General features: G+C 40.2%; 4 protein-coding genes across 11 annotated transcripts in view; 1 reads left to right on the top strand and 3 right to left on the bottom strand.

The window, feature by feature from the left end:
- The window catches only part of ss18 (SS18 subunit of BAF chromatin remodeling complex), a 10,904-nt gene extending 10,531 nt beyond the window's left edge, over positions 1–373 (bottom strand). For 3 of the 6 annotated variants that reach the window (XM_085438241.1, XM_085438246.1, XM_085438247.1), the window contains exon 1: positions 190–373. In XM_085438241.1, coding sequence (XP_085294367.1) covers positions 190–258 — 69 coding nt within the window. In that variant the 5' untranslated portion in view covers positions 259–373. The remainder of the gene's footprint in view (positions 1–189) is intronic. The other 3 variants (XM_085438243.1, XM_085438244.1, XM_085438242.1) reach the window with 1 other exon arrangement.
- Positions 374–935: 562 nt separating this feature from the next.
- Positions 936–5,345, top strand: psma8 (proteasome 20S subunit alpha 8). Its single transcript, XM_085438248.1, has 7 exons — positions 936–1,163; positions 3,522–3,648; positions 3,806–3,930; positions 4,113–4,235; positions 4,324–4,443; positions 4,720–4,782; positions 4,864–5,345. Exons 1-7 carry the CDS (start codon positions 1,062–1,064, stop codon positions 4,957–4,959), a joined length of 756 nt encoding a protein of 251 aa, XP_085294374.1. The 5' UTR covers positions 936–1,061; the 3' UTR covers positions 4,960–5,345.
- A 23,387-nt stretch (positions 5,346–28,732) lies between these two features.
- Positions 28,733–41,109, bottom strand: LOC146687675 (BTB/POZ domain-containing protein KCTD1). Of its 2 annotated transcripts, none has more exons than XM_085439500.1 (5): positions 40,732–41,109; positions 34,797–34,975; positions 34,029–34,173; positions 32,586–32,891; positions 28,733–30,208 (listed from the first exon to the last, which is right to left on the bottom strand). In XM_085439500.1, exons 1-5 carry the CDS (start codon positions 40,738–40,740, stop codon positions 30,047–30,049), a joined length of 801 nt encoding a protein of 266 aa, XP_085295626.1. In that variant the 5' UTR covers positions 40,741–41,109; the 3' UTR covers positions 28,733–30,046. The 2 variants fall into 2 exon arrangements, with proteins under 2 accessions (XP_085295626.1, XP_085295625.1); XM_085439499.1 differs by lacking the exon at positions 40,732–41,109 and adding an exon at positions 35,799–36,428.
- Positions 41,110–50,621: 9,512 nt separating this feature from the next.
- On the bottom strand, positions 50,622–54,399 carry aqp4 (aquaporin 4). 2 transcript variants are annotated; one of them, XM_085439069.1, is made up of 5 exons: positions 54,285–54,399; positions 53,271–53,688; positions 52,973–53,137; positions 52,322–52,402; positions 50,622–51,754 (listed from the first exon to the last, which is right to left on the bottom strand). In XM_085439069.1, the coding sequence occupies exons 1-5, from the start codon at positions 54,374–54,376 to the stop codon at positions 51,530–51,532; spliced, it is 981 nt and encodes a 326-aa protein (XP_085295195.1). In that variant the 5' UTR covers positions 54,377–54,399; the 3' UTR covers positions 50,622–51,529. The 2 variants fall into 2 exon arrangements, with proteins under 2 accessions (XP_085295195.1, XP_085295196.1); XM_085439070.1 differs by having other exon boundaries at positions 54,132–54,350.
- Positions 54,400–71,735: the final 17,336 nt, after the last annotated feature.

The raw sequence follows: 71,735 nt of genomic DNA, 5'->3' as shown, positions 1-71,735 counted from the left end.
ACTCGTACTCCACACGTGGAGTGCCGTTTCCAGGGAGGTTCATATTCACCGCGCTCTGACCCTGTAACATTGTTCCTGAGCTGCTCACAGTTGGACTTGGATGGGCACTGCTACATTGATTATCTCAACGGCTAGCCGCGTTTGATGCCACAGCCTCCATTCTGCGACGCGCTAAAATAGATGAATTACCTTTTGTATTCCAGCGGGTGTTATATCACCCTTCCCACGCTGTCTGTGAGGTGCAAATGCCACCGACATGGTGATACTATAGAATATTAACGTAAGCTACAGCATAAAAGTTAAAAGTAGCTAACACACTGAACAAATCGGTAGAACTCAGATCAAGCAGTTGAGAATACGATGCAATTTCGTAATGCGGTGGTCCGTTTTGGGGGACGAAGTAGCACATTTTAACTCATAGTTACTGATTTCTGCTTGTTCTGACCATACATGAGTAATTGATGTAAAACTTAAGATCAGATAAATCATAATATATAAGAAAATTTATTTAAATAGCTAAAATCACACACATTTTGGCTTAATTAAATTACAATTTCACCTATTTTTCATATAATGGAACAGTCTAGAGCTAGACCATAAGACCATATAAAATAAACTGCCAGAAAAAGGGGGAAAGCGGAGCGTTTAGTGTATATATCTAATTAAAAATAACATTGCATATATTTTGGTAGTAATAACTAATATCAGTCCTGGGATTTATGTACTCTTATTCACTCTTATAGCATCCGTATTCAAAGGAGGAACCTCTCTCAATATATAAAGTAAATGAAACTTGATATTAAAATACCGTATATGCTCGTAGTGTAATATTCTACTTTTTACGATTTCTGTTTTTCGGAGAACCAATAAAATTATACAGAGTATTATGTTTTAATCACAAGTTCCCTCTGGGTGGACTCCACTTTTGGTATCGTCTCAGTTCACAGGTCATGCGCAGGCGCCCTTTTCAACACACGGAGTGAATCGCTTGTTGCTAACAAGCTGAATCATTTGGTAGCCTTTTCTCCAGTTTATTGCTATAATACGCGTCTTGCGGTGCAATGGCGGCAAGATATGACAGAGCTATTACTGTCTTTTCTCCCGATGGTCATCTGTTTCAAGTGGAGTATGCACAGGAAGCTGTAAAGAAAGGTTCTACAGCGGTAAGTCTTTAAATGAAACTAATGCTAAAGCTAACGATAGCAACATGGGTGACGCTAGATTAGCCGATCAACGCGCGGCTAGCGGTTTCCTTTATGTGTTTAGCAGTTTTCTTTCTTAACACCTTCTGTTATGGACAAAGGCTTTGTTGCAATTTTACGAGCTTGTTGGCGTGCTAATGTGTAATACATATTTTTAATGCCGGAAATGGCAAACAAAAAGCAGTCAGCGTTAGCTAGCATTTTGTCGCTGTGTCACTCTTCACTTAACTTTCATTTTCGTTGTGTTGGTACTAACTGACAGGAGTTTGCAAGTACCCATGATTGATTATTACCTGGTCTGGAAAGTTGAATTTTACTCAGCATATTATATCTCCCTCTAAATCACCGAAAAGCCACTGTAGTAGCCTCATAACTAATGGTAGTTATGTTAAGGTTTAGTGACAAAGGTTATAAACTCACAAAGCTACTAAGTCGCAGCTCCCCTGGTTACAGGTAACATCTGTCATAATAGTGGCTTAGAAAGGACACTGAGAAACGATGAAGGCTAAACCAAACGGTTTATATTTATTATATGAAAATAAATGCAAAAAAAAATAAAAATTTCTAACTTTAGAGTGTTTGGGAGTAATCTTAAATAAGTCCTAATCAGGGTTGTTGAGTAAATTTGGCTATGATAACTGATTACTTTGTAGAGGGCTCCTTTTTGGACAGGTGGACCACAGAAAAAACCTCACATAAAAATAAAAAAACCAAACACCTGTGACCTGAGCAGAGTTTTTAATTGGGTTTTACTGAGGTTGTAACTAGGGCTGCCACGATTTGTCGACTAGTCACGATTACGTCGACTATCAAAATCGTCGACGACTGATTTAATAGTCGACGCGTCGTTTGAAGCTTTGTAAGATCACAAAAGACGCAGGAATAAGTGGCAGGATTTAAGAGTGTAATAACGGACTGAAACAGAAGATGGCAGCATTGCATGTACAAGGATGTCAGCTACCGCTAAACCCCGAAGAAGAAGAAGAAGAAGAAGAAGAAGGAGCAGCTGTGTCCCAGAATTCATAGCGCGGCCCAGCGCAGTTTCCAACAATGGCGGCAGCTAGTTAGTTTTAATGTTACTCTTATTATTCTTTCTGGGTCACAAAATAAACGTTTAACATATTTTCAGGCGAGAATGTAGCTGTGTAAACCTCAAATATCTGCTCAGTTTATCAGGACACCACATATTTTCAAAAGCGCTCCGACGTTTTCGGAGACATCTGTTACCCACTAGCTCGTTAGCGAGCCGGGGGCTAGGCTCACTAGCGCCGTGAGAACACCGGACTCCCCGCAAATCGTTTTCAAACCCACCGCCGTCTTTCGCTACTCAGGTTAAATATATATGAGTCACTTAGATAACTTAAAATGTTATTGTTTGGCTTTTTTTTTGTATTTTATTTGTTCCTGAGTAAATCAGTTTGTCTGAGATTAAAGTTATAGTTTTTACACAGCTGAATAAACTTCAAGCAGACAACTGATTATCAGAAGTGTGAGATGCTCCAGAATATACTCCAGTGTCCTGTTATATTTTAGATAGCAAGGAGTTTATTAAACTTCACCGAAACAATCTGCAAATTTCATTAAAATTTAATAAACTATCATCTTGTCTTTATTTTTAGTTAGCACAGACCTTAAACACTTAAAGCTGTAAGCTAATGATAGTTATATAAGAGCAGATGCTGCTGGTGCAATAAGCTGTAGTTTTACGTCCAATGGATGATGATCTGATTAGTCGACTAATCGCAAAAATAATCGGTGACTAGTCGACTATCAAAATAATCGTTTGTGGCAGCCCTAGTTGTAACTGAAAAATGTCATCACTCTCTTCTAATTCCTCTTTTGGCTGCTCCCTTTAGGGGTCAACACAGCAGATCATCTGCCTTTGTCTCACCCTATCCCAAGAATCCTCTTCTGTCATGCCAACCCTCTGCATGTCCACCTTCATTACATTTATGTATCTTCTTTTTGCTCTTCCTCATTTGCTCCTGCCTGGCAGCTCCATAGTCAGCTCCCTTGTTCACTGTATTCACTATCTCTCCTCAACCTCAACCTGAGCTGTCCCTCTGATATACTTTGCATTGTGTACTTACTTTCTTTAGTCAACTTATTGGGGAATTTTTCATTTACACCTGGACACATAAACTTATTTGGAGCCTTGCAGCTTAAAACTCTGCCAAATCAAACATGCAGAGGTATCCGCTTTGTAGATTTATTTGGGAATCTGAATATTTGCTGTATACTATTTACTCACGTCAACTGCTAGCCTGTGGGAGAAAATTAATATTAATGTTTTCTTTTTTTCTTTTTTTATATATGCAGGTGGGAATCAGAGGTAAAGACATTGTTGTCCTTGGTGTGGAGAAGAAATCTGTTGCAAAGTTACAGGAGGAAAGGACTGTCCGCAAGATATGCGCACTGGATGAGCACGTCTGCATGGCATTTGCAGGTATCCCAGATAATACTTTTCTTTCCATAACTGAATAATGTGTTCATTATTTAACATGGCATAGTAGAAGACAGCTGTGTCATGTGTTAGTACTTGGCTTTTATATTTTTGTTTTAGCTTTGTAATGTGTTAAATGGCCTCATTCATTGTTTTATAGGTTTGACCGCAGATGCTCGTATTGTGATAAACAGAGCTCGTGTTGAGTGCCAGAGCCACAGGCTAACAGTTGAGGACCCAGTCACAGTGGAATACATCACACGCTACATAGCTACACTGAAACAGGTATGGAAGCATCTGAGCAGTCGTTTACTGTTAACACCTTCAAAAAGGCATGTGTTAGCTATTCCTTTCAGTAGGCATTTGTGCACTGCACCATGGTTGCTAGCCGTTTCATTTTCAGTACAGAGTCATGAATAACCTGTCAAATTTTTTTTTAATTTTTATTTTTTTAAATGTATTTGTAGCGCTATACTCAAAGCAATGGTCGCAGGCCGTTTGGCATCTCTGCATTAATTGTTGGCTTTGACTACGATGGAACTCCCAGGCTGTATCAGACGGACCCGTCAGGAACGTACCATGCCTGGAAGGTCAGTAGGATTTCTGTGTCCAAAAGGTTTCTTGTACAAGTATGAAAATGACTTTTAAAAAATGTATTTTTGAAAAACAACAAAACAGGCAAATGCAATCGGCCGTAGCGCAAAAACTGTGAGAGAGTTCTTGGAGAAGAATTACACAGAAGAAGCCATTGCTGGGGACAATGAGGCAATCAAGTTGGCCATCAAAGCTTTGCTTGAGGTAAGGTTACGATTAGTTTCTGCATTTCCATATATGTTGAACTCAGTGTATTTACATCTTCTATGATGTGAAATTAAACAGTCGTGGTTTCATCAAAGAGCACAAACTGCTGCCAAATAAACTATAACTTCTATATAGCTTTCCAATGGGGGGGGGGGGGGGGGGTGTGTGTGTGTGTGTGTGTGTGTGTGTGTGTGTGTGTGGTCTTAGCAGGCGTAGTAAATGTGTCCTGAATTGGTCACAGTATTCACTTTATTTTTTGTTTGCTGGTCACAGGTTGTCCAGTCAGGAGGGAAAAATATTGAACTTGCTGTTATCAGACGAAATCAGCCACTGAAGGTAATTAACAAGGCAAATGTTACTTTATTTTTTCTACTAGTTCACTAAAGTGCTAATGGGTTTGCATTTTGTTCTTTGCAGATTTTGGAATCCAAGGAAATTGAGACCCTGGTGGCTGAGATTGAAAAGGAAAAAGAAGAAGAAGCAGAGAAGAAAAAGCAGAAAAAATCCACATAAAGCAGTTGTATAAAATCTTGTCCTTATTGCACTTGGATGATGATGATGATATCATACTTAAGTTCCAAATATTAGCAGGTTTCAGAAGGTTTATTCATTTATTTCATTGTAAAGAACTGACTCATAACTTGTGATTTTCACTTATTGTGTAGATGCTATACCAGTTGTAAAGACCTTCAGAATTATACATCCAACTGTTGAGCTGACTATTGCGAAAACACAGTCGTAGATCTCAGGTTAGGGTTCAGATCTTAAACTATGGTCACATTTTTTTTTATCATTCAGTAAACAATTCTAATAACTCCCCGGTGTTAAAATAAACTGTATGTGATACTCAGAACCTTAATGAAACAAAATACTCAATAAAAGCAGAGTTGTTTGTATGATTTATTATAAAAGTTGTTTCACTCCATTATACCAGCTTGCTCTACGAAATACAGCCATTGTATAAAAATGACTGAAATTATTAGTAGTGACACTCCTAGTAACAAAGACTGGTTTCTTCAAGATGAGGCTTGGAAAAAGAGCACAAGATTTCCTCACTCTCTTTATTGATTATTCTACTGCAACGCAAGTAGTGTGATAAAGATAACTACAGTTTAAAAACGCCACCAGCAGAAGTGAAGCGTGTGGCTATAAAGTGTAACGTTTTTCATTTATCAGCATTCTGTTGCACAGACCTGAAAATGGAAGGGGGTGGGGAGTTGCTGGAAGCTTGGATTGCTTTATAAAGTGCTCACCTTTCCCTCAGTCATTTAAAACGAATTAGTGATGAACGAATGAAGTGTCTAATGGTGGCCCAACGAGACCCCCTTTTTTGCCTCTCCTTTTTTATTTCTCCCTAAATTCGCTTATCAAGCAACCACTGCTCTGAATTCTCAACGACACAATTATGGCCGGCGGTGTGGTAGGGCTGCTTAATGGGATCCTGGCCTCAGACCCCAGTGGGAACTTTCAGTGACTTTAATCTGGAGCCCTTTGAAAAGTTGTACCGTGCTGTGCTGAAGAGCCCCGGGGGTTCCCTCTGACTCTTACCAAAGACATAATGGTGAATGGTAAAGTCCTTCATTTAGAGTCATCTCCCCAAGCCAGGATTTCCTGAGTGGGTGCCCTGGCTGCCTTGACTAGAGCAATTGCACTTTGTCTTGTTTGTGAGTCTTTACAGGTTGGTGTTTCTGCTGATGTCCGAGATCAATTAGTGCTCTGATATCTTTTCCCATGTAATAAGTTAATAAATTGTAGGACATAATGGGTTTTGTGTAACTCACTCTCAGCCATTTCATCCATACGCTAATTGCTCTCACTAATGCATTTCCAGTTGGATTTTAATATTACTTGGCTGTAGCGGCCATTAGTTTTTTTGGGGGGGTGTTCATATTGTGGACAGAGAGACGCTAAATTAGCCAAATGAAAAGCTATAGGTATAGTGCATTCTGGGTAATCCTCTAGGTTATCTAATTCATCTTGCCAATAAGGCAAATGCAGCTTATTCTTCGCTAAGACTCCGAGTCGTTTGAACTGCTTGTGGGAAGAGTTTTCCGTCTTTCTTTTTGCTGGCATTGTTGTTGCCCATAATCGGTGCTACTGTGCCTCAGGACTAAGTCCATCTCTCTCATCGCTGGCTGCTACTCATCATTAATGCAGAAAATAATGGCTTCACCAGAGGTCATTGACGGAGGAACAAGGCCTCGGGACATGTACTCTCCGAGCAAGAATGCACACTGCTGCAGGCTGTCGACGGTGCATTATTTGTATGCGCATGCATACACACAGCTTACAGGCCAATTGCACACACACAATGTATTAATGTGAACACGTAACAGAGCTTTTAAAAAAAAAACAATCCTTGCATCTCTTCCATCTGCGTGCGTTCATGTACACTTTAAGCGTCATTCATTCGTATTTTGTAGATGATGTTAAACAATAGCTGGATGAGATTTAAGCAATTTGCTGGATCTACTTCAACAGTCAGAACCTCTTGTTCAATGCTATCCTCTCTAGTTGGTCTCCAAGTCACAGGCAGATTTCACTTTAAGTATCTACATTTTTGTCATTCTGATGTTCCACCCTGTGGCCATATTTCAAAGTATGCCCCTCCTGGGATATTTAAAATTTGCCAGTGCAAAATGTCCTTAGGTCCAAATGAGGTAACTGCTTCAAGGATAGAAGCACACTCGCATCCTCGGGGAACTAAGGTTGCATTAGTCCTGCGAAGCCTGTCTCCCTCCTTGTGCCAAATTAATCAACGTGTTAGCAGCCTCTCTACCAGCAGAGCGCAGTGTTGCATAAAAGCAGTTTCCATCATATCGCTTACACTTTCTCTCACTTTTTGTTCTACAGATTGACAGTATGACTCCTCTAGCTAGCAGCGAGCAGAATCTACTGGCCACTGTGACGTGTCTCTGTACTTTAACGTACACGGCCACAAAGGCTCTCTGAAACAATCGAATCCATCGAGGGAGAGTTGTTTTGCTTAAAATTGTCACATGAAAAAGCAACATTGCCTGTGTCCTCAAGCGATGGCCAAGCTGTCAAAGTGTGTTGGGTCATAAAAGGCTACGCTCTCAACACTGTCCCTTTTCTGCATGTCACATGTCGACAGTTACACACACACATTGTTTGGGTATAGCAGATTGGCCTGCCTCCACCAATGCCCTTTAGGGCTCTGCGTCAGTATGAAGTAAAGTTCGGGCGTATTGGTGTACTGGCTTACATATCCATAAGTTATCCAAAAATGTTTTCTTTTAATGTTCTCTTTTAACTTCTAGCTCCAGGGATATATTTTGAATATCATTCTATTATCTCTTATCACACATCTTATCTTTTTCTGTCTTCAAATCTCTTTCCTCTCTCTCTCTCTCTCGCACACATGCACATCGTACATTGATTTTCAGCTGTTTTCTTTCTCCAGCATATCCCTACCGCTCTCACCATCACAGCACAGAGATGCACATACAGTCAAGTAACAGATACCGCTGTCGTTGTTAGCCGTCATTACCTTTGTAATCTCTGAAAGGTGCGGGGATACTACTAACAGTTTGTGTGAAGAGACCAAAGGCATGGTTTTAAGTTACCCCTCAAGAGTCACCTGTCAGTGGTTTTGTCTCACAGAAGAATAGAAGTGCATCCTTCTTTAATTGAAAGTAGATACCACTGGGCAAGAAGGAAAGAGAAACGGAGAGAACAGGAGAGATGAGGAGAGCTTAAGTGAAATGATGGGGGGAGAGGCAAAAAAAAAATGGGGGCAGACAGAGCTAAAATAAACAATTCCCGGGATGCTGCAGGCCAAAAGCAAATGGCCCTAGGGCTTCATGGCCTCTGAGGGCCGTGGCAGAAGCCAGTCACACACATCACATAGCATTACTCGGGATGGGGTTACAAGAAAATGTCAGCCGACGCATAAGGAGGAACCATCGGCCCATAGGATAATTTGATTGCCTGAGGGAGGTGCAATCTTGCATTCCCACGATTCCTCTCTTTCCACCCACACCCTCTTTTCATTGTATTTTTTTGAATCTTAGTTCTTTAATGTTTTCAATTCCCTTGTTTGCCCTGGTAGCCACATAAATTTACAAAAGTCCCGTTTTATTGTAAATAGAGGCTACTTCAGGGCTTTTGCAGTGAAGCCTTTTCTATCCTCGTGGAAAATTTATGGACCGCTGGTTTGCAGTGTGGTGAAATATTCTCCCCCACTTGTCTTCACAGACCCTATCGGGGTTGGGTGGGTGGGGAGCTACATGTTGCGTCTCTGGTCACGGAACAATTCCCGTCCCTTCCAGTCTCGCTCCCGCAGCAGGCACGCGGTCAAGACACTGATGTTGAAATGTGAAATGACTCATTGCATATTGTATATCTAAAGCAGATGTTTATGGTTTACCGTCATCTGTTTTGCATAGTCTCTATTATGCAAATGTTCTTCTACCTTTGTTGCTGTATGGCTCTTCGAGCACAGAGTTGTTGCGTGTGCTGGTGCATGGACGTGCAGCTGCACATATGCGCGTGCATTAGATAAAGACGGAGAGAAGGATGGAAAGAGGAAAAGAAAGAGACAGTGAGAGAGTTCAGCGCAGATATCTGAGTGCGTCTGACAGAGAGGACAGCCCTGGAGGCAGGTCCCAGCCCTTCAGCACTGAAAATGACACATGACTGCTTTGACTTTTGTCATCCCCTGTCTCCCTACGCCCCCGAACCCAAGCCTCCAACAAACACTGAGGCTAGCGTAGATACACACACTCAAAGACACACAGTCACACACTGTATACTGCTTAGATTACATTATCTTTATCCCCGGGACATGAGCCCTCCTTGTTGGATGACATTTGGGCTTGTGCAGCACTAAGGTTACCTTTCTTTGCCCCTGAGTTAAAGATGCCTGTCTGCAGCATGCATTTGAAATGAAGGACGGGAAAAAAATCAGATGAGAAAGATTTCCAAAAGCACTTTGATCAGAGGCATCAACAGTCACGCACAAACTTGTTAAGCAGTATGTAAATTTGGGCTGATACTGAATAAAGTTGCCAGAATGGCATGAATCCATTGTGCTGCGATGATCAAAATAAAAGAGGGCTTCATACGCTGGAGGGCAAGAAAGTCACAGACATGAAGGTTTTTTTCCTTCCTCTTTTTTTCTACAAAGGGGCTGATGGGATGCAGAGAGGAGAGAAGAAGGGGAGGGAAATGAAAGATAGGGGAAAGCCTGGAAGGATCTCAATCTAAATTAGCCGAGTAGAAGGAAGACTGTGCTGAGTGAGACATATAATTAAAACGAAAGTGATGAAAACATCAGCACTCATTCAGTCACCCAACAGATGAATTTCTGAAATTGCTAGTAGGATGATCTGAAGATGGTTAAGAGCTAAAGGTAAATCACACCTTCGGTGAAAACACTCTAATCTCCCGTTTACTCCTTACTGGACTTTCTTTTAGCATCTTTCCTTCTGCCTTCCTCTCTCCTTGTCTCTTTCTGCCTCCCTCGTTCCCTTTTTCTCTCCAACTGACACTCTGAGATGAATAGACGCTGTCACCAAGACTCTTGTAGCCTGTCACTTTTTAAACAAACAGTTACCAAAAGGATCACTTTCACAGGAAAACTCCCAGTCTGAGATGAGGTTATCGGCTTTAGGTTCTTGGCTTCTGCCTGTATGGGAACACCCACCCTGTGATTGAAGGAATATGACCTCACGCAGGGACCGGTTTCATGCCTCATCATACCATAGGCTGCTCTTCATACAAAGTGACTAATTAAATTCACGAGACGGTTTTAGTACCAGCGATAGTGCTGTCCTGCATTATGTTCTTTATGCTTTATTTATTCTGGCAGCCTCTATCTGTAAACAAGTATCTCTGGCAGTCAGAGAGGAAGCATTTGTACTGCAAACCCTTTCCCTCCCTCTAGTATAGTGCACCTCCAGTAAATAAGTCCTCCAGACAAGAAATGTCCCTGCACTAAAAAGGCCCTCAAAAAACAAGTCTGACTTTTGTGAGGAAAAAAAATAAAAAATCAGCCCCCTCAGGTGTGTTCCCTCTCACTCCTCCTCTCTGCACCTGCACTGAGTCTCTCAATGCCTCTGTGTGTCTCTCCACACAATGGAGACAGTGCATAGCCTCTGGCACCTCTCTCCAGCTGAGAGCCACCTCTCTCCAGAGGACAGGAGAGGAAAACTGCCAGCACTAACAACTGATCCCGGCAGATAAAGGAGCAGATAAGCGAGGAGAGAGTGCCTTGGACAATACTTGCCTCGCCCTCGTCATCAGCACTGCTTCCCTTAGTTCTGAGAGCAGAACTCTTAATGCTGATAATGAGAACACCGACAACACCAATCATTCTGCAGCCGCATACATTTTCTTTCTAATTCAAAATACATATTAGTTTGCCCACAATGTGCTTTTGCTTTGCACATATGTTTTATGCAGAGAACAGCATTCGAAACCTCCAACCCCCCGCCGACGTTGATTCGATTTGTGAGCTAAACTGTATCCATCACCATCAATTGCATCAGGTCAGATACAAACACTGGGTTGTTTAGGCCTTTGTTAATGCGCTGTAATGTAGTAGTGCCAGGCCAGATGACCCAGCACCAGATCAGTGTAGCACTCACGCTCCTGGGGGCAGCTGACTGGAACAGCAGTTAGGCGAGACAGCCATCACAGGTCGCCCAGGCCACAGCTGGGGAAGCCCTGGGCCAAAGTGTTGATCTGAAATGATTAAGTGTACATCCAGCTGCACAAAGGAGAATAATGCATTGAAATAGCGTTACACCTAAAGACGTGCAAGCCCCTTCCTCTTATTTCGTACACTCATCCATTTTCAGTGTGTGTATGTGTGGTCTATAAGAGCCAAACTCCTTGTATTTGTCCTGAGAAAGACCTTGATAAGAATGGGGTCTGAGTGAGAGTGCTTATTTTATTCTCTTCCCTGCTGCTGCAGGCTATGGCTGTATTAATGCAATGGCAGGGATCTTTGAAGTTGTGACTTTATGAGACAAAAGCTAATTTCCTTTCCTTTGTTCATTATCGAGAGAGACTTCCAGCCGGGCGGAAAGCATGCTGTGCTAATTATTCCATTCATGAGTCGTCTCTAAAGTATGTAATGGATTTCACTGGGCTTTTCACAGGTAAGCAGGGTGATGTGGCAAACACACATCTGTCAACATGCTTGTTTCGAGTGATTAAAACTGTTAATTTTGTTTTCTTTTTAAAATCCTCACAGCATAAAGATAAGCAAATCTTCAAATACAGCACTTATTGCACTTAAATGACTTAGAAGCAGAATAGACCTGTAGGTCTGGGTTTCCAGGTTGCAAGTTGGTTGTAAGTGAACTTTTAAAACAGAGCTGACGCATTGCCACATTTTCCCGTAACGTCCCCACAAACATATTCTCCGCAGACTTATACAGCCAAAACCACTTTGCAACTCATTAAGATTTGAACCCAATTTCACAAATGAGTTTCAGAGTTTGTATGGGGCCAAGTTAGACATGTGACATAATGGGATTTCCATCTTTCCCTGAAACACAACTTGGCAGAGCATGAAGGAAAAACGGTTCATTTCACATTCCATCTTTGCCGGCGTACCAGGATGCCACCCACAACACCTGAGCACTCCCAATCAGAAAGATGTGTGCGCCTTGTCACTGATGTGCGGCATGTATCCTGCCACCCAGAGTCAGATCAGACAGCAATAAAAAAAAGAGGTGCAGAAAGGTGATACAAGTGAAGCCATATACCTCCTCCTCCGCTGCTGCTGTTGCTGCTGGCCTGACACCCTTCCTCTTCCTCCTCTTCTCTTCCCCCGTTTTGTTTGTGCTCATTTCATTCCGTGTGCAGCCTCCTGGCAGGCAGGTCAAGGTTTACCCTCGCACCACACACCATTTCCCTCACATGGCGCCTGAGGGAGGAACACTAGGGGCCCGAGGCAAGGGCAAGCCAAACAGCTCGCACAACATTGCCGCCATCACCACCTCTAACCATACGGATAGGAGGACAGAAATACTGAGCTCAGAATCGCCTCATTGGATCTTCTGTCTTTCTTTTTCCCCCTACTTATTCCTTCTATTCTTCACTTCTTCGTTGCCCTTTATCTTATTGTACATTATTGATTTCTGTCAGTAGTAAGGTATATGTCTATTAACCGACAGATTTAATAGAGCGAAAATAGAAAGCTACTCATTTGTTCCCCCCGTAGTGTTAGTGTTCATTTTGAGAGTCTGATACTAACCGTGGCTAGAAGCTAGTGCTGGATTTTTAGCTGTAAATGGAAAACGCCTGTGGGCTTTTCATTTTCTGGGCCCAGACGTTCCCTTCATGGTGTCGGAGCCCTTGTGTTCACAGAGTTCATGTTTTGCTGCGGGGCTTTTTTTTTTTTTTTGCTTTCTTTTTTTATTTTTTATTTTGTTTTATCTCATAGCTTAGACTAGCAGGGTTTTAACTCCCAGAGGACTCCTGCGTAGCAACAGCAGAGATCAACAAAGTAAGTTTGTTTATGTTGGCTGTGTCCGCATGTTGTCGACTTATACATTTCTCAGTCTCCATTTCCTGCCTCTCCTTGCCCCAGGGGAAAGGAGCCCTCTAATTGGATCTTGTTCTAATTGAGCCTAATACTGGAGCTAACCGGAGTTGGGCCCTGTGGCTAATGAGGAGCTGAATCAAAACTAAGCACTAAAACTTTGACTGTGTGTGTGTGTGTGTGTGTCTATGCCTGCAGTTTTTTTTTGTCCTACAGTCTATCACGAAAGCACTGTTACTCATTTCACTTCAACAGGAGCTCTGTTTTAAATTCTTTGCGTCACGACTGTGTTTTTAGACAAGGAGCAGTTGTTAGTGTGTGCCATATACGGCGCAATAATAGTTTGCTTTTTTTTTTGCTTTTTTTTTTTTTTTACCTTGTCACGCAAATAGAACAGCACTGAATTGAACCCACAATTGTTCAAGCTAGGTGGCACATTGAGGTTGCCCCCTACAGGCAAAGACAGGTATAAAATGAAACCATCTGCAGACAATAAATTTTACAACTGTTCCCTTTTTTTCTTTAAAAACAACCCCTCTCCCCAAAAAAACAAACAAACAAACAAAAAAAAACAACCAACCTATAGATGCAATTATATTTTCATACATGGTGGGTACATTTCAATGAAAATAAATCTGTCAAATCTTAGTGTTTGTATTCTTTTTCAATTTGGCCACACAGGTGGGCCTAAATGCACAGATGTATACTCACAAATAAATGATTCATTGCTTGCTGCCTCACTCACAGGTGGCATTATTGTCAAAATTGCAAATGGAAGTAATTTTTTTTGCCTGTAGGCTTTTTTTATGAATACTTTTTGATATGTCACAATAGAGGAAGAACAGCTTTAAATAATTAATGACAGTTGAACTCCATTTAGCTGCTTCACCTTCCTGGTATTACGCTTGTGGCTCACTGTTAGTGCTGTGCCATACTGCAAATTTTGGTCCGATCTTATATCTAGTAAATACGGGGCCAGCATTGCCGAGACTCTTAACCTATATATTCAATTTATGTAGGGGAGAGCAGTATGGCATGATTTGTGAGATAAATTATCATGAATTTGCAAATTCTGACCACATTTTAATGACCACTACATCACCACAATATTTAGTTACACAACAAAACACACATTTCACCTTTTCATTGATTTTAAAAACAGTTGGGGTTTTTTGGACCGCTGGGATGTAAATGTGTAAATGTCTCCTAAGCGCTTTGGGTCAACTACTCTTGTTTAAACGTGCTGTATAATATAGATGTGACAGTCAACACAAAAAGGCCCAGACATTTTTCATAGTGCATGTTTGAGGTATATTTCTTTTCATTTCCGAAACATATTTTATATAACACAATTCAGTGGGATACTTACTGAACTTACGGGATAGAAATAAAGTATCGATCCTATTGCACTAGTGTCGATCTGATACCAATACCAAAATAATTTCCCCCAGGGATCAATAAAGTATTCTGATTCTGATTCTGATTCTGAATACCAATTGGTATCGATACTATTGATATTTAGATCTATCCGCCCACCTCTACTCACTGTATTGGCTTACCTGGACATGAAACAAAGCAGCGCCATAGTTTGTAATAATCACTGTGTAATCAAGTCAAAATGTCTGCTGGGAAAACAGCTTATTCCACAAATCTCCTGCTCTTGTAGATTTAAAGTTTAAAGTCTTCATGATGAGGCAGAGGTTGGGCCCTACAAGCCTAAAACTGTTGTCATTGCACTCATGTAGATTTCTGCTCCTCTGCATCAGTGCCACTCTGCAGAGTGTGTGGTTGTGCTTTGACATAACACAGACATCAGACACCGTTTCCTTGATGAAAAGCAATTTTCAAAGGACTGATTTTTAAACTCATTCTCCTTTTCCTCTGTCACGCCAAGTGTCAATCCACGGAAAATAAAAGGAAACCAATAATGAAGCCAAGCATGTGATGCAGCTTCAACAGTTGCGTAGGCAACACAGAAATGGAAATGAATGATGCCATGTTTGGAGCTAGAAGGCTAGAATAGAAATGACTTCCTCTCTTGCCTTTATACAGTGTATGTATATATCTACCAATCCTCTTCCTTCTTTATGTAAAAAAGAACACGTGTTCATACACTCAGTGTAAGTATAGCACACAGCCATCATACATTTGTGTCTGCACTTCAGTGTACCGAATATGTGTTATTTACATTGTTCCTCTGCCAGGTACCAGAGAGCTGAGGCAGAGGTAACTGTTACCATCTGTTATTCAAAAAGTGCCAATTGAAATTTTTATGAAACTCGTGGAGACAATCCATCATTTTGGTTCAGATGCTGATCCCTTTCATTTAAAATGACAAAATAACAAAACAGTGTCCTTTAATTAAATTTTTAATTTGTAGTCTTTAATTTGTACATTTCAAATCTGAATTCCAGAGGACCGTTCTAGTGGATCCCTGCCTTTAAAATGCAGAAATGTATTAACCCGTCAACAGATTTCATATGAGTGTTATTTTATTTTGTTATTATTATTTACTTGTTGTTCACAGCCAGATTGCGCAGGTGTTTTCTTTGTTTGACACACTTTTCTGCAAAAAATTAATACATGATCTAAATTATTTTTAATAGTGAGAAACGCATATCACAACCAAAGTAGAACTATATTAGACTTCAATTAGTATTCAATTTCTGGTACAGCATAAGTCATTTTTAGCCTGTGCAAAATCTTCTGAATTTGGCACTTGCAAGCAGCCTAATCACATGTGGCTCAACTTAAATCTTATTTTCTAATGAGGAAGCTGCTTAGCTGTCTTCTGAGTGCAAGTCCATTTTACGCCTTCTTTGCATGGATCTTGAAGGTTATTTTAAGAAGTATTAGCTGGCAAAATAGGTTACCTCTAGGTGTTGCTGCAATGACGCTAACTGTTAGCCAATTGGTACCAGAAATAAACGAGTGTAAGGTGTTTATGCACTTCCAGCATAAAGTTCGGCTTCCTTTTTATTTTACTCGGCAACAAATCCCTGCTTTAAAGGTTTGACTTGTAAACGATAATGGGTACCGTCTTAACAGAGCTTTGCCTTTAATCCGTTCATTCACCTAAATACATAAGAAAAGTATGTTTAGGATCTGGCTTTGTTCATCCATGATCTTCAGATTGTGATGTCTTTCTAAGCTGTTGCAGTAGTTGGAGGCCTGTGGGACAGAAACCAATGCTGCACACTGTTTTCCCTACCACCAGAGGGGGGTTGGGTGGAGACACTCCAGGTATAGGCTGGATTGAACCCTCCCTTAGGCACTCTGCCATGTCTTGAGAAAGAGGAGGGCAGAGTAAATAATTCCAGAGCAAATATAGCCTCCCAAACTTTGCCTCAAGGACATAGCCCAAAGGCCAATCGGAAGATTGGAAAGAGATGAGAGAAAAAAAACTTAGGTGGGGCTTTTATGTTCCTCTTATGAAACCCAGCTGAATGAAAGAGTTTTGGGAACACAAAGATACATTTGGGCAAACGCTTTCTTTTCCAGGTAATAACACTCGGACATGTGTAGACTTGAGAGCATATGTGTGTTTCATGTGCTCATACTCATTCAAAAGTGGCACTGCATTGCCTGAGTAGCCCTCCAGCTCTTGTCTTGTTTGTTGACTGTATTAAACAAATGGTCAGAAAGCCCATTACTCACAGGGTGGATGAATGGAAACTGTGTGTATATGTGTTTGTTCTTGTGTACACGCGGTCCCGCCCTAGCCCTGCAGGTTTCTCTGGGGTTTCTTGTCACCCCGTGTCTTGGAGGTGAGAGGGCGGGTGATAATTGAACACTCTCTGGCACTTTTAACAAATGTATTGAAAGGGGGAATCGAAAAACCTGTTAATGAGATTTGCCTCCTCGGGCAGCGCTCAGGGTTATTATTCTTATAATTTTCCTAATCTAATGAGTTACTCAAAGTTTATTTTCAAATGTATCTCTCCCACTCAGCCTATAGGGATCCTGTTTTATTAGCCTCCGTTCCATGGCAGCACACAAACTTTATTAATAAATCAGTTTACAGTGCTTTGCAGGAGGCCCAGATTGAGACGTGAGCTTTTCAAACCAAACAAATTGTAAGACAAGGGGATCACAGAGCACGGATTGAATGATTGAACAACACTGGCCACATACCAAGGTGAGCATCTTTGTACTTGGGGTTTGTTTACCTCATAAGATGGCTCCTGGCTTAGGGAATGGACCATGAAAATGGCTGCTCTCTTGTGCCTGCAGCGCTCTATAGATTGGAGTTTTTCATGTGGCAGTTAGGCTGCTGGGATATACACCCCAGGGGATGTGCACTCATTAAGGACGGTAGCTCGGGGCTCACTTATACACCGCTTCCTGTGGCCAGTGACCTCCTTTTCACCCGTGGGCTCGCAGCTACATCACAGCTCTGCTTCTTGGTCTCCCTGTCACTCCCAACAACGCCCTGGGGTTGTCACATGCCTTGACTGACTCCTGACCTGAGTGGCCTCTTGCAACCCCTCTCCTCCTCTCAACGAGTCAGTTAGAATGATCGCAAACAACATAAGGGTCACATGTGCCCCCCCAAAATGGCGGTAATGTCCTTGGGCTTTCGGAGGAAGAATTTTCCAAGTTGACAGTGTCAAAACATCATGTCAGAAATGGCCAACTTAATGTGTCATCTTAAAGCAGTAGAGCTGCAATATTATTCAAGTGGAAAGAGTTTGAGCGCTACAGTAAAACTAAGCAAGTAATTCATCATTTATACTGATGGCAGTCACTGAGAGCAAATTTGTGATTGAAAGCACCTGTCTTGTCGGACCTTTACCTTGAGTTCAAGCAAATACCGAGCTGTGCTGCTTGAGTGGATACAAGTGCGATAATAGCATTGCTTCATCAATGCCCTCCCTGAGCCATTTCTGCAGCCATTTCCTTCATGCTGTGGTTTATTTTAGCCGTGATACACACTAGGTTGTGTTAAGCACCTAAAGGTGATCTGAGATCCTGACTAGGGTAGTTAATCACTGATCAGAAAAAAAGAAAAAAAACATTACTGTGAACTTAGGGCAATATAGCACTGCGCCTGAAGTGTGCAGACAAATATCAATAAAAGTGCCCTTGATCTTTCTTTCTGTTTTTTTAATTGAATGCTAAAAGCCTGATGCTCCCTGTCGCTTCCATACTCGAGTGGGTACTCTTACACCCAAATACCTTTTTACCCTAGCTTAGCTGATTCAGTCCTAACCCTATGTTTTGGAGAAATACAAGTTGAAATGTTCATTCTACGCATGTAGAGAATCTTCTAGTGTGGGCTTTAGGGTTAGGTCATTGCTTATGATGACTTGATCTCTTGAGGGTTAAATCGCCCTTACTGTCTATTTAAAAAATGCTCTCACAAACACCCTATTTGTAATATGACTGTCACGATTTTAGGAGGTAAGCTTTGGGGCGGCCCAGCTTAGCTGATTGGTGGATTGAGATATCAGATGAGTTCTCATCAGCACCACCCATACTTATACCTGCAGGCAAAACAATTTTGTCCTCCACTAGTAAGCAATTAGATTATATTCAAGCACACATACACACACACACAAAGCCTCCACAAACAGCATTCCCCCTATGTAGCATTCTCCCTTCCTCAGTATGACACTTGCTTCCTCCATATGTGTGAGTTTGTGTTAGCATGAGGATGCGAGGAGACACACACACACACACACACATAGATACAGACACACACCCTGTAGGTATAAGGTTCCAGTTGGTATATCTCTGTCTCTAAGCTCCAGTTTGATGCCCTAGTCTCATGGTATCCAACCCCCACTCTTTCTGCATCCCCTCAGGCTTCTGTGTGTGTGTGTGTGCGTAAGATGGCTACTGAACCAAGAGGGCATTGTTTCTCTCCAGCGGGGTTTCATAATTGAACATTCACATTTATGCACACATTCAAATAGATACTAAAAGTAGAAGTGAAGCACGTAGCCCCGTTCCGCACTGGAATTATCTGTGGCGAAACTGAAAGTCGAGATTAAACTCGAGATTATTATTGTGAGGCATTGTGCATGACTCCTGCAAGCTGCAAACGTTTTGGTGGATGAGCATGCAGCAGATGATTGCACATGCACATTGGAAGCTTTCCACAGGAGGTGCAAACTCCAGTCAGCCTGCATCAGGTTGTGTGTTTCTTAGGCACATGTGCGAGCGAAGCAGGGAAGTGAAAAGACAGCGGGCAGCAGGGACAAACCCGTCAGCCACTCAGATCACATCAGGTCTGTCGGGACACATTGGAGCACAGCAAGCCTGATGGGATATGCCCCCCAGGGGTGCGAAGCAGTCCAGATGACATACAGACACAGGGGCAGGAAAAGAAGGAAGGAAGAATAGAGGATGGCACATCTTGCCTCCGATACGCAATATGTTTTAATAACATGCATGCAATTATGAATGGTAGCCCTGTCTACATTGTGCGCTAACTATACAGTATTGCTATGCAGTTATTGCTGTACTTTTACGTGTTAAATTCCTACCCCCACCACACTCATACTAAAATGCATAATCGCCGATATTGACAGAAACATGCAGCCTGGATCTCACACCAGATAAACTACATCTAAAACAACACGGCAGATATGCTAATGTGAAACGTGAAGGCATGATGTTTATGAGTTGCACACAATGCATATGTTTCTGCGTGTGGGTAAATGCACAGACACGCTTGGATACATATGTCCGCAGGGGCAAAGTGGGAAATAGACACTTCTCTTCATGCCTGTTCTTTAATTGGGGCATTTATTGTTTTGTGGTGGTGTTTACTTCATTAAATTAAGGCACATTTAAGAAATGCAGCATGTTTCAAGGTTTATATAAGCAAAATTATGCTTTCAGCCATTAAGTTGCAAATTAACATATCTTTATGACTGTGGGATATGCCAGTTGAGGATGCTTTTACATTTCCACACTAATCAACTTGACTTTAACATGTTGGATTTCAGTTTGATTTGCTTTCATCACATATATTGTTTCCCCCCTCGGCTGTGTGTGTGTCTGCACGTGTATTTAAGTGGAACTGTTTCAGCGTGTGATTGCAGCCGAGTGTGTAAACTTGTGTGCTTCTGTTAGTTAGTCCATGGCACCTTCATGTCAGCGCAACGGTTTCTTTCTTAAGAAATCAAAATATGCGCGTGTGTGTCAGTGTGTGTGTATGTGTGTGTGAGAGAAAAGGGGGGTGTTACAAGGACAAAATGAACTAATGTTGAATATTCCGTATTGGTTTTACTGTAATTCTTTTCTAATTCTTAGTTTATTCAATTTCATCTCCTTGAGGCTGGTAGGTATGGAAATGAGGTCTGTTCTTCTTCTTCTTCTTCTTTTTTTTGCCTGTGTAAATTGCAGCTATCACCTCAAGCCTTTTGAACAAGATTACCCAGATGGCCTTGCGTGGTGTGCCTGAAGTTTTATTTTCCTTCTTTGCCTGCTTTTCCTTCTTGGCTTCAGGGAAAAGGAGAGGGAGCTGGGAAGCCTCCTGAAGGCTCTGGGTGAGGCCAGGAGGCAGCAGCTGTGGCAAAGAGAGATCTGGGGGAAGAAGAAGAGGAGAGAGTGAGTTGGGGAGGGAGCGCTTGGGGGTGGATGAGGCTGGTGCAGGGGGGGTGGGGTGTTGTGTTGTAGTGTGTGAATGGATGAGGCCACAAAAAATCTAAAGCTGGGAACACCAGCCATTATAAACACAACTCTCTACCTGGCTTGGCTGTCAGCGTGACTGGAATAACCCTTGGAGAACTCAGAGATGGGCTGAGGTTTGTAGGTATGCTCTGAGTGGGGACAGGAAGAACTTGGGTTAGGGGTGGAGGGCCGCGTACATGAACATGTGTTTGGAGAAAGGTGTTGTTTACAGATACAGTGAAGTGTGTCGCAGTGTAAACACGGCATTACCACATCACCAGGCACTTAAGCAATGCTTATAATTTAAACAGCTCGAATCGTACCTTTGAAAGCTGGGGTTTGGTGAAAAGCATGATAAATGGCTACCTCCTGCCCAGGTGATCATTGTTGTGAGAGTTGTGAGATTTGTCATTGGGTTTCCACTCACCGTGCCCCGGACATAATCTGCTGCTGGTTTTCTGCCCAGAGGAAGAATATGATTTTAATACATTAAGGTGGCGCAGAGATAGAGAATTATGCAGAGCTAAAGTCTTCACCTGTTTATTATTCCAACAGGCAACAGCCTCCATCCGCACTAATCTCCAAAAGAACACACCCAACTCCCAGATTGCTGATCTTGGCTTGGAGGCAACAGTGAAAAGAGATTCTCACCTGAGATAAGATGAGGAGGAGAGGAGGAGCTGCATATATCACTTAAAATATACTTTGAAAAAAAAAACCCCACAATATTGGAGGAAGAGCTGATGGGAGACAGTACAGTGATGTTCCACTTCTTCCTCTAGGTGACATCTACCCACCAGACATTTCTTTTATTAGCACACACACTTCCACAGGGATGTTTGTGAGAAATTTTGATATAGTCGTCCATTGCGATACGCAGCAAAGCAAATATCTTGGCATGTAAGCCTTTTCAGTCAGCTTTTGCCTCATATTGAAGTGTGCTGTTGGATCAACATCCCTGTGTTATTTCAGCAACAGCTCTTTTTTTTTCGTTCAGATGCTGTTGCCAAAGAGTCAATAGTGGGCTATCACTGCTTATTTTCACTCCCTCGATTTGTTTGTTTTGTTAAGGTTTTGCACTCCATCATAATGAATCACCATTTTTTTTCATCTTGTTCTTATTTATTCTCATGGCTGGAGGTAGAATGTGGTGGTTGATGAGGGGCTGAAATGAACTGAGCCTTAGCCTTAGCCTGGGGGCTGGCGCATATCTTAGCATAAGTGATGGCCAACCGGAGGGCTAGAGCCTGGCTGAGAGCGCCCTCAGGATAGCAACTCTGACAGATCATGTATTTATAGGTCTGTTGAAAGACCTCTATTGTGTCCCACATAGCCTCAGAGCATATCTGTCCTCTGTATTATAATAAAGCCGCTGGCCTTACCACTATGATGGATGGGTGGCCCTCGAATGGCAAGCTCCAGAATCATTAGAGCACTCCGAACATGCAGGTCTACCCATGTGAAAGACTGGTGCAGGGAGGTGTGCTCCTTGTGAACAGTACAGTTACAGTATAGTTGAGACCTTTTGATCAAGGCTAGCTTTTTCATATTAACTCTCAACCAATGAAAGGAGGGTAAGAGGGGGGAAATAAGAAAAGCTGTGATGGGGTAACTTTGCTAGTGTTTTCGCCAAAAAGTCGATTTTGCAGTTCTCAGCACAGGTTAAAATATGTCATCTTTAATCATGTAGCTCCACTGATCAGATTTCCGTGCTGCTGAGCATTCCATCAGACCTCCACTGAGACACTAGGCATGGCAATGAAACTGGACACAGCCTATATATGAAGCTTTTCTTTTTTAGGAGGAATAAGTTTAAAAAATAGAAAAGAATAACACAACTTGCTTGAATGTGCTTTGCAGCCCACAAGAAAAAAAAAAACAGCTTGACTTTTCTCCGCCTTGAGCCTCACAAGCAGAGTGGTGTTTGAGCTGTTTCCCAATCTCATGTTCTTCTGTTACCTCTGGAGTAGAATATAAATGATTCCCTCTCAGTGTACAGTGTATGCCAAGGGGCCTGCAGCGACCGTAGTCCGGTCTAAAATTCTTCACTGCAAGCAAACCATAATTCAAGGCCTGACTGATAAATAAACAATACAAAGCACAGCATACTGTGAAGCACTACCTCAATGTCTCCACTTGGAGCACTGTCGCACATTATAGGGCAAACACCATAGGCTACATTGTAAAGGTGGGTCTACGGAATAATAACTACTGTTTTTGACAGTATTCTGTATATCATGGTGGAGGATGCATATGTACAACACTGCAAAACAGAAAGAAATGTACACACAGTAAGTTAAACCCTGCTACCTCTCAGCTCAAAGTACAGTCTCATAGAGCTTGTAGCCCAACGACTGACTGGACAGTTCCCTGTACATGAATAACTTGCAGGGACTGTTTCATTTACATAAGGATGAATCTTTGAAATTCAGCAAATAACTCCAGGTAAAATGCTATGTTCCATATACAATGAAAGTATCATGCTTGTGTGGATAGATACGAAGTTGCCTTATGCATGTGTGTGTGTGTGTGTGTGTGTGTGTGTGTGTGTGTGTGTGTGTGTTTCCCTTTCATTTTGTGTAAACAAGTATCCTGCAACAAAAGTAAGAGATTCTCTATAGAATTCATCATGCCTTAAACAGTTTTATATCCAAAACACACCCCAACACACTGTCACTCCCAAATCCCACACACAGGTCCTTGGTCATCAGCCTTTCTTTTCACATTTTAAGTTACACTGAGTACTCCTTTACCACCAGTTTTCAATACACAAAGTATTTCTCTTTATAAGTAAAAATAAAACACAGATTTAACTCTGTAAAGCCATATTTAAGAAATAGTTGTTTAGAGGGTTTTTTTAAAAGTATGGCTCTATGGTGTAAATTACTCTTAGTACATGTAGTGTTTCAAGCCCACGTTATCCTAACGACCCATTTGAAGTTTCACATAATTTCAGTTTTTATGAATGCATAAAACCTGCCAATTTTACACATTAATTTTCCTCACCGTATAAGCTAAAATGGTATGAGAAGCCTCAGCGTATTATGAGTTGGGAGTAAGAGCGGGCTTTAACGATGCATCCATAAAGATACCAAGCTACTCTTTCAGATATAAACACTTTTCAATTAATCTAAGACATTTAGCTTCAGCCATGAATGAGCACCAGGTTACTTTCTCCTAAAAACTAAGGAAGCAACCTGTCAGACTTAGCAAATTTTACTAACTTCTATCAACATTTCAGAAGTCTAAATTGGATGTTGTCACATTAATGGATAAGCACACGAAAGACTGCAACGCTTAGCATGTATTTCACATAGGAAAAAATGGGACCTAATTACAGACTCCACAGTCAATATTAGCTGCCACAAGTGCTAGAAATCTGCATACAGTGCTGTGAAAAAGTATTTATCCCCATACTGATTTCTTATCTTTGCTTATTTGTTCATCAGATCATCAGAGAAAAACATTTCAGAATAAAAGCTATCCAAAACTTGCCTTTGAAAAACTAATTGCACCCAAACCTGTATAACTGGATGCGCCATCCTTGGTAGCAAGAACTGGAATCAAGTGTTTGTGGTAACTGGCAATGAGCCTTTCATATTGCTGCGGAGGAATTGTGGTCCACTCATCTTTGCAGAATTGTTTTAATTCACCCACACTGAAGGTTTTTTAAGGTCATGCCTGGGCATCTCAATTGGCTTTAAGTCCCGACATTGACTGTGCCGCACCAAAATTTTAATAAAGGTATGGGAGGCACCTACTGTAGAAAATATTTCTACAGATCAACACAGAACAAGAGACAAGTGTACAGCTAAAGGAACACTGGAGGTTTTGTGAGCATGTTTAAGGTCATGGCAAAGCATCTCAATTGGATTTAAGTTTGACTAGGCCATTCCAACACGCACTTTTATTTATTTATCTATTTTTTTGGTGCCATTCAGTGGTGGACTTGCTGATGTTTTGGATCACTGTCTTGTTGCATAACCCAAGTGGGCTTGAGCTTTAGACCACAAACTGCAGGCCAAACGTTCTCTTTCAGGATTTTCTGGTAGAGAGCAAAATTCACGTTTCCATCAATTATGGCAAGTCATCCAAGTCCTAAAGCAGCAAAGCCAAATCCATGTTTGACTTTAAGCATGATGTTCTTTTTATGAAATTCTGTGTTAATTTTATGCCAGATGCAGTGGGACTCAAATCTTCCAAAAAGCTAAACTTTAGTTTGGACAGTGCACAGAATGTGTTCCCAGTAGTCTTGGGGGACAATTACTTTCACACAATGCCAACTAGGTCTGGATAGATTTTTACCCTGTATAAATGAAATAATCAAAAAAGAAGAAATTAGGAAATGGGTAAATACTTTTTCACACCTCTGTCGATACACACATGGTATGCACCTGAACCTTGGCTCCATTATAGTTGTGGAAATGTCTGGATGAAGCTGAATGCAGTCATATGAACCTAAAAAAATCATTCTAAGTCTCAAGTACTTATCATAAATTACTGGATCATAATTCTGTTAACTCTCTCATTAGTGTCCCTCATAGCTTCATTCGCATATACGCTATATAAACAAAAGAATTGAGCCACACCTCTTCATCTGAATTCAGGTGCTTTCAGGCTCATTGCCATACAAAAATTGTGGAAACGATGGGTCTTTCTAAAGAGCTCACTCAGCACTGTAATAGGATGACAAAACTGCAACAAGTCAGTTTGTTTAACTATCGGTGAGCAGTCTTATTGCAAAGTGGAACCATATAGAAAACAAAGTAATTCAGCCACAAAGTGGCAGACCACTAAGTGCAGCTTTTAAAACCTACTTTGACATTAACAGCAGCACAAAAACTGTGAACCAGGGTCTTTTGGCATGGATTTCCATGACTGGGTGCCTTCTGTACTTGTAATGTGGCCCAGTACTCTGGTCCATATAATCTATGACAGTGATGGAAAGAGTTAAGGTCTGCACATGATTCTTCGGAAGTGCAAATGGCTTGTTGCACATACAGGAATAGGAATTGTCAGTGTTCACCCAAAAATTCACTCGATCAACATTGTGCATAAACGCAGAGTCTGTGCACTGTGTGCAGCAACTGCCCATACACCTTGCACACTGCCTCATGGATTAATGTCTTAATCTTATTTCAGATTTGAAATGAAGTTGATTAGACTTGAGATTGTTTTCATTCCATAGTGGTAATCTTGTACACACCTATTCATTAATGTGAGCACATGCAGTCAGGCTTGTGCCAATGGGAATAGTGATACATAAATGTTACCAAGTCTGCCTCGTTAGCATTGTCCATCACTCCTCTTATAAAAGAAAAAAAGGAACCAGAAGACAGCATATTTACATAGTCCCAAATTACTGGAAAGTAGGCATTCCCAAAACCTACATGACGGACAGGGCCTTGTGACTTTAACAGATAAATAAGGTCAGCAATGTTACACATCCAGTGGTTGAGAATGGCTATTAACTGAAGCAAAGCCACAATGAGATATCATTATACTAGCGAGTGTCCGTTTGAGATATTATTCTACCGGCGATTGTCCAACTAAAAACATTTAAAGTACCAAAGACTGCGAGACATTCATCACACCAATGAACTATTCTTTTCCACCAGAAATAATGGGTGGAAATATGTGACCATTATATTATAATAAAGGTATTTATGAGCCTTCAATCTCACAGCCTCACTATGAGATATCTTTGAAAATTTGAAATCAGCTCCTGAGGCTGAGGTTGGGGGAGGAAGGGAGGGAGAGAAAGAGAAGGAAAGAGAAAGAGAGAAAGAGAGAGAGAGAGAGAGAAATGGCAAGGGAGAGATGTGGGAGTTGTGTTTTTCTTTTTTGCCATAGGTTACATTTATAATTATCTTGCTGGCATAAAATGGCCAAGAGGCTTTTTCAATAAAGGTAGGAGGCACCTACGGTAGAAAATATTACCTACAGATCAACACAGAACAAGAGAGAAGACTGCAGCTAGAGGAAGATGGTGTACAGCGTACATGATCTAATAAGTCTGTTTAGTTTGTATATTCATTAGGAACTGGAGCCACTGCTTGCACTATAGGCTGTAGAACTGAGCACTGCGAGGGCTGATGATCTGAAGATGAGGTGAATGAGTCCATCCACTGACCTTCACTAGTGGTGAGTAAGCAGAGCCTCGGGATTGAGGGAAAGATGGCCACAGCCACTTTCTCCAGGCCCTGCAATGCCTTTTGATGACTGGAAATAATCACTAGAGAGAAAGCAAGTGAAAGAGACATAATCACAGAGGCGCCACAGAAGAAGGAGGAGGATCCCAGATTACTTTATTCTCCTCCAAACTACTGCCCTTTAAAGAACTGGAAGTCAGTTTTTAATACTATTCATCTTTTCTTCAGCATAATGCGTTCTGAGAGGAGGATATCTCTAATTCCTTTTCAAGTTAGTCTAAATCCAGGAAGTGAAAAGCGATAGGGATGGACAAGGTCTCATTATACTGAGGCTGCCCCACAGGTAGTAAACTTAAAGAACAAAAATCACATATGTTGCACAAAAAGTAGGAGTGCTACAGAATTTAAAATAAAGCTCACTGGTTTAGTGAGTGACACTATCCTTAATAACATTTTATTCATAAGAAGATTAATATACCTATAAAATTACAACTTATTTAAGAATAGCAACATATTTTTAAAAGAAAAAAATGCTCTAGTTACTATAGAAATACTTGAGAGACAGGCATACCACTCTCATGCGATGCATATGAGGCTACAGCCAGTAGCTGGTTTGGTTAGCTTAACTTAGCTTAGCTTAGCGGTAGATACAAAATCTATCCAGCAGCACCTACAAAGATAACTACATGTCTATATTTACATGTTTTTACATGTGCGTAAAAACATGTTTTTACATGTTTTTACGTGTAAACATCTACATGTTAAGTCAATCCTAAAAATGTAAAGATTAAGTTCTTTGTTTGGCCTGTAAAGTAAAAACAGGCTTTTGGTTTTGCAGGTTTTTGTACTTTGTCGTTGCAGGTTGTTGCTATATGTTATGCTATGTGTTAAATGTTATAAACCACTATCTGTGTGAATATCCAGACCCTGTAGGGGAGGGATAAGACTGGTGGTAGTGGAAACTTTCTGATTTGTAGTGTATTCGTAGTCTGAGTGTTATAGACCAATCTGAGTAAGCTTTGGTTGCACCAAAGTAAAGTTCCTGTAAATTGGGTGATGCCCATCTATCTAGAAACCAACAAGGTCACCTCTTCCAATCATGATTTAGCTTTTAGAAATGTATCTGCAGTCACTGGTAGCAATATATCCTGGCCAAGATGTCACCTTTTCACTTAACTTTCAAAAAAAAAAGCAAATGGCTCTGCTTAAAATGATCAGTCATTTTAAATAATGAGTACTGAAATAAAAATTAAAAGAGCTGAATATTTAAAGCATTATATTTAGCTTTGCTAAAAGAATGTTTAGCCAATGATGTATTGTCTTAAACACAAAGTTTTAATTGAGTGAATTCTAGTGCTTTTAATTGAAAGTTGATAGTTTCTTCCACGTGCACAGGAATTGTTTTTGATTTTATGACTGAGAACAGAGCATTGCTTTGAACCACTCACAGTTGCACCTCTAGCCTATGAGCATAACAGTCAATCAAAAGGGAATCTGGGGCAAAGGGGCCTGAAAGGGAGACATATAGCATAAACTGTAGATAGCCAAAGAAAGTGGAGATTCTGCCAAAAGGGATGGAGACAAGACAACATGGCTCCGTGTGGGATTTCACTTTGGATTTTGACCCTGCAGGAATATGTGGAAGTACAACTGACAGGACTTGCGTGGAGAAGTCGGCTCTATTCAATATAACTAAGTAAAGAATGCCCTGTGTAGTCACAGATGCACCAGCATAAATCCTCCAAGGTATAATATTGCCTCGGCAGTTTGCTTTACCTCTCTGGTTGGAAAGAGCAAAGACACTACATAATGTCATGTTTTGGGTTTTTTTTTTTATCATGTTTGCCATAAATACATTCAGGTTTCTTGAAATAATTGCGAGCGGTACAACAGATGCAGCAAAATCAAATTTATGGAATTACTAATTAACTGCTGTGAGACATGTGAAAGCAGTCCCTGCAGCAAAGTAAAAACTGTGAACAGACACCATAACTACTTTAGCTGAGATTTATTTCACTTTTTTTTTTGCTACATTCTTCTTTACTCAAATCTAGGGAGCATAGGTGGGTCAGTTATTTAAGAAATACTTTATATTCAACTTCATATGAATATGTGCTACAAATAAAAGTGATCTTGGAGTGGGTAGTACAATAAGCTTTTAATCTGTTCAGTCATGTCTGAAGCAACAAAATTTCCTTTAAAAAGTTTAAATGTAAAAAACACAAACACATATACGATGAAAATTTACAGGTCATGACTCAAGGGAATTTTTTTTGATCCAATTAAATAATTCCCAAAGTAGGACGCGGGGGGTTTGCAGCTCATAGTCCCTGATGAGGCAAATGGTGTGTCATAATAATTCACAAAATGATTTCCTTACTGCATCTAGCGGCTCCATAGTGTAGTGGTTTACACATTTGCCCAACAAAAGAAAGATCCCCAGTTTGAGGAGACACAAATCCCTTTTGGGGTTGTGGCAGGAAGGGCATCCGGAATAAGAACAATCTGTCAAATCAAACATGCAGAGCCACCCGCTGTGGTGACCCCTTGTGAATAAGAGAGCAGACGAAAGTAGCTTCTTCTATTTCCTTACTGCATACATGTGTGTGTATATATATATATATATATAAATAAAAGTCTTTGAAGTTAAATTTTGATGTCAACTGTATTTTTTGACTTAGGCCAATAAAATAAGCAATTAAAGAAAAAAACACTTCATTGGTGTCGTAATTATTTAACGTCATGTTATTATATGAAAAACAGATGCTGTTGTTGAGACTAACTGTTTATGACAACGAAGACATTCTGCACTGTAAGCAACACATTAGTGACCTTTTCAAAACAAGGGGTAAAAACTGATTTAACCAATATGCCAGCGACACTGAATCAAGTCACTGGTTGAAAAAAATACAAATAAAAAAGCTATGCAACACATAAAATCAGCAACAAATTCTTTTCTTTTTAATTTATATGGGAAAATTAGGACTCCTATTCAACCTAATGTAGGCTCCAAGTTTTAAAACAAACTTTGTTTGGGGATCCAGCATATATAAATCCTTTTTTAAACTGGTTTAGGGGGACAATCTCAAACTTATCAAATATCTTGTATCTTCTTATGGCAAAAAAAAAAAAAAAAAAAAAAAATCTCCTGTTGCACTTCATTTTTATTCTTTAGATGATTCTCAAGTTTAAGAAAACAAAAAACATCAACAAGGGAACAAAGAAAAACAGAGTCCACAGAGCTCTGCAGCGTCAAGCGTTTGGCTGCCACAGAAAAGTCTAGCACCTCCTGCTGCTTGGGAGGCTTCTAGTCTAGCTGCTCCTGCTTTATCCTGTTTGAATTGGGCCCTCGCTGACTTGTCCTCCTCAGTTCCCTCCTCAGGACGTACTCGCTGAACTGGGATGAGTCCACGCCTCCGCCGCAGGAGCCAGCGATCTCGAAGCCACGTTGCTGGAGACGCTCTAGAACCTGGGAAATGTGGAACAAGATAGAAGGGGGGAGGATGTCAGAAGCAAGATATTGATTATAGAAGGAAATGCACACGGTTGGTCATTTCTTGGTAAAAGTCAGTGTGATAAGCCAGTCAGGGAGTCGCTACAACAGTGATGCTAAATTGTTAACCACTAACCTTTTGTTCACTGCTGCAAAGCTGAAAAGCATTCAATCACCCAAAACTCCTCCAATTATGTGCTGCTGCCTTAGTCTAGCATTGGAAACAGCTTTGGGAGTAAGTAGCAGCAACATACGGCTTGTGACGGGAATTTGGATGGGACTTTCACAAGACTTTCACAAAACCAAGAGCCTCTCATATTGCCTCATACCTCATTTTCATTGTTTTCTAGTGTATATGTGTGTTTGTCTATGTGTGTGTAGCTGTTCCTGATCCCACAGCCTCGCAGACATCTACAGACGTGTCCAGGGGGGTTGTAGGATCACATTCCATCGAAGAGGCCCCAGGGAGCAGTGAGGCTTTCTCTCTGCCACTTGGCTCAGTGTGGGCTGCTCAGGAAAAAAAAAACCCTCTCCCCAATTCTCCCCCAGGCCCAAGCCTTCACCAAAACTACAAAGGTCCCCCTACTGCTGGCAGCTCTCTCTGCTCCCCTTCCTTCTCTCAAACCCCCCGCCCTGCCTCCATTAGCCGCAGATACAGCATTCACCGCCGGCGTGCTTTAATAACCAAACAGGATTATGGGCCCTGCCTGGGGACAACCTGCTAGGGAGCATGCTCACTCTCTTGCTTGCTCTCCACGACTCACACACACACACACACACACACACACACACACTCCAGAGTCTGGTTTGTGTGTGTGTTTTTTGGGAAGGAGGCGGTGATTTGACTTCCTCAGATGGAGACATAGTCCAAAATCATTGTAAAATCTTTTCAAATATGCCTTTACTTCATCCTTTATGGATGCATGTCTGAGGATTTTACCATCAATGAGTTATTGGAGTATGAATTTATAATCTGGGAAATGCAGGACTGCCAAATACATGCAGACAATAACAATGGAGGTTGACACAAAAAGAGTGTTTTGTTGAGTAAAGGCTTACTTGTGTGTGCAGCATACACCTATTTTTTAAAAGCTTCAGTTTTGCATGTATTAGTTTCAGGTAAAAACACAGTTCCTGGGAAAGGATCATATTTTAATAGAAAGCAAATTGAAACTTGACCTCTAGTTCTTACAACAAACTTATTTTCTATCTCCTTGTAATGAATGGTGTTCGAATAGACTCCCAACCCTTAGATTTATAACACCCCTAATAACTTATAAGAGTTTACAAAGGCAAAGTTAACTTTAATAAACAAAGATAAACTAATATATCAGAAGTGCACAACCTCAAGATATTGCTGGTATTGATTCACTAAGGCATCCAATTCTTAGTAGGAAATCTTGCCAAATGCTTTTCGGATGTTATACGCAGAAACAATACTTGAACAGAACACCATCAAAGTCTTGATTTTATTTTAAATTGGACGTCAATCTGTTGATCCACTAAGACACTCAGAGTTACTGACTTGTGTTTTCATTACACGCTGAACTTCCTCTTTCTTCTTCCTTACAGTTTCCTTTTGCACCACTGATAAAGGTCTCAGCTGTTCCACTATGTAAAACTCTCATCATTAACAACTTTCTCATCACTTTTCATTAGTTTGGCCCTAATGCCCACTGTAAGCTGGCGTTTTGGTCATCATTGTTCAAATAATTCACAACAAACTTGAAATGGGCTGAGAGGCTCCTTCAGCTTCTCTGGTCTCTGTTTTCAGTCTTTAAACCATCTAGCACATGGTGGAAGACTCTGGCCAATGTAATGACTTTTTAGATCAAGAGACCAAAATAAAATGTTTATAGGTTGTGAGACATGGTTTCACCTGAAGTAATGGGTTGAACAGAGACCTTTCAAACTGTATGTAAAACCAAAAGTCCAGATTAACTGATTTTTTTTTTGGCATATGAAGCACACCTACAGCTTCATTTTTGTGTGATGCAATGTTATATGTTCAAAACCATCCAAAAACATAGTGTTACATCAGTGGATAGTACTGAAGCTCAGCCCTTTTTCAGCTCTCCAGTTACAGTCAACATTATTATTCCATACAAATCACAGAAAGTAAAGATGGTGGTAGACTTGTGTAATGATAGCTTTCTAAATTAGCGCTTTGATGAACTCATCAAAGCACCCATTTTTCTGCGAGGCCGTTCTTGTAATTTGATTGGATTAAAAAAGATAAAAAAAAAGAAAGCCTGCAATCAGACATAACTAATTTTTTATGACAGAAAAAGGCTAAATGAGCACAACATTACTGCAATCAATTATTATGTTTTCAAGATAGATGGATACAAACCTGGACAGAGTTGAGGTGACAGTACCCATTCAGTGGGAACCGGATGACGTGTGTGGAGTCGTGGTTCCAGCCAGCATTGACGGAGTTGCACATAACGTCTCCGATTTCTGGAAACACATCTTCGATCAGGGCCTTGTCACCGCTGAGTGTGATCCTCTCACCCAGGTCGGGTGCAACACGCACCACCAAGCACTCGCAGGGACGGGACACCCGACCTAGCTCCTGGTCCTGGCGCCAGCGCTCCAGCTCAGCAAGCATGGGCTGCAGCTGGAAATATCGTGCTTCCTCATACAGCAGGCTGTAGTCCTGTAGGATATAAAAGTTGAAGGGTTTTCACATCATTGCATTCTCGAAAAAGAAATGTGAAGTTGTCGGCCTTAACGGTTTACACATTAAAACCATGGTAAATATGGTATATGTTTTCAGGGTTGTATCAAATATGTTGTTCCTGTTGATTATTCTGTTTAGATTTCAAAGTATTTTGTAATATTTTTTGTTTTTTCCCTCCTAGATCGATGCTTAATTGTACAATATTATCTTCTACACAGGTAGTCTTGATGCAGAATTCTGGACAATCTGGATACTAGAGAGCAACATACTAAAAGACACAAAAAGCAAAACAGTTAAAAGTCGTCATTTTCTTTCTAAAGCTGAGATATTCCAAAAAAAACCCCAGAAAGAACAAGGAAGCTTTAAAAGCACTGTTCTACATGAATGAACAATAAACCCTAGTCGAGACACCACTCAGGAAAAATTACAAAAGATCCAAAGTAGAGAAGATACAGGGCGACGTGTAACACAGGGTTGCATGGGCTAGAGGAGCAGAGCCTTTACTCACAGCACTGCAGGGCCTAAACTGCACCACATTCCAGTTTTCACATGATCCTCTCAACATCTACTCACTGAGCATATGGCCTTAGCCTGAACTTGGTCTTGTCTTTTGCCTCTGCTTATTTTAACTGACATACTTTTTGCACAGTGGACAGTCCATCTGATAATGTGGTTATTTGTTTTCTCCCAGGGCAAGTTCAATAATTATTGCTTAACTATTTGAGTGGGGGGTGGGCTGCTTATGTGCCACATACAGTGACAGGCACCTTGGATGGACACTTGGCACAAGAACACAGAGAGCTGCAGAAAAAAGGATATCGTATGGCCATGGGTGTCAGTATAATTGTTTCAGTACGAGCCTGCTTTTTTACTTATGTATTGCAAAAGAATCTTTGCCAGTTTGTAGCTAGAAGGAATCAAACTGCATCTCTTGATGAGGAAATGCTTTGCAATTGGGGTTTGTTTGGTAGAGCCCTGATATTTTCTCTCCAGCATGTGAACCATTTTCAGTAACTCAGGGAGGACCAGTGACCAAAGGCGTTCCACGGCCTTAGCATTCATTGTGTGTGTTAAGTTGTAGGACTGCTGACTGGCTGATGGGCATCAACTTACTTTGAAGTCGTCGGGGATGAGGAGCTTGGACGTCCTGAGGAAGTTGAGGATATAGCGGAACATGTGTCCATCCCTGTCAATGAAGTAGTGCTGCTTCAGGCTGTCCAGGACTATAGGCTCTGTGCCATCAAAGAGACGACCAATTCTGCCCGTAAGAGAGAGAGAGGAGGGGTGGTGATTTAAGCAGAAAGGGAGGTAAGGAAGGAAGAAGGAGGACAACATATCAGTGTATTTTTTACACTCACAAACAATACTTGTAACAATTTTTAAAACCTAAACTTGATCTCACTAAATCTGTCTTAAAGAAAGAAAGAAGGTCCTGAGAGGTCAAGGCCAGCTGGTGCTTGGTTGCCTGAGGCAGGGAGGCAGTCACCCGCGGGCCTGTGCTTGGAGCGACAGTGTGGCCTCCCAGCCTCCAGATGGCTCCATGCCCTTTGGCTCTTTACTGCCGCTGTGACATCTGTCAGAATAACCAAGTTGCCTTTGTCTGCTCTCTGCATTCTGCACTTAAAGTGCTCACAAATTGTTTACCCCTTTAAAATAGCAGAGTTTTACAAAATGTGACATCTGGCCGTCGCGTTACAACAATAACTAATAAACAACAAACTGCGAGGAAATTCTGACAAAAAAACATTAGGCTCCATCAGAAAACATCCCTGTAAAACACACAATACATGCAAAAATCCTGCCACAAATGGTTACCCCTGACCCTGGATCTTAACCTTCCCCCTCCACTTAAAATACATCTGTATGGCAGGGCAAACTCACCGAGATTCTGGAAATTTTGTTAAGGTGGCCAGACTGCTGGTGTACATGTGCCCACCTACATCGATGTGCACAGGAGCATTGGACTTGGTGAGCTGAGCAGGTGTTGGGATGCCCTGGTTACTCAAGGGAGACACCGGTGACCGTGTGATCATGGGCCTGGACATGCTGGAGCGATTATCCTGAGGGAGCACAAAGGAAATGCATGTAGGAAGACACATTAGATTGTAATCTTCTGCTGCAAATGAAACAGACAATTAAAACAACTCTAGGGAAGATCGAAAAAATTAGTATATTAGGAAAGAAAAAAGAAAGAAAGGCTAATAAGAGACAACAATCTGTGCATTTCTTTATCCAATATATTCTGCAGTCAGGAGTGGAGAGCAAGGGTGGGTTTTTTTCTTGTTACCCTTTTCTGTGCAAGATAGAGCAGCCCGACCTTGACCTGAATGTTGCCACAATCCACAAGCATCCACTCCTGTGGGCCATAATCTCCAAAACCAAATTAATTTGGAGCATCAATCTCAGTCATGAAAATGAGCAATAATGATTCCTGATTTGAATACTATAATAGGATTTGGAGAATAACGTCTCACGATAACCTACAAACACCATTAGGAGACGATTTCTGTTAAGCTCTGAGATGAAAAATGACTTTATACCCGAAAAAGTTTGAGTGAAGATTTGAGGTTTTCTCCAAAGTGTCCCGATCACTAAGGAGTGAGCAGGACATTAGACACATCTGCTTTAAAAAACAAAACAAATAAAAACAAAACAAAACCGTGAACTCAACACATACATTTTACAGTATATTGCACAGGAAGGACTATCTGACACTGTGTGCGCAGTCTACGGTTGAGGGCACCGAGGTGATGATTTCTTCGATTCGGTAAATAAAAAAAACAAAACTACCAAAAAACAAAGTGTCCGGCACTTCGCTCCATAAAGTCGAAAGTTAAATCGCTCTCCCCCTCCCCAGACAACACGACACTTTTACGCGTTTACCTGCGCCGGCATCACTGTGGTTGGAGAGGAAGTCACCGAATGGTCATTTTGCTTCAGAGATGCTGCGGGAACGGGCTCTCCTCTGACAGCGAACATCAGCGAGCTCTCCCTGCACTCCGCCGCTCGGATCGGGAGCCGTTTGAGGGAAGCGTGCACGGACTCATCCACGGAACTGATTGGACGGGGACGCTTTCTCGCCTTCTGATGCGTTAAGTCCATGATATCCGTTTCGTCCATTACGGCTCAGACGTTTAGGGTCAAAGAGATAGGAGAAAGCAGTGAGGCTTTTTTTTTCACCCTCTCCAACACACCTGCCAAAAATGAAGAGGCGTGAAAAAAATAGCGAGCACCGGGGCTGAGAGCGAAAGCCGTTGCTGTCACACGGAGCGGCTTCTTTGCAGTGGCTGGGAGAAGTCAAAGCCCCCGACAACATTAGCATTGTAGCGCCCGCGGCTCTTTTGGGCTGTCGCTGTTTCAGTGGCAGGTATGTGTGTCGCATTTTCGCGGAATGAAACAAATCCTGCCTTACCCTGCAAAATGCGATCGTCTGCTTATGATGCGATTTGGGTTAACACGCCACATCTGGACCTTGAACAGCTGGCCTTTGCCCCCCTTTTCGGAGCAGTGTTTCCACGCGCGACCACTGCCCCCCCCCCCCTACACGTTGCTGCCCATTGTTCAGCAGCAGTTTTTGTTCAGCCTTCCAACACATCAGTCGAACAAAGTTGAGTCTGTGACAAAGCCGAAACAGTGGCCAACCTTCTCAATCACATGGACAAAAAAAAGAAAAGAAAAGAAAAAAATACCACTGCAATAGCCCATTCAACCCCCCCCCCCCCCCCCCCCCAAAATACAACCTCCCCCCACCCATACACACACTTACCAGCCATAAGCACCTGATTGATTGTGCGCTTTCCAGTCACAAAAGCAGTCAGGAACATCACTCTTATTTTTTAGATGGCCAAATGCATTCTGAATATGATGTTTTAAGGGAAAAGACTCTTCACTATTTACAGGCTGCAAGATGTTATCAATAACTAAACGTCCTTGAGGTCAGCAAAGAAACACTGCATGTGAAGTACCAGCTAACACCCCTTCAAATCAACGGTGTGACCCTCAGAGCAGCTATAAAACTTCTTCATCTGTTTCTCCCTGGCTCTGTGTCTGACAAGTCTAAGCGCTGCGGTGTGGTGTTAACACCACCTCCAGTGACCACATCAGCATTGCAAAGCTACCACACTAATGATATCGTGGAGTATAAAACCAGACCACAACATGTCCAATTGCGGTTAAAAGTACTGCCACAGCACTCTCCTGGGTTGTTTTTTTTTCCGCAGAAGAAATGTAGGGAATCCACAATTTTTAATAACATTCAGATTAAAATTAATTAGTTCAACCACTGGCCTTAAAACATCCACATTCCTGTTTCTCATTGGCAGTGTGAGTTTCACACCTAGATACCCAATTAGCAATTAAGCTTGCCTTTGAGTGTAGGCCTCCAATGCGGTGTGTGATCCTGGTCTGATTTGCATGCCACTTGTGCACGCGCTGATAAGCGCAGGCAGCAGCCATACATAGTTTTAAAATTCAACTCCAGAATCCCTCGCAGAAGGCAAAGGGGCCTGCGGGGCAAAAGAGAGAGAAATCACATGGCTGCTCTTCAAAAGGGGACCTGTGTAAGGCAGCCGGCAAAGTGCGTGGGATCACACTCAGAATGCAGGTAATTTGTTCCCTGACTAATTTGTGGAGATGGTGGTGTGTGCGTGTGTGTGAGTGAGAGAGAGTGAGTGAGAGAAAGTGTGTGCCTGTGGAGAGTAAGTTCTGAAAACAGCTTGGTGGAATTGGATTTCCTCAAAGCCTTGTCATTGCAAAGGTGGATTGAGTGTAAAATCTGTGAGGCATTATGGAAAATTGCAGGGGAGAAAGAAGAGAGAGTGAAAGAGAACGGGTGGTTGGGTGGGTGGGAAGTGGAGGGTTGGGAGCTGGAGGGAGCCAGTTGAGGGAATGAGCTCTCATATCACAAAATCATCCCGAGTTGCTGGAAATAAAGACGTGTCGTGAACCTTTAGTCGGACCTGTGTCTACGTTGCTCAAAATCAGTTCAAAGGTCACAGCGTCCTCAGAATCTACAAGTACGAATCCTGAGATGTGCCACACGAGCGCTTTTCCAACCTGTTGCCATTTTGAATTTGGCACAGCGCTACAGAAGTCTCCCATGCATGTTAGGATGTTTGCGAAAGAAGTCAAAACGTATGTGTTCAGGGAATCTGTTCGTTTATCCAGCTCGTGTAATTTTGTTGCACCACAGTATGCACAAACAAATCTAAAACATGCGCAGAGCATCAAAGCCCGGAGCAGTCGAGCTACTCCCTTTTGTTTCTGTTGTTTTTCACCAGTTTTCTTTCAGGCCTTTAATGCAAGACCATCTTTCTTCAAACTTTAAGGAACTAACACCTTACAGTAGCTCAGGTTGAATATTTAGTAAGAAATAGCAGGGTATGTGTTCCACTAATAATTAATCCAAAAACATAGAAAGCAAGGATCTGTCTGCTGTTGTAATAATTGAAGGGCCTTCTGGGGTTCAGCATATGTAACAGACTGACTTTAAGTTGGCCATCCCAGAATGCAACTCTTCACTGTTTCGACATATCTCACAAGATACAATTAGCATTTCAGATCAGAGCATTAACATTCAGTTCAAGGCAGGCAGACTGGTATTTACATAATCTGGGGTTGTCTCTGCTTTGTTGCCTGTGGCCATTTGTTTGAAATGTCCATACACAGACAACTACAAACTCTGGGTTAACATCAGTTGCCGCTAGCTGTATATATAAAATATATATGAAAAAGGTAACGATGAACTGTTATAACAGCATGGTTTGGGTAAAAACTGTAAGCTAGATCAAATGCATATCCCACTGGACTTTGTATACTTTGTAAATATAAAGTAACTGCATGCTGCAGCAAAGCCAAAATACCGCATTTCAATAAAACTTTTGTCATTGTCATTAATGTTTTTGTTTTCACATCTCCCCTCTTTGATGACAACTGACATAAGCATATAAGTTCTGAACAATGACTGCAGAGACTTTGTCTTCAAACTGACTCCACGTCTTATACTTAACAGTAAAGGGAGTATTTGGTATGTTTCAAATGACCCGTGGAGATGTGTTTAGTATGAAAAAGTACTAAGGCATTAAATGAAAGAATGAAGAGGTTGCCCACACAAACACAAACACAAACACATCACCACATTTGAACATACTATGCAAACCTGTACCGTACTTTAAAGCATCTTGTTGATTTTGTGTGTAGTCACCATTTCAATTTTTGGCTGTAACTTGCATAAAAATAATCATTTCCAGTAGAGCACGGTGGTCCGGATAAGCTTTGATTCTCCACACGATCAAGAATTTCATACACAGCTGGTAACTATAAAACAAGCCATAGTAGTGCTTACTTATTTATCAACCAGGAACACACAATTACTCCCTCAGTTTTCTCAGACGTACTAATCTACTTGAAAACGATTCTTTGTGGAGTTACTGGAGCTGTACATCAGCATGACATCACAGATAAGGAAGTGCGATCAGTGCTATGTAGCCGCAGGCTGTTAGAGACTGTAGTGCATGTTCACTGGCATAGAGCAAACTATCCCAGGGCACAGGAGTGGCAGAGCCACTACAAAAATACAATAACAGCATTTCTCTCCCAGTGTTCCAATCGAGAGCAAGCAAAGATGAAGTTCAAACCGATCCTGTAGTTTCACTAATGCGATTCTGGCCTGTTTTGTTAAGTGTCTTCTTTCAGCTCAGAGCTCTGTTTGTAAATCTACTGTCACTGTGAAACAGATGAACTGAAGCCCTATATACAGTTCCCCCCCCCCCCCTCCCCCCTTTCCCTTTTTAACAGCGCCATCAGGTGATCGGTCCTGACAACCAAACATCTCAGTCCCACCATTCTCTTTATTCATTCACCCCCTGGAACTCGTGAAACTGGCTAAGGGCTTCATTACAGGTGACCAGAGCTGGATTTGAGTATTCTCCCTGGGGTCCAGTGGTAGATGTTTAGTAATCAAACACAATCTTTTATTTTATTTTATTTAAAAAAAATCTTTATATTTTAGGATACCACATGCAATACTGTAGAAAGTACACACTTTAAACGGAGTACATGTCTGTTTACAAAGTATAGTCCTACAGGCGAAATAAGTCGATACTGTTACTACTACTGAGTAAGTATATCTGTGCCGATTCGCATCCGGACCTTGGAGTTGATTACGCACGGCGCGGTGGTAAAGCGATTAGACTAAAGACTAAATTCGCTCCTATTTTCGTCTTTAAATGCATAAATGTGAATCTCATAACGCGGACATGGCTTGCATTAACGGATGATTCACAGATTCCGCACTGACGTGTGTAAAAGGTACATCCTGTCATACAGAATAAGAAATACGCCCTCGGCAAAATTACTCCACAATGGCGTCTTTCATTAGAAGATCTAGGGCAGCCAGGAAATGGAAGTGTTTCACGACAAAACTCACTTCGAAAAACCTTTACGAAAACGACAAACGCGGGTTTAAGTAAGTTACGAGCAAGTTGCACAGCAGCAGCAGACACGGAGACGGCGATGTTTTCCGATCTGAAACGCGCCAGGAGCGAATTCACACGGTGGATAAGTAGAGTCTTTGCTCGACAAGATCACAGTCTGAGCCCGCTGTTCGTTTAGATTGGATGCACCAGAACGTCCTACATTGTAGTCACGCGCATACATTTGTACAGTAAGTAAGGGACAATAGCCAGGAAGTGGTTAAATATTTTTTAAGAACTGTACCGCTCGAATCGCTTGGCACATGCGTAAAAGCTGCTGCGCCTCTATGTCCCAGTCCATCCAACCTCGGGAATAAAATCAAACCAAATAAATCTTCGCTTACCTGAAACATAGAGCGGCATAAAGTATCTTTTTGGGCACCTTTTCCGTCCGATTTGGCCCACGATCTGCCTCTGTTCCTACACCAGTGAGAAATGCAATAGCTTGGCTAAGGTAGACAGAACAAAATACAGAGAATACTTGCTCCAGGGCTCCGAAACCCCTCAAGGCAAAGATCAGGATACAATTAGCTCATGTCTCTGCCCCAGTCTAAACCAATCTGCAAAATAAAACCGCGAGCAAAGAAAGAGATCACAGCAGCAGTGCCTCAGTCTTTGTTGAGTTTATGTTTTTATAAAATCAAATATTTTTTTTCTTTCTGCATTTACAACACCCTCACCCCTCCTGCCTCCAACTTGCCTATTGCCTCGGTCTCGCAGAGAAGCTGATTTTAATCGTTATGATTAGTTTTGATGTAACGTTCCCCCGGGCGATTTCTACAAATGGATGGAGTGTTTTTCTGCCAGGGAGGAAAGGCAGCAGATGATGATAATTATATAGATTGTTGGTGGAGTCCTTTGATTTTTTTTTCTCCCCCTTACTTTTCAGACATCTAACCTGACTAGTTTGCTTCTTTAACGTATACACGCAGCATGTGCTCCCTGACAACTTGTTGATTAACCTTGAATCAACGAAATTAATAGAATGTGCTTAAATGAAATTCTCACTCGAGTTTGGTCTTTGTGATCTTTTCAGTCTCTTTCCTCCCTTTGGACAACCTCCAAATGACGTAGACCAGTTGTATAAATAAGCACTTGCAGCTTGCCTTGCCTCAATCAAGTCTGAATCAGTGCCCGAGGGTGATGTGCGAGCTCATTTCAAATGTTCAACCATGCATGATTTCAGGAAGATTGAGGCACTTCTGAGACTTTTAGAATTACTTTGGGGATGCAAACAGTAAAGGAATTACATGTTCAAAGTTACAAGTCAACAGGCATAATTATTCTTTCCGAGTTAAGAGTGGTGTTTTGTGCACATGTGGGCACAGGGTTGACAGTTATTCCTTTAGATTCTTAATAGTTATCCCCATACCATACACTATGAAGGAAGGCTGAAATATCTCCTGCGCCCCCTACTGGGCAGAACATAAACTTTCTTATATGAAAGCAAAGCTGTTAGTGTAACTTTACCCAACATAAAAAGCAGAGAAACCAGAGAGAAAAAAAGATGGATAAGACATCAATTTAAACTAAATATTTATAAACATGCCATGTAGCCTAATGTTCACGCAGAGACAAAACTGAATCCAAGCTCGTTTTGAAGTTCAAGCAACAGTGGAGAAACAATGCCACGTCACTAGGGACTGATGGACTGAACCATGTGAAAACATATTTCAGCTCTTTTCATCAGGAAAGTGGTGTCCTCAGATCTTTTATAAATTACAAACAAAATTGCCTTTTGAGGATGAACGTCCAATTCGGCCATGAAACTTTCCACTTTTTGACCAGCACGTCCCACAGGGACAGGGGATTCAACTGTTAAGATGAGGTTACTTTTTCCACAGGTTGCTGGTTTGGGCCACAATACTTCAAGAATCAGGTGTCAGCCATGATGCCATAAGAATGAACAACCTTTATAGAAATCCCATATGTTATTTTTTTCTGCACGAGTGAAGCTGTCTTTAATATAAACTTCAAAGCATTCAAAATGCGTATCATGAAACTAACCAGGGTAGACTGCTGAATGAGTGCGGTGTTGGTTGCCAAAAAAAGGAACCTAAGCAATTGTTCCAATGTCCCTGTGAACGGCAGGTATTTAACTTGGATTTAGACCTAAATAATGGCAGCAACAGCAGGCCTGCACTCACTGGCTGTACCACATTTTGGTGGACAAATTATCCAGATTGGTTGCAGATGTTAAATTTGCCCCAAACAGAAACTGCCGAACCTGAATGACATCATAGGGTTATAAATGCTCTCACTGGAGAAAGCAGAGAGGAAGCCTGGAAAACTCACTCCGCCTGCTGGAATTTTTCTTTTCTTTTTTTTTATTTATTTATTTATTTTAACGGACTACAGTAATGTCTCAGAAACACTAGGTGTGATTACTTGCATGACAATTGGTCTCTGCTGTTAACACTTAGTGAGAGTAAGTTTTGAAAGAGGAAGTTCAATAAGCATTAGAAGTCCAGGAAAGCTTTTCTTTAGACTTTTCCTAATTGCACCCTAACTTGCTAGAATAACTACTGCCTTATGGTGGCTAAAGATTGCAAACTTCAAATAGTACTGGTGTGCAACATTTAGATTAGTCAGCTTGTTTACTGTGTGATTATTTAATTGTGCCACAGCTACACTGCATGTTAACATTTATTATTATCCCATAAGTTTCTGTTCTGGACAAAGTGATAATTTATGTAACTTCTAAGCAAACTCCATTTACCATTAATAATTCACTGCCCTCTGCATATATATTTTATTACCTACACACATGACACTCCCCCTACCCCTGCGCCCAAACCCGTTGATAAACCTAAATTGTGTGAATTAACACTGCACTTATAGTACCTTACTCGGCTCTCCTCTCTTTGCAATTCAGTGTTGACTAAAAGAGATGTTGGTTTTGCCTGAGACCAAGTTAATAACTGCTGCTTTACCCGCCACACCCCTCTCATGGCCTGTGGTTATGTAAGGGAGTGGGATGGATAAGGGAAAGTGCTGTAGCTGTTGTAGCTCCTGACTCAGTCTGCCCTGCAGGGTTGCACAGTTTGAGGCCAGACCTGTTCATCAAATACAGTATTATCTTTGGCACAATGAAATTTAGCTTTGGAGAACCTCTCCTTTGCCATAATATAGTCCAAGTCACATCAGGCTTTGAAAGGCTAAACATGAATTATAGTAATTGTATAACTGAAGCTCTTTTATTCAATTAGTAATAGCAAACAGGAAAAAGACAAGAAACAAGTGTCTGCATAATAGTTGAGCCTTTGTTCACTCCCTTCAATAGAAACTTTCAGTATGCAAACTCTTTTGAGTTTGCATGTACATGTGCCTCCCTCAGTGTTGCTGTGGGGCTGTTACGAGGGGTTTGTAGTATGTGTAGACCTTGTTACAGGGTTGCCACAACTTACCCGCAGTAACAAATATATCTTCATACATACTTCTTCCTGGATTTGAATCCAAAAACAAACTATAAAGAGTAGGCTTATGATAGAGAGCATGTGCCAGACTGTATATAAATAACTGTAAGGTCTGATGCGCACTGCTTGTAGTGTGAAAAAACACCTTTCTATAAGTGCACACTCTAGTGTGTTAGCACACAGGAATAATGGTGTCAGGCTATCATAAGTAGGAGACAGTAATATGGTAAATGGTCTGTATTTATATAGTGCTTTTACTAGTCCCTAAGGACCCCAAAGCGCTTTACATATCCAGTCATCCACCCATTCATTCACAACTGGTGATGGCAAGCTACATTGTAGCCACAGCCACCTTGGGGCGCACTGACAGAGGCGAGGCTGCCGGACACCGGGGCCACCGGGCCCTCTGACCACCACCAGTAGGCAACGAGTGAAGTGTCTTGCCCAAGGACACAACAACCGAGACTGTCCAAGCCAGGGCTCGAACCGGCAACCTTCCGATTACAAGGCAAACGCCCAACTCTTGAGCCACGATCGCCATTATGCATCAATATCATTTTAAAGAAAATTATATTAATGGATCATTAATTTATATTATATATTCTAGCAAAATATACACAAACAATACTAAAACTATAGTTCAGACTATCTTGCATTAACAGCCTGTTTGACTTGCTATGATATTCTGTTCAAACCATGCTAGCGTGGAAGGTTAAATTGAGTTTGAGCTTACAAGCAACCCATACTGGATTATTTCAGCTAGGCCCAAAGCTTGGTAAAAGGCATTTAGTAAAAAGAGAGACGTTTGTGATTTAAGACTTTTTTAACAGTTTAATTCCAGTTACACAATTAAGTTTAATCTTATTTTATTTCAGCTAAGCTATATTTCTAGAGTGCCACTTCACAACAACAGGCCAGGTTTGCTTTATGTTCAGGTAAAGACTGTTTAATACTAGAGAGAATTTCACAACAGCCAGATGACTCCCTATGAACAAGCATTTGGCAGTGGTGGGAAGGAAGAACTTTACTTTTAACAGGGAAAAAAAAAACTGGCTTAGGTAGGTGCAGCCATCTGCTCCCCTTGGTTGAAGGCTGAGGAGAAAGAGAAGACAGAAAATAGGAATACATGGAGACCCCAAATAGGGTAAAACACATACTATGAAGGAGGTGGGAGTAAATGAACGATTGTGGCATGGGGAGTAAAAAGACAGGAGTGGAGGAGAAATGCTCAGTTCATCATGGGAAGTCCCCAAGCAGCCTGAGCCTACAGCAGCATAGCCAAAGGGTGGTTCACGAACAGGATCATCTAACTATAAGCTTTATGAAAAAGGAAAGTATGAAATAGAGAGTGTGTCTGTCTCCCAAACTGGAAGCTGGTTCCACAGGAGATAGCTGAAGGCTCTGTCTCTCATTGTACTTTTGGACCTACTTTAGGAACCAAGAGTAAGCCTGTACTCTGAGACCAAAGTGCTCTATTGAACTAATATGATACTATGAGGTATTTAATATATGATGCGGCCTGATCATTCAGAAATCTGTGAGGAAAAGGATTTGAAATACAATTCTCGACTTAACATGGAGCCAACAGAGAGAAGTTAATATGGGAGAAATACGACCTCTCTTTCTAGTCTCTGGTAGTACTCTAATGTTATGCCATCCACACTAGATATCTGGTAAGACATCATGTGGAATATTTCAGACCTAATATAATAGCTTCAGGATGGCTCCTGCCAGATTTCCATTTCGACTTTTGAATAATTTCTCCCACTTCCTAGGCATAGGTAGCTTGCATCTATCACATCACCTGCGTCATCCGACTAACAAAAGGTGGGGAAACCACTGCAAGTAGAACTGGAACCCCTTTCTTATACCCCTCAGCTGCAATTAGCTAGAGCTATTAGAGCTAATGGTCTTAGACAAAATGTAATATAGTAATGTGTAAAAATATTAAGACAGAGAATTGTAACAATATATCAGCTATGATGTGGCAGAAGAGTGATGAGATAGAGCCCTGACCAGTGTAACCGCTGATTATTAGCCTACATTAAACAAAACATGACAGAGTCTGTTATGTTCATGAGATTGTTCAAGTTTGTTATGCAAAAATTAAGATTTTACCACAGCGAGTTTCTTTTTCAGTAACTGAGGAACAATAGAGATCTCAACTCTATGGTGTCATCGGTTTCCCCACTTGTTGGCTTCCCTCGCAGCGCCAAATGTACCCTTCCCACCCACAGTGGACAGAAGTCAGTGACACTACTATGTGGGGAAGAGAGACAAGAGGAGGGGGCTGCTTGGGTAATGCTGGGAGGCTCTAATAAAATGTAATCCTATTATATGGTTCCCACTAGAGGGCAACAATAATAAAGGTTTCCCTAATAACATGAGCAGACCAAACCCAAATGGAAAACAGCTCCTCCGGTCAAGTCCCACACTTGTACATATATCCTCTCATTAACCCAATTGCTGTTGGGCCACATTACAACGACAGGCCTTCGAGATTTAGCCATGATGGGGAGGCAAGAGTTAAGTCAAACAAATGTGTTTCATCAAACTGCAGTTTGGGCTGCTCTGCATAAAGGAATTGAAGGGGGAGGACGGGGAGGAGTGAGAGAATGTGTGCGGGTGGGAAGTTGGAAGCAGAGCCCCGAGGAAACCAATCAGAACTTCTCCACCCTCCCTTCCTGTGTCAAAGCCATTGGGGTCTCAGGTGTGTGTTACATGAGCTAATACCTCCCAAACTTGATTGTTTGTGTTAGAGTAATCAGAGTTTTCTAAATTACCATTTTGGAAATGATAGTCCTATCATTGGTAAACAAAATCACAATATAGTTGTAGTGGAACAACACAAACTAGAAATCACATGATAAGAGTTGATAGCCTAGCAACCCCCCCCCCCCCCCCCCCCCCAAATAATTATGGAGTTTAATTCTTCCTCATGGGCCAAATAAAATTAAAGCTTTCCAAGTGGTAAAGTTACCAAAAAAAGCTGGGCTGTCATCAGATTAGCCGCTTTACAAACAAACTCTTTTGCACAGAAACATTTTTTGCTTGACTTTCTTTGACTAATATTAGGAAGAAATGACAATCTCCCTGCTAGAAAGGGACATAAACACAAACTCTCATATTTGTGTGATATGATAATGTAATGAACGAGTTATTCCACTTCCTAGCCATCTCACATAAATGCAGCATAATATTTATCATAAGTGACAAGGTGAGTGAGAATATCAATCATATCCTCTAGACAGCTTGAGTTATTAAGTGAGCCAATGTAACAGTATTACAAAACCCAGAATAACAAAGTTATTTCTCTCTCTCTCGCTCCATTTCAGCATGTGTGTATGTACATGTACGTGGAGTTTAGTGTGTGTGCGCGTAGGTGTGTGTCTGTGTTTATGTTTCTGACAGCATCAGACAGAGAGAGTGTCGCATGCCTTCCTGTTCCTGTACCACCCTCCAACCCCAGAGCCGCAGACTCAAGGCAGTTTCCAGAATCAAACAATTTCACGCAGCTACTGGAGGAGGAAATGAACTGAGCCCAGAGCAATAATAAAATTATACAAATGTTATTACAGACTCGCCTGCTACTGTCCTACTTTAATTCAAATTTGGGCACTCCAGGCAGTGCTGGTGGCAGAGACCTTCCTGAATAAATCAACATTAGCTTACGTCTAAATTATTAAGGAAGTGGGAGACTTTCTTGTTTATAGTATGAATTATTAAACAAGTGTTTAACGCTGTTTTTCTTCACGAATCCCCAAATATTAATTGCTAATGATCTTTAAGGTGTATGTTTTATCTTTTGCCCTTTCTATTCTACGCTGGGAATGGGGAATCTGAGGTCGCAAGAAATTGGTCTGTTTTCAATTAGATAAGGACGGGGTGCACTTTGAAATATAATTTTCTGGCATCTATGTGATGTGCAAATGAATCTTTGGGTATAACAATATTCCCATCATATAGCCATTGTTGGTATTTGAATGTGAATGCAAATTAATGACTCATGGAAGCAGACGCGATGAGGGCTAGCCATGCGTTATCAGTTTTCTGTTCAACATCTTGCTGACAAGCCATTCAAGATGTTCACAAACAACAGCTGAAAAAAATGTTGGTGTATTATTTGCTATCACTTTTTATTAGCTTTTCCTAATTGAGGGGTCTGAGGCAAACTTTTGAAAGTTTGTCAACATAGAGTGGATATATTTGTTTGATATACTTTCGTGAGGCGTTGTAGTGCAATGATAAACACTGTTGTGTCACAATAAGAAGTTTCTGGGTTCAAACCCTCCAGCTGGCTGGCATCCTTTGTGTAGAGTCTGTATGGTGTCTCTGGGTACTCTGGCATAAAAACATGTATAGCTCGGGCATTTGATGAGAATGGCTTCCTGTCTGTTTGTGCTAGTGGTTTGCTCAGGATGTTGTTTGGTAATTTCCAACAGTCCCGCATTTATCTAAGAGTCAATGTCTGTGTATGGAAACAAAAGTCACATATACTTTCAGGTCACAAATATTCATCAGGAAAATGTCACCTGTCTTCTTCAATGTAAGTTGAAGATGAGTGGGGTCAATAAATCCAAACCAACCAACGATCAATTTCTCATCGTCTGTCTTGAGAGGAAACAGTCAGTGCATAAAACATCAGATTTACGTACTCATTTGTTTGTGCTATATAAATGAAAGGGTGCTGGACTCAAAATACTGAAGCCTTAAGGGACATAGCCCCATGCAAGCAGGTAAAGGATGGTGCTGTAAATGCTCAACTCCAGTACACAACAGTATCTGAAGAGTCACAGTTGGAGTTAATTTCGTAGCACATTCTATGCAGTTCAGTTATAGTAATAGTAGGACAACACAGCAGAAACAAGAAGGTACTAATATAGAAAAGCAAGTTATTACCACTTAATTACCAAATTAATATCGACTACTATCCAAGTAATGATGAATGATGCTATGCTGAAATCTATGTAATCAGGTAATAAAAAGCCAGAAACCACAGGTAACAATGTAGAAACAAATCAATTAGTGACAGTATAGTAATATATTAGTAACAATATAATAACCTGCTAGCAACATAAGGCAATATTATTGATGCTTTAAACATTAGTGTATTATTACCACATTATAATGCTGGTATATCCAATGCATTCTTTTTTTTTTTTGACGATAACGATGAAAACATTATATTTAATCTTGCGGCTTTTTCCTTGGAAACATTTGTTGTAGTTTCTGTGTAATAAATAGGAGGCAAGGCTTCAAAATCAAACCTTTCCCCCTTCTGTCTAATTCCACATTAATAACCAGTTAAAGCAAAGTTCAAAAAGTTTGAGCTGGAATAGTATGGATATTTCTGTGCCTGATTTCTAGTTGTAAACACATAAACGACCACATATCTGCAGGTACTCATCAAATTTCTTAAAGTTTGCTTTAATGGGACACAAACATGGAATTAGTTGAAAATGGTCACTTGGGGTTTGCAGCCCTACTCTTGGCTATTACACAGAAACTGCTGCATGTGTTCTCAGGTAATAACCACAACATGAAGCATCATTTTTGCGTTGCTAATTTTAAAAAAAGAAGAATGCAGAGGACATAAGGTAGTATTGAAAAGTCAGCATATACAAATTCTAATGCATACATATTACCATTTTATTATTATCAGGTTATTGTTTTGTTACCAGGATATTATTATACTATTACTAATTACATTCTAGTTATAACCAGTTGTACAAATTTGAGTATTTTCATATTACTCAGCTATAATGGGTGGTGAGAAAAAGAGTTACCTAGGCATTACCTTGGAAATTAAGTGGTAATAACTTGCTATTTCTACGTTATTACCTTTTTGTTTCCGCCTCATTACTTCTCTATATTTATTACTGATGGTAACACAAAAAGTGTTGCCATTCATTCTTAAATGCACACAATAAATAAATACTATAACTAAATCAATTTTTAAACTTGTAATACAACCCTTAAGAGGAAAAAAAACATTATTAACTTACTGGGACTCTTGTTGTACTAATATGGGGGCTGCACAAGACCTAATACTGCTGTTTACTTTGCATTTGATGATCTAGATCGATTTAAATATAGAGTTGTGAAAAAGACGAACTGTCTGCCGACTATGGCAGCGTAACCTGTCCATTAAAAGCTCGTGGCTGCCCTCCCCTGGAGAAATGCAAAAGGGAACCCTTCTCACACCACGGCCAGTAGATGATGCTGTTGTCCCATATAAAGGTTGTGCTGAACCAGTGACTTTGGTATGATCCTATCAATATGGGAGTAATAACACTTTTGAGTCAGTATCTGACTCATACTTGTATTTTCACTTTGCAAATGCAATCTAGTTGCACCATGTAGACAAATTCAGTGGATGCAACAGAATCAGTGGGGCTGATCATTTCCTCCATGTTGTAGAAAAAGATGAGATAGCACCTATTTTTTTTTTGTGTGTGTGTGTGTGTGTTTTTTTTTCAGTTAAGAAAAAAAATCCTATAATAGATCACCTCTATTTCCTATCAGAAGCGTTATCATTTCCTGTGCTTTGTTGATGAAATGAGATTACTTGGAGATATTCTCAGCGACTTAACTCACAAGGAACACACATCCTAGACAGTTATTGGGCCACAGGGAGACATTATCCATGTGTAGATGAGCCAATACATCAGTGATCTGGACTTATCTTTTCCCCGGAGTCTACCACCTACCATAAGAAAGCAATGAGCCAAGAGGAATGGAAAAAACAACAACATATAGGTATCATTACTAGTTTTCTTATGGAGGCTGAAATATTAAGAAAGATGAATTATTAATGATAACTGAGTAGTAGAAGGTTTATTATTGCAACTTCACAGTTTTACATGTTCCAGATTGCGAGCACAATAACTGAATAATACTTGAACATAAACATAGATTAGCCAATTATCCTATAAAAAAGAGAAGATATGATATACAGCCAAGCAAACACTTACAAGAATATAGATCTATAAAACAAAAAAACAAGAAAAATATTTTATAAATATGACATTTTTACGAAATGGAAAATGATAAAAATAAACAGCAAAAAGTGGAGTTTGATTTTTATTTAACAAAAAACAAACAAAAGACATTGTGTTTCAAACAAAATGAGCTGTGTTTATTTTTCTCCAACTTAATGCTCTGACTCTGATAATAATGCTTGTCAGAGCTGTCTTACTTTGCTTGGGATCTGTAATGTGATTAATGATTACAAGGAAAGCCTCTACTTTTAATTACATATAAAGCATGAGGACCAAATGTGACACTAATCCAAAAATAACAAGGCTGCATTTTCTTCTTCTCGCCTCCAATTCACTGCGATGACCTCACATAATTGGTTGACCCTACCAACATTTCCTTAACTTCATGTACTGTGGGCTGTACAATGTATGCCACATGCCAACACTGTTCCTAAATCATTTATACAACATCTGCACCAGATGTTGAGCCATAGCATCACGCAAGCTTTATGACAATAAAAGCAGTGGAGTTCGGGTGTGTCACAGACAGAATTTTTTTTTCTGTTTTAAAGACACAGTCTTTAGATGGGGAGGGGGTTGTGTGTGTGTGTGTGTGTGTGTGTGTGTGGTGTTTGGTGGTGGTGGTGGTGGTGGTGGTGGGGGGGGCAGTCTTAAGTTGGATAACCCCAAAGTTTGATTGTGATTGTGCTCTACAAATTAGTCTCCATTTCCAGTGCACGTGATAGTCATACTTCTCCTGTTAACATAACATCAGCTTTCTCCACGTTGATGTTATGGATGGAGCCGGGCTTGACGGCAATGTCCCCTGCCTCCACTTCCCTGTATTTCCCCGTTGGGTCCTTCTTGAAGACTTGTTTCATCCTCTTCTTTATCTCAGGGTCGGGGCAGTACAGGTACTCATACAAACCAGCAGCCAAGATACCTCCGATAATAGGTCCCACCCAGTAGACCTAACACAAGCAGCAAGACATACACCTTAATTAGTCAATTGGTTAATCGGTGCCTTGTTAGAGGTAGGTACGTTTTGTGTCTGCAGGCTGAAGTGACTTCTGAATATGACGGCAGACACAGTGAGAACGAGTTACACTTGGTGTCATTCACATCATGGAACACCCAATTTTTATGTCGCTAGGCAAATTATTCTAATTAGCAAATAATTACACATTAATAAACTGTGACTTGACGCCTTGAAGGCTATGATGAGTTAAATAAATGGTCTGGCAAGGGTTCACTCAACTCATTCAATTAGGATTAGCACTTCATTGATCTCAGTTCAGCATTTCTAAAACTCACAACTAACTAGTCACCCTCAGTTGAAGCATTTTTTTTTCATTGAACCAACTTAAAGAGACACTTCGCACCTAAAAAGGATGTTTATACTGTATATTTAACATTTATAACATTCCACACAGAAAGACTGACTTTTCTCTGCTATAACAGGGAAGAAATGCTGAATTAAATTTCGCCTGCACAAACTCCTTAAAGTAAGAATAACATCATACAGAAGGATCTCTCACCCAATGGTTCTCGAAGTTAAGTGTGACCATTGCAGGACCAAAAGAACGGGCAGGGTTCATGCTGGCTCCTGTGTATGGGATCTGCAATATGGATAATAATACTGATTTTAGTCTAAAAGGACTGTACATCATAAATTTGCATATTATCAATATGTGTGTGTGTGTGTGTGTGTGTGTGTGTGTGTGTAAACAGCCCAAATGAGAAATCAGTTGTGTGTTGTGAGAGATGATATCTGTTTCCCTGTGCATTCATTTTCTCTGCAGGTTTCAGGAAGCCCCCAGAGATTGGTTGCCATGCGATGGCGTGTGGGTGTGAACACTGACAAGTGTGAGTATCACACATTCACGAATAGATGCTTGATCCACCTGCTCTTTTTCCACTGAAAAAGCTTGCACTTGGAAAAGAACTTGCACTGAAATTCTTTAATTTGGGAATGTAATGTGAGCTTCAGGTTAATCTTTAAATCTGTTTCACTGCTAGTTGTAGGAGTACTAGATGAGTCAGCTGATATGTAGATGTGGTTGCAGAAAATTTCTAAGGCTCTGATGTAGTTAAATTTTTTTATATAAGTGATCTGAATATACCATTCCTGTGAATGTGACATTGTTTCTATCTATATGTATTTATTTAACTTGCTGAAAGCTACTTACTGCAAATAAGTGCCCTATCACTACAGCAATACCAATAGCCAGGCTTGCAGAACCACCTAAGTCTGTGCGTTTGGGATCACAGGTGGCGAAGACGGTAAAAACCAGTTCAAATGTGATCAGGAGCTCCACAAGAAAGCCGTGTCCCACGGATATGGTGGGATTCACCTAGGATTCAGAATCAGAATACCTTATTAGGAAACAATGCGGTTGGGAAACAAATGATGAAAAGAAACAATAGGAACAATAGTAAAAACCTATTTTACATTTATCATAACCATAATAACAACCAAGTTCTTACTGTGGTCACACCAAAGGACCCTCTGGCAGCAGTAGGTGTGACTAAGTAGAGAATCCCAGCTCCTGTAATAGCTCCCAGGCACTGAGCTGCCACATAGAACACAGCCTTTGCCAGGCTCAGTTTTCTAGTTACAACCATAGCTGCAGTGACTGCAGGGTTAATGTGTCCACCACTGATGTGGCCAAAGCATTGCACCATAGTGGCAATAGTAAGGCCAAAGCACAGGGAGATAAGGACTAGGTCAGCTGGCGGAGGCTTCTCCTCCCCTGCAGCCCAGTTGATGGTGGAGCCCAGGCCAAGAAGGACAAAGATGAGTGTGGCTAGGTATTCTCCAGACACAGCCCTCCAGAAGTCCTTGGTCCAGATCCCTTTAAATGCCACCATTATGTTCTGACAGTTACACCAGGACAGCAACCTCCTGGCAAAAAGAATAATGAGAAAAATGATTAGCCTACTTGTGGATTCCTAGTGTGTGCATGTGGCTGGAATTGTACTGAACCCTATCAGAGCAGCTGCCTTTGGGCAAAACATTTATAACTCCACTAGGGATTTAAGCAAGTGACTTTTCCATGACAAAATGCAATTGAGAGCATTCTTTAAACATTGTACATAAGGGCAAATTATCATTCTTAGAGTCAAAGCATACAACCTTTAATTGCTGCTACTCAGTGGACTTTAACCAGGATGAGGAAAGACTGTACATTGTTTGAGTATTAATGCTAAAAGGAATCTGTTTTGTACGAATTCAAATATCTGCAAAACAAAAATGTACGTTCAAAAAACAATATAAGACCTGCAAACCTGCAGGACAACAAACAATAACTTTGAAAAAAAAAATACAAACAAAAATCTAAAACTTACCGAAAGCAATAATGTATTCTCTCTCTCCTTGTCCCCATAACGTGAAATATATTTCATTCATGCGTCCTGATGATCTTTTCAACCAGCAGAGACACTTGACTCTTCATTTTATCTACTGTACAAGTTGTAATTGCTGTGACCTGCAGTACTTACAGAGGAGCAGCAGGTCGTGCGTGCGCAGGGTTGTTGGAGAAAGCAGGTCTGTCAGATGAGCATGATCCACTCATTGTGCCCTGGGATTGCATCCAGCAGCTTTATTAGGTTACTACCCGAGCATCCCCTCACAGGAATTAAACATCCTGCTCAGGAGGAGGAGTCAAGAGATTTGCCTGCTGAGCAAACAATATCTTTGATGCACACAGTGCAACTGCACATTTACTCATTCAGTGTCAAATCGCATTCATATTGGAGCTTTGAAAACTTGCAGGAGTAAGAAGAATATTTACAAATGATTATTTTTTAAGGTGCAAAGTCACCAGTTCAGAAAAGTTGTCAAATAAAAAATAATAAAATAAATCACTCACTCAACTTCATCTGTTAATGACCCAAAAGTGTTAGAAACAAAAAAAATCCTTTATATCTTTAAGTTTTTACTCCTTCTCTGCTGAATCTCCACTTATGTGCACACACACTAGGCGGAGTTTGCTCATGGGAACAGAAAAGGTTCCCGTCAAAAGTCACAACAACATCTACATTCTTGCACTTTACAGATGAAGTCAATAGGATAGGGAGTCTGTGCACGTGTGTGTTTATGTGTGTGTGTAATTGGAGTGACATATTTGTCACAAATGCAAAGAAACAAATATTATTTGACACTTCTGAGGTCTTTAACGTTCATTTGACAGCTGGGTCAAACTGACCCAAACAGTATCTATGCCATATAAACATGCAGGAGGGTTTGCAGGTTTTCATCTTTTACGGTGATTACACTTATTAATCCAAGCAAAGAAGTTTTACACTATTAAAACTATTTAACTATTCGGTTTAAATATGCCCCGGGTCAAATTTACCCAGGAACATCACTACTGTTACTGAGAGGCGAACACAACAGGAGGGTTAAATGTGTTCAGTAACAACCAGACAAGCAATATTTTAAACCCTTTTTACTGTTTTTCTGCCTTCTACATCTCTTCTTCACTCCTCCTCACTGTTATCTATCTCACTGTCCTCACTGTCAGAAATGATTTCCCTAACATGCATTTGATAATATGTCATAACATTCAAACCAACCTCAAACAAGTGTTAGAAAAACATCCATTACTGCAGAGTGTTGGTCTGAATCGGAGAAAAGTGAATTTCTAAATATGCTAAATTAAGTAAAACTGAAAAATCCTGACAGGAGGCTTCTCTGCTCCTTTACTACTCCTATTACTTTGTTATTACTATTATTATTATTACTCTTCTTTTGGCTTCTCTTCACTGGTTGTCAATAAATTTTAGGTTTCAATTTAAAATTTCAGTTTGAACTTTTAGGGCTCTACATGGTAAAGCTCCCCAATGTATCTCTGACCTGTTGAAACCTCATGCTTCTTCCCCAGCACTTAGGTCTTCAGGTCAGAGGTTGCTCTTGGCCCCATGTACTCTGTTCCAAACACGTGGGGATCCGGCTTTTCAGGCAGTGGCACCAAGGTTGTGGAATTCTCTTCCACTGTCTTTACGCTGTGCAGACTCCACTGACTCTTTCAAAAAGCAGCTGAAGACGTCTCTATACAGACCAGCTTTTAATTAATTTGTTGTTTTATATTATTAATTTATTTTTATTTCTGGTATGGCACTTTAAAGAAACGTTCCAAAGTAAATAATCTTACCTTCTTCTTACACTTTATGACCATGCGTGAGAAAAGGCAGTTGAGCCATTGGTGCTTTGGTTGGTTGCAATGATTTAAGGAAAAAAAGGACAAACAGCTTGAAAATCTTCAAGCTGCCTGAGCTGAACTATTGCAGGGGAGCGTTAAACACAGACATGCTGAGTAGGTCACTGTAGCAGAAATTCTGACTGTATGTCTGACTGTATGTCATTCAAATGTTAGCCTTCATATCAGACAGCATACCTAACAGTGGTTAAATATGAAGCTGTAATCGCTAAACATAAAAGCAGTACTTTACTGATGCAGTGTATTGACACAACTAAATCAAACATGTTGATTAACTTTCTCTGACAGACATTCTTACAGTAGTTCTGGATGTCATTCAAATGACAGGCTTATCAAGCAGAGAGCATACAAAACAGGGGAAACTATTAAACTGTATTCGTTGAACATAAAAGCAGCACTTTCCTCCTGTAGTTTATTGACACGCTTCCATCAAACATGTTGATTTAGTTTCTGTAACAGACATTCTTACAGGACGTTAGGTTGGCATTCAAATGACACGTTTATATAGTAGGCAGAACATGTGATAGAGGTCAAATATTAAGCTGTAATCATTCTTGCTGTGCAACTGCCCATTTATAGTCACTTTAGATGTCCACCCGTTTATCACAGCCCATTTAAAAAGTTGTAAACAATAAAACCCCTCAACAATAATAAGGTATGGTAATCCCAAAATAGCTTGTTATGAAAAGATTGCCATATTTAGATCATTCAAGGTATTACAATAATTTCAGTGTAATATCTAAATATTACACTGAAATTATTGTAATACCTTGAATGAAAACAAGGTATATCAGGTTAAAAAACTATTCAAGCAAAATGTTTTGGCTAAAGTGATTTTATACAAAAATACATCATACTAAATATAAACACATACCATACCTAAATAAATACCATACCATAAATACTGCTTAAATATCTACATTAAAATAAGACAAAATTACCCTGATTCTATCAACAGTTAAAAATGTTATGATCATAACATAACATGAAGCTGTGAAAAGGATCATATACATAATTTACAGTTTTACTTTTGGTTCATTATGCTTCATAAGTCTTAGAATTTGTTAGTTTGATTTTTGGAATTTAGTTTTTAGATTGCAGATTTGCTACTGTATCTACTTCCACCATAAAAAAAACATGTGTACAGATCTCACACGCAATATTTTTTCATGTGAACTCATTCAGTTAGTTGGGGTGACAAGAGCAAATTAACAAAACAGGAATAAAGAGTGCTTTGTTTTGTCCTTTTGAACATCACCTCATTGTTTAAACAAGGCAAGACCTTTGACAAGACCACAGTGCAAAAGGTTTTGGGGATTAACCCCATTAACACTGGCCTAGTTCGACAGTCTGTTGGTATACACACATCCAAGTTATCAGCTTAAGAAGATGTGCAACGACCATTAAAACCATAAATTGTATGTTTACTTGAAGTGAAAAAGTGATCCCCTTAGACTGATTGCTAGTTTTGGTCCCCTTGTTTTGCACTGACTTGTCAGTTCTGTCACTAGTTAGTTAACATAAACTAATGTAAGTCAGTTAACTGCAACCACCCAACCAACCCCATGATGTGATGTTCTGTACTTTAACAAGATGGAAATAAACGTTTCAGAACTTTAATTTTATGTACTTATATCCTCAATCCAGCTTCAAAGCACTTTAGCACTTTGTTATAACATAACACTATTAAGCATTAGTAAGGCTGTATAAGGCAAGTGCTTAAGTCATCATTTTTATATCACTACTGCTCCTTAATATGACATTTACAAATACAGATATGTTTATCCAACTGTTACTGTTATGCCATTACAGCTATCACTGCAGTACATGGTGTGACTATGTACAGCTATCAGTGCTACTATATCACTGCTAGTAATAATCCTAATCATAGTCATAATCATAGGCATAATAATATATCTGTATTTATAAATGGCATATTAAGGTTGTCGAATTATATATGAATGGTAAATTAAGCACTTTTTAATACCTTATCAATTAATAGTGTGACATTATTATAAAGTACTACCCAATAATGTTAATATGCAAAAGCTTAAATATGTGTTCAAACCGTACTATGTTTTTAAAACTGTAATGCTGAACTACAGTACTTGCATGTTAAAATGCATTAGGTTACATTAGATTTACGTTATCTGCAGTTACATGACATATCGTATCCATTTTTTGTTCGTGTTAGTGTTCATGTTATCGAACATGAGAGTTATGCAGCAGTTTAAGAGTCACAGCACACGGGCTGAGAACCACTGGTCCAGATTACAATAAAGCTGAATGCTACTTGATGTCAGCGATGTAAAAGTTTAAGCTGAAACTGCTATTGATACAAATAATTGCTTGGAATATCTTTTAGCTGCTGTGATATGAGCTCATCTTCTGTCACATCATTTGGAGAGTGACCTGCTGCCTCACTCTCCCTGGCTGTTTCTGAAATTAAGGGTTTCACGGTGTTAAGCTGTGTCATAGCTCATTATGATGAATACGGTGTCACATCTAAGATTGGATTGCTGTCTTTAACAACTGCTCATACTTAATCCATAGCTAATCCATTCTTAACACGTTATCTATGAAGGTTGTTAACAACTGACATCCCCCAGTTTACGTTCTCTTTCTCTTCTTTTGGTGTTTTTTTTTTTTTAAATATCTGAATTTGCTTTGTTGGTGAGAGACAATTTAATTGTTTACTTTGATTATTACTTAGAAATTAAAAAAAAAATCATAAACTAAAACAAATATATGAATCCACGGTTGTTATAACCCCTCCTAGCATTAGGTTCTTAGCTAGTCTGTCCCACTTTACCCTCCAACTATGACCCCCAGCTAGATGCTGGTGGCATTGAGATGGAGTAGTGTGTGAGCCCTGAGTGCACATCTACAATGATTTACTTGTACTGCACATGTAACAATACAATTTTGTCAGACCAAACCTAATGATGCATTCAGTGACCATGTAAGTGACCTTGCTCTAGAAGGACTTTCCCCAAAAATTTTCAAGTGTTAATATAGTTCATGTGTTAGTATTTGTCTTAAAGATCCTTCACAGGCCAACACACCAATTCTGCTCCCTATCAACGAACAAAAAGGCCAACAACAAAGTAGAGGTGACTTTGACATACAGTAACTTGTGAGAATGCAACGAGAAAACACAATGCTTCTTTAACAAAGGAAAAGAAAGAAAAACATACACACTTTATCAAAATATATTACAGGATTTTGTTAACATAGTAAGAGTTTAAGATAAAATTCAGTTAAAAGTAACAACTGACAACCTCTCCTCTTCATCTCTCTTCCCATGTCTGTCTCTCTGGTGTTATCTGTGTTAATGTTAGAGATGGACCGATCCGATATTACGTATCGGTATCGGTCCGATACTGACCTAAATGACTGGATCGGATATCGGAGAAAAATAAAAAATGTAATCCGATCCATTAAATATCACGAAAGCACCTCACAAAACTTGCAACACGCCGTAACTCACCTCAGAACGTTAGCCGGTCGGAGCAGTATGCATCACGTGATAGAGCGGCTGTGGCATGCGGGACCTGTCAGTGGTCTGGATAGCATTTGGAGCTTCGCTAGCAACCCGGCATTTCATCTCCGACAAAGTTATCCCCGAGAGAAGTAAAGCAAGTGTGTAAGTCCATCTCTGAATGTTTGTAAAGCATTCCTGCGTTAAGCTTAACGAGCGACTGCCTCTCGCTCTCCGGCTGCTTAAATGATCAGCTGATCGGCTTTTCTGTCGTGAGTCCATCTTTGTTTTTGGCCCACTTTGCACCAGAAAGAGGAAACCAGCGGCTGAACAACAGCAGCACGTTTAAGCTTGATAAGCTGTTGTTAGAATTTATTTAATATTACTTTCTACACCAGGATCTTTTTCTACAGCTGACGTAACTGTGCAGGGGCGGATCTAGCAAAGTTTAGCCAGGGGGGCCGATAGGGCATTAACAGGGAAAAGGGGGCACAAAGACATACTTTTCTTTCTTATTCTCATTTAAAATGTCTAGCTTTTAATAAATAATTATCTGACACACAAAGTTTTAATTTGATGTAAAATGAATAGAAGTCAATTACTGTATATAGTGACTATTAAGTCTAATATATATACCCTAGTAAGCTATAGTGCTTTTTCCTTTGGGAAGGTACCATCTGTGCAGTCTGCAATTTTGTTGAAGAAAGATGTTGAATCTATTTAATATTTCTTGAAAAATAATTGATTTCTGTGCCTTTTTTTTTCACACTGCATCAAATTAAGGTTGATTACGTCGATTAAGCATCATGAGGTGGCGCGTGAGGGGTGGTTCCCTATTTTTTTATTTATTTATTTTTGTTGTTGCTGGGAGTTGGAACCCTATTAGTTAGGTTGCTTAATATTTACGCTAAGTACTCTTTAAAATACCAGAATAGGGAGGATGGTGTAGGTCTAAGTTTATTAGATTGATCAGTATTGCTGAACTATGAAATATTTTTTTTGTATACAGGTATAACAAAATAGCTTTAGTGTAGTTGTTGTTTTAAACTTAAGTATGAACTTGCAGACTTGCAAAATGCAGCAAGATATTTTAAAAAACAGTTTTGTTGATTAAAAAACACTATATCGGATTCATATCGGTATCGGCAGATATCCAAATTTATGATATCGGTATCGGTATCGGACATAAAAAAGTGGTATCGTGCCATCTCTAGTTAATGTGTCACTAAGTTGCAATATAAATAATTCAGATAAAATCTTTTGACCTTTGTGTGTCCTACACACACACACACACACACACACACACACACACACACACACACACACACACACACACACACACACACACACACACACACACACACACGCGCGCGCAATAACATGCAAAATCTCATTTATAGATGACTTATTAGTTGTTCTGCAAACACAACCTTTGCAGGACAACCTTTAGCTGTTTGGGCATGAAGGTTACAACTTGTAGAACTTTATCATGTCAAGGTGCAGTTGGGGGTATTTTGAATTACTGCTAATCAGTGTACACATAACATGATTGATCCACTATTCACTATAAATTTCAGAAGTTAAATTTTTGTCTCTGAATTTAAAATCTCATTCATGACATAAAGCCATATAGACATATATTGTTATTGTCATTCATCACGCTTGAGTAATGCCAGTAATTACCTTCGTGCAAGTCCAGCCAAAAAACAACACAGAATGAGTAGTTTCATAGAAGAAGGATTTCTCTTCTTTTGATTACTCTCAATTAAGAAAAACAAACAAAAAAAGTCACCTTATGCATAATCTGATAATTATGCATGCATACAGTATTATTTACAATGCTAAATATGGCCACCAGGCTTTCTCATTTTACACTGAAATTTATATCTGCGCACTATACACACTTGAATATTGATGAGCTACATAAATCGTTTAAAACAGTTACTTAGTATCATGTGGGGTTCTTTTCCTGGATCCTGTTTCAATAGTTCCTCCAGGCGTCACACACATCAGAGGAGTCCCTTCTTTACTAATTAAAAGCTTGCTTTAATTCTTCAGATTTGCATGTCTTTAAATTGCAGTTGAGTCGCTTAATGTTTGTTGATAGAGTATGAGTTGTGTTTGATTAGGGAGCTGTCCCCTAGATTATGCTGTTCAGTTTCAAATTAAGTAATCTTTAAAGAAAGGAGTTCTTATCGCACTTGTGAAAGTGAAATGTGGATTGTGTATATTCCATAAGATGACACTGTATTAAAATATTTGAGCTTTTAATACTTTGTGTATTCACTTTTACTCTTCATGTTTGTCATAGAAGCTTCTAACTTTTAAACATGTGCATACGAGCCATCAAACAAATACAACAACTAAGTGGATTTCATTATCACTTTGGGTATTATTTACCATTTACACATGGGCAGTGCTAATTAATACTTAATACATATTTATTTCAGCTGTAACCTTGGGAATTTATGGAGAGCAACGCTGGCAAACTGTCTCTAGTAGTGAACAACTTGCTCGGTAATGTTGCCATGCATTGTTAGGCAGAAGCTACTGTCTTTGTTATCACTGCACCACGCCAAGTTCTCTACATGCCACAGTGAAGAGAATCCCAACACTGTTATATAATCTATAGGCTTGCCTGGGAACCAAATGTGAGGCCTCTTTTCAAAACTTGTGAAAGGGTTTATTCTTATGGAAGTAAATGAAGAAAACGAATGCTTGTAATGGTCCTGGACTTTGGACTCCCAGTGCTCTGCTTTTGGATTTTGAATTCATTATTAAGCACTCGCTCTTCGGTTATGGTTCTTGTGTTTTGTGGTTTCGAGTTATTTACTTAAAATCTGGGTTTGCTTTACTGCTGTTACCATTTGTTACTTATGGTTTTATGTTTATGTTTTCTTGTCTCTGCCCCTTTTATTTTAGGTTAACTATCATTTCTAGTTAATTCCTGTTGTTCGTTGGTATTCTGGGGATTTTTAATTCATTTGTAATTCTGTATATTCTGTTTGTATCAGGTGTTTGGTATTCCTAGTACCTTGCTTTTAATTTTAAATCCCCAGGTCTCGTCTAGTTCAGGTGTGTCTAGTTTCCTTGGCGTCTCTAGACTGCCCTAATTAGTCTTCTGTGTATATCTAGTCACAGTCTAGTCACGGTGCGTGTTCTTGCTTCCTGGCCTCATGCCCTTTTAGATTTTGTAACTTTCTCAGTTTAACACAATGAAAGGCTAGTTTCTGTTACCTAACCTTCTTTCTGTGTGCTCCAATCATGACTGTGCTTCAAAAGCTTGTTTGAACTTTGAAATGCAGAGAAAAATGTGCAACAAAATGGATTCATGCAAGTGAATGATGCAGCTAGTACATGCATGCAGCATAAATGGTTTCTCTGCAATTTAAACCTTTTTCTATCCAAGTCAGTGCGCTGTATCTTTTCTTATTTCCCCTGAAATTGTATCCTAGACTCACAGACCAGAGAACTGGATATCCAGTTTCTGCTGTTATTTTATAGAAAATGGCAAACCAGTGAGGTGAATCAGCACAACACAGAAATGCCTGCACAGTATAAGTGGCTAGCAGCTTAACATGAGTCAGCTGACCACACACACACACACACACACACACACACACACACACACACACACACACACACACACACACACACAGATGGACACACAGAGAGAGAGAACAGATTCTTCTCTTTCTTTATCATCTGTTCTGTTTCTCCCTGTCTGTTTCACAGAGGGACCCAAAAGACCTTGAGATTATAGCGCTGTTAGACAAAAACAACTTGAAAGGATCCCTCTGTCTTCTGCTCTGGGGAGGGAGCACATTCCATGTCAGCTTCATTACTCCTATTCAATCATGCAGAGAGCATACTCAGATTTTCTACTTGGGCTAACTTAAGCAAAAAGCCTCACTGCTGGGGCAGAAATATGGAGCTAAAAACAATATTTCATTTTTATTTTATTTATTAAATTTTTTAACTGAAAGACAAAAATAATGTTTTTTTTGTTTTTTTTACCTAACCAGGAAGATGAAACCACCTATTCCCTTATCTCACCTGCCAATGCATAGTTACAGCCAAAACTACTGTGGTTGAGTGAATCTAGATCTTTGGTTTCCTCAACTTCAACACAGTGCACTTCAGTTCCCTCTAGTGGTAGATGGTGGTTCAGACTCATCCTGTCATTACTGATGTTTGTTTCTACACACTTTTCTACCCTTTGAAAAAAGGAAATCTTCATTATAAATGAATCCATATTCTAGGAAGGACACATAAAAATCAATTATACAAGTTTCGCAAACTGGATACTGCTAGATGAGCACTACAAAGTTTATGGAACACAACAGCCATAGGCCACTCATCTCATTTACACATAGCCAGATAACAGTCAACAAAGCTGACAGCTACATTACATAGAGAACAGATGACTAGTTGTCCTGTGTTTACCGTTATATACACTGCAGTAAATGCTCTGTGATTTTGAAAAACAAAACAAAACAAAAAAAGATGAATGTAGCTCAAATGTAAATTTAGAATCCAAACCTTCTTAATTGAAGGGAACCATCTGACCATCATCACTTGTGGTATTTTTCTAGGGTAGGGTAATACATGTCACAAGAAGCTTTTACAGGAAAATTGCATCACCTTCAGCATAAGTCACTGTCACCTGCCCAGGATTTAATTTTAAGACCCCTTTTTCCCTTTACCCCTCTTTTTTCCACTATCTGTCTCGTTCAGTTCTATTGACTTCAAAGACATTCAGTGACTTGACCAGAATTTTCCACCGTTAATACTGTCATTGGAGCTACAGAAAAACTGTATACAAACATGATTATCAGCAGAAGCTGGAAAACAACCGAACAGTCTGTCTAACACATGTAGTTTGACACTTAGTTTCACTCCCATTTTGCATATTTTACAAAAGGTAGTGACACAAATGCTTTAGGTTTTATAACTCTGTCAGTTCTGAGTATATCATGTTGTCTTTCCACTTCATTTGAAAACTGAGAGACTGAGAAAATCCAGCCTCACTAAGCATGTTATGTACTGTCAAGATCAGTTTGGGACCTACCACCCACTCGCCAAAGATCATAAATATCTTGCCTTCACAGCAACAACTGTGTGTTTTGTTAAGTGATTTTGCCTGCATTCTTGTGTTTTTCATTGCAGCAAATGACAAGATCATTAGAGGGGAACAAATTCTTCTGTGTTGTGGAAGTATAAGTAAATAATGAGAGAGTGGCTTTCAGGCCTTTTAGATTTTCCACAGTGTCAAGGAAAGATGATTCAGGCTCTTGTAACACTGCAGAAATGAATATCTCACAACTGGTTACTGCCTACTGTATACACACACACATACACACATACACATATATACATTTAATTCACAACCTGGAGATGAGCTTCATAACATAGATTATAATATAATTGTTCTGTCTTTTTTTTCAGAAAGAAAAAGTTGAAGCAGTGAATAATCTTGTTTCCTAAATTGATGCAAAATGCAAAGCTGATGATGTATGGCATGGTACCAGTACATGTCTAGATACAGCCACCCTTATTATTTTTCTAATAAGAAAGGATGATGTGCATCGTAAAAAGGTCTTAAAGAAATAAAAGAAAATCCCAATTTCCTCAGTTCGCCTCAGTCCTGTTAAAGTTTCCTTATCTTTAAACTTTGGTTATTACAGTCTGCAAGTTTGTGTTCTGGTTCAGGCCCACTGCTCTTATCAGCCCCATTTCCAGCTGCTAGAAAAAGGAAAATTTGGGAGTAGCTGTTGAACATGAAATTTAGCAGTTAAATGTCTCCTTAAGAATGGTGAAGATCAAAACAGGGCTAAGAGGGGAATAAATGGACAGAATCCTGGCACATGGATGCCGATGGCTCTACATCAGTAATGCTGAGAAGCTCTCTCTATCATCTTACTGGTTGGTGTAAGTCCATATTGAGTTTGTAGCTTGTTGCACGGCCTCCATTTGGGCAAAAATGATTGACAATTTTACATTTGCAAAACCTGATTTTAACCCTTTTTTGGGCTTTTCATTTGTATGATTATAAAGCTACTACAACACTATCATAGCTACTCTAACATTACAGTACAAAGTCTAATCAATTTTGTTCAGCCAGCACTGAAAACATCACCCAGAGGGGGGCTGAGATTTGCACCACACTGTTGTCATGTCTGGATAAAATTACTCCAAAAAGCCTACACCATCTTCACACATCTTCAATCCTGGACAAGTAGATGGTTCAGATAAATGTTTGAATATTTTTCCTCTTTTTTTCGGTCGCTATACTTGTCAAGCAATGTTAGAAGAAAACCACAGTGCACACAAGCTCCAAAAACACTCGTATATATGTCATTCTGACACGTGTAGACAGAATGAACACGGTCTTTCTCATTACCAAGCCTTCATTGAGGCAAGCTGTCAGGTTGAAACCCACAAGAGCCTACTGCAGATGCTGCAAACCATCAGCATCAACTCCCAAATCGAAGGAAATAGGATGTCTGCAAGCATCAGCATTAGAGGGAAAAGAAAATATTTACGAGGTAAGCATTCAAACTGAATTTTTGATTATAAGCTTACTCTTCCACAAGGTGTCGGTCCATTGGGTTCAGCTTGAGTTTACAATCTGCTGTCAGAGCTGCCAGTGGACAGATTTAACTATTTTACTAATATGCTCATAAAAATCTGGATGTCCCAGTAGTAAAATCTTCCTTCAATAACACAACACTGATGCTCCACATTTTTTAGAGTTAGAATGAGTGAGAGAAATCTCCCAAGACCTCCACTGACAACTTCTTTATCGCCCAAGGTGATCAATATGTTATATTCGTGAGCTATAGAGCTTCCTCCTCATGAATTGATCCATGCCATCCATGCTCTTGTTTAGACCAAGGTCAATCAATAAATCATATACAAATGACTGTGAATATTGTGCAAAAAAGGCAATAGAAAAAAAAAAGCGCTAAGTCGGCCGATTATTGATTTTTATTTTTTTGGAGGGGGGTTATACCAACCATTTTTTAAATATCTTTAAACTGCATCATATTCACGCCACATATCAGGGATGATTAATGTTTTACTCTATAACCTATTGTTTTACAGTCAGAGTACAAGCTGAAAGTCTTGTCAATGAGGAAAACATCTTTAAGTTACTGAGGCAAATAGGAAGACATTCACTTATTTGTCAAGTCAAGAGGTGAGGGCTTTACCACTCCACCAGTGCCTTAATACTTATGTGACACCAACTCTCAAGGCCAACAATTTTTTTTGAGTCATGAGGTCTTATATTAGGGGTTTCTAAGAAAGGCAAATCCACACAGGAAAGAAATAAAAAGTAGATAAGACAAAGACTTGAAAAAACTTCAATAAATGAGACTTCTACAGAGCAGAAAACCCAAGGGTGTGATGGAGATTTTTGTCTGTATTCTGTAGCTTTTCCTGTAAAAATGCTTCTCCTTTATCTGTTGTTTCATAAAACCTCCTTTAGGAGTAGACCACATTTTTTACAGAGAACAAAAGGAAAATACCAAATCTTGTCAGCTAGCTTATGTTTCACCAGTTTCATTTAAAATTTGTAATTCATTAGTTATAGTTATATTCTCTCTTTCTCTCTCTGTGTGTCTCTCTCCTTCTTTTGTAATTCTAGGGCACTTCCACTTATAAATCAGCCTCTGGCGGATTTGCTACTGAATGTTGCCTCTTTGGCCTCAGTGCCAACTCTGCTCTTTTCATTGTGCTCCTTTTTTTAAAATATACTATTTGATGGCAGTCATTCATCAGCTCGGTCCTGGAAACATTTCACTCCTTTCCATTTGCCAAAAACAGGCTGGTGTTGTAGTCGGGCCAGTAGAAAGAAATACACCAGTTGTTTTTTTTTTTTTCATCGATCACCTCACTCATAGAGAAAGGAGCTGCCTGTCTGGCCTAAAAGAACAGCAAGGTAATGTATGGACTGCCCACAGGTCAATGATTACCCTGGATCCCAGGCAATCAGGCCAATGATAAAACAACAGAAAACATGAAAATGGATTAAAATAAAATGGATGAAATAACTAAAGTAGAGTGTTATTTTTCCGGAAAGGATTATATCGCAAATATAATTGTTATAATTGTTAGTGTTTAGTTTCTGGGGAAAAAAAACAGGGTCTGTGCCTGTGGAGAGATCTTTCAGAGGTCTGAGAAATTAATCTAGTCTAAAAGTGAAATTTTTCAGAGAGCCTGCATACAGAGAGGAGATTCACAATTTTAAAGATGTAAGCTCTGCTAGGCAGAGGAAGATGCAATTCAGACGCAATATTGGAAGTGAAAGATCCATGATTTCTACCCTTGACTTACGGACTTGACTCAAACTCTAGCATACTTTAGTGTCTGCTCCACCACTTTTGAGCTCTTTTTAGTCTGATCAAAGCAAAACAGTGGGATGCTCCTTAGATATAACCTGTAGTTACAAGAACGTATTTGGTGTATAGACTGGACTTTAAAAAAAAGGATGCACTCCCTACAGATGTTAATTTTTAAGTACTGGTTTTGGTTTAGGAAACAGAGCGTGCAGAGTTTGCCTGCATGCATCATTTACAATATGGATTTTGCTTCAGGCCAAGAAAGAGAAGTCACACCTCCAGAAAGACAAAATCATCTAGCACAACACTGTAAAAAGCAAAACCTATATTTTTGTCAACACAGCATGAATAATAGTAGCTGTATGATAAATGTGCAAAATATTTTTTAACTTAGTGTCACACACAACAGCGGTTTTTAGAATCATAAAAGAGTTGTGATGAACATGGCGAATGGGTATTTCCCTTGTTTACTGCAATAGACCTGACAAAATGTTTTCTAAACTGATGTAGGTGCTGAGTGAAGCCTCAGGATGGTGCCAGTGTGCTTTGAAACACTGAGACCATGGCCACCTACAGATTAACAGATCCTCAGTTTTACAGTCTGAGTGACAGTCTTAGTGGCATCATACAGTATGACATTAACTTAACAGCGAATGCTGTGACACAGTATGAGCTCTCTTTCAGCTTTCTGAAATTAATATTTCTATCAGTCTTATCCCAGGATGATGACTTAATAAGAAAAGCATGCTTAGAAAAAAAAATCTTCAGAGCTTTTCCAGTTGTGTCAACATCTCAGCTTGTGGCAACTCAAGCAATGGCTGCATGCAAAAATATTGGGAAAATGGCTTGAGAAGTTACTATAGATACATAGATCGATAGATAAGTGTGAATCATCCCTGTAAGAGCAATAATCTTTACTGCTCAGTTCTGCAGTACAGGAACAGGAGACGTTTGTTTAGTGTGCTTTTCTGCCTGACCAGTGTTACGTGGAGGGGGAGGGGGGGGGGGGGGGGTCTGGGGTTGCTGAGGATGACCTGCAACATGATCCTTATACAGCTCTCCTGCACAGCACGCACAAAGTCCAGTCTCTCCTAGTTGGCTCCTAGCTGAGCTGGCCGTTTTAACCAGCTTGTCCCACTTCTTACTGTCTTTATGAGTGATGTTTTTATCCCAACAAACCAAAGCAGTATAATATCAATATTTCATGACGCATATTAAAGGATTCAAGTCTCCTGAGAATAAAGCTCTACCCTTTGTTGCAGAGGGTCTCAGTGTTGACAGACCAGTCCGTTTTGTCATGAAGGTGCACACTGACATATTCATGACTGCACCAAGTCAATGTCCAACCCTTGAGTGCATCTATATAATAGCTGCATTGATGTGACATAAAAAAGCTTGTTGTTGTTGTTGTTGTTTATCTTGTGGTAATCAACAAGATAAAACAAGCCAAGCCAACTGCCAACACCTGTTGGCTGGGGCTATTGTTAGGTAGCTAACTGGAAAGCATTAAAATTTAATAAAGCACCCTGCTACAGGTTACCACAGTTTGTTGGGTAAACCAGCACTGTCATAATATGGAGAACAGAGTACAGGTGGGGAAATGTTCTTATTGCTTTCTTGATTTTATTATTAGAATTTCTGGATTGTTAATGTAGGGTAGAGCCAGTGTCTATCTATCAACTACTACTACTGATGATGATAATAATAATGTCAGACTATTCCTTTAACAAAGTCAGAACAGTGGCGAAAATTAATCTGACAGTAGTAGAGATGACCACACCTTTGGCTTAAGAACCACCGTTATCACCAACATCAAGAAGACAGTGTGGCTGTGGAAACTCAGATGCATGTTTATCTGAGTTTCCACAGCCACACTGCCTGCCTAAGTTCAAAATGCATAATTGTGACCTTAGAATAAAAAGTTCTGGAGAGGGTGCATAGAAAGAATATGAAGTAGAAAACTTATTTCCTTCACTTCAGTCGCTAAGTCAAAACAACTTTTTCCTGGAGAAAGAGTATGCAGCATATTTGTACACAAAAACACACACACACCCGTGTGTATGTATGGTCATTGCTTAAATCTAACAGATCTTCCAGACACCAGCAGAGTGAGTTATTTTATGTGTACTAATGTTATTTCTGAGTGCAGTCACAGACTTTCCAATAAACTTTAGGGTAGTTTGTCAGGATTTTCTTCAGGATATTTGTGCACATAGTAGACTTTGCTGAAAAAAAGAGGAAACAGTGTGAATTTAAAATTGTGAAACTGTTCAAGAAAAGTGTGGGAGGACACTGAGTTTTGAGAGGGGGTGGGGGTGGCATTGTTCCCTCATGTAAGTGAATGTGACAGATCCTCACCCAGGAGAGCACTTGTACTGAGCACTCACTAGAGGCCAGCAGGGCCACCTGTCACATAGATCTGTGACTAAAGAACTCTATTAGCAAACAAACACTCAGGGATGGCACACACACATGCACCGACCACACACACTTACACAAACATGCATGAACGCAAGCACACGCGTTCAAAGTGAATATGCGACTGGAGCTGTAAATGTAAAGCGACTTGGTAGGAAGACAATAAATAGGGTGAGGGGTAAGACAAGAGTAGATTGAAAGCCCCATTCGACATCAATGCACATTTTAACGATCCCATTCTCCACAGTATACCCTGCTTGTCACAACAGTCCACATTGAACATTTCCCCTTAATATGATTTACTTTACATATAGGTTGTGTGTTGTGATAAAACAAAATGTCCTTCTTAATACTTGCGAGGTGGTGCATAACCATGTTTCATCCTGTCAACACTCCACTTGGCATATGACAATTATTAAGATGGATTGGCAGTAAATTGTGCACCCTGCCACGTACAGTGCATTTGATAGGAAAAGTGTTCAAACAGAATCATCTGTATTACAAATGAGCTTCAAGTAGAGGTGAAAGGCACACTTAACTCGCCTTTCAGGTCTTCTGCTTGTGACTTTTTCTTATCTTATAGTCTAAAATAATAACCCGTCAAATACATAATATAAGTTTATACATAATATAAGTTATTTAATGTGCAGGGATACCCCCTCTGGAATAGGACAGCCAGAGGTTTTTTTTCTTCTTTTTTTGTCAACACTGTCACTCTGTTGTGATCAAAAAAATCATAATTATATGTGACACAGCCACATCAACTTGAAAGCCACTAAAGTTATGCTGGCAGGGCTCTTTGGTTCCTGTCCTTGAAGCCTTTTTGTCTTTTTTTAACTTCTTGCCCCCCTTCTCTGTCCCTGCAGAGAGAGTAGTGATGATGTTTGATTTTTAAATGGCTGCAGGAATAATATCCATGAAATCAGGGATGATCGTTGCTGTCTCACAAATCACTACCCCTCCATTACTCCCGTTCTGCAGCCTCTCACGTGATGGTGTCTAGCTGATCCAGAGAGAGAAATTCATTGGAACAGGTGGTGCTGTGGACCATGTCCCATTAGTGAGGCTGCCAAAGGCCGGTCCCTGTAGGAGCAAACCCTTCCCTTAATGCACTATAGGCGCAAGCTATTGTATATAGATATGAATTTATGGGCTAAACCATACTTCTTATGGGAAAACAGTCAAGGATTGATGGGCATCTGTACCATCTTTTTATTACTGTATAATGCATTCTTTTCTTTTTTTCAAATCATTTTTATGTGAGCTTGAAATTAGCTTGGAAACATTCAGAGAACACTCATTTGCAGCGAAAGTCAGTGGCTGAAATGCACACATAGGCCTGATGTGTGTATTGTGGGTGCATGTGAAGGGCGGACGTGGCTCCGACTTTGCCTTTGACGGGCTCGGCTGTTAGCCTCTGGCTTCATGACTCTTCCCACATGGCAACACATTATGGCAACACTTTCCATTCTATCCGCAGAATGAA

The sequence above is a fragment of the Copadichromis virginalis genome, linkage group LG18 (genome assembly GCF_057382275.1).
Source record: "Copadichromis virginalis isolate Kocher_CV1m ecotype Utaka linkage group LG18, C_Virginalis_male_GT1.1, whole genome shotgun sequence".
In the NCBI taxonomy this organism is placed as follows: domain Eukaryota; kingdom Metazoa; phylum Chordata; class Actinopteri; order Cichliformes; family Cichlidae; genus Copadichromis; species Copadichromis virginalis.
This window is presented reverse-complemented; position numbering and strand designations above follow the sequence as displayed.

Excerpts from the sequence above, each read along its gene's own strand:
- aqp4 (XM_085439069.1), bottom strand. The coding sequence starts at position 54,376 with ATGCAATCCCAGGGCACAATGAGTGGATCATGCTCATCTGACAGACCT. Across the intron at positions 53,689-54,284 it reads GCACGACCTGCTGCTCCTCT|GAGGTTGCTGTCCTGGTGTA; the intron begins GTAAGTACTGCA and ends TCTTTTTGCCAG. Across the intron at positions 53,138-53,270 it reads GGTCCTTTGGTGTGACCACA|GTGAATCCCACCATATCCGT; the intron begins GTAAGAACTTGG and ends TCTGAATCCTAG.
- LOC146687675 (XM_085439499.1), bottom strand. The coding sequence starts at position 36,035 with ATGGACGAAACGGATATCATGGACTTAACGCATCAGAAGGCGAGAAAG. Across the intron at positions 32,892-34,028 it reads TCATCCCCGACGACTTCAAA|GACTACAGCCTGCTGTATGA; the intron begins GTAAGTTGATGC and ends TATATCCTACAG. Across the intron at positions 30,209-32,585 it reads GTCACCTCAACTCTGTCCAG|GTTCTAGAGCGTCTCCAGCA; the intron begins GTTTGTATCCAT and ends CACATTTCCCAG.
- psma8 (XM_085438248.1), top strand. The coding sequence starts at position 1,062 with ATGGCGGCAAGATATGACAGAGCTATTACTGTCTTTTCTCCCGATGGT. Across the intron at positions 4,236-4,323 it reads GAACGTACCATGCCTGGAAG|GCAAATGCAATCGGCCGTAG; the intron begins GTCAGTAGGATT and ends ACAACAAAACAG. Across the intron at positions 4,783-4,863 it reads GACGAAATCAGCCACTGAAG|ATTTTGGAATCCAAGGAAAT; the intron begins GTAATTAACAAG and ends TGTTCTTTGCAG.